The sequence below is a fragment of the Gossypium arboreum genome, chromosome 7 (assembly GCF_025698485.1).
Source record: "Gossypium arboreum isolate Shixiya-1 chromosome 7, ASM2569848v2, whole genome shotgun sequence".
In the NCBI taxonomy this organism is placed as follows: domain Eukaryota; kingdom Viridiplantae; phylum Streptophyta; class Magnoliopsida; order Malvales; family Malvaceae; genus Gossypium; species Gossypium arboreum.
In genome coordinates, this window is record NC_069076.1 from 27,908,529 (window position 1) to 27,978,794 (window position 70,266).

The window sequence follows — 70,266 nt, forward strand, 5'->3', positions numbered from 1 at the left end:
CCACCGAGGGGTGTTCAGCAGCCATCGAGAGGTCATGGCCAGGCCAGAGGTGGAAATGCTATGGGTCGTGGTCGAGGGCACCAGGCAGAGGTGCTGGTCATACGAAGTGAGGCAGCCAGCTCTGGTTTACGCTGCACATCGCTAAGAGGACGGAGATGCCCCAAATGTTATCATGAGTATGTTCTTTATCCATAATTTACCTTATACTGCATTGATTGATGTTGGATCTACTCATTCCTATATAGCATGAACTATATCTGAGACTTTAGGTATAATGGTTGAGAGCACTACCAGTGAGGTTACTGTATTGAGTCCATTAGGGCAGTCAGTGAGGAAAGATAAATTGTTCAAAGATGTACCTTTGGAGGTTCAAGGGACCATCTTTTTGGCAGATTTGATGGAACTCCCTTTTGGAGAATTCGACTTAATACTAGGTATGGATTGGCTGATGAAATATCGGGCAAACTTGGACTGTGCTACTAAACGGATGGTTCTGAAAACTACGGAGGGTCATGAGGTAGTTGTAATTGGAGAGTGTCGGAATTATTTGTCAAATGTGATATCAACATTAAGGGACAAGAATTGGTTCGTAAGGGTTGTGAGGCATATCTAGCCTATATCGATGTTTTAGATTCTAAGATTTCTTCTATTAGGGATATCAGACGAGTTAAAGATTTTTTAGATGTTTTTCCCGATGAGCTACCTGGGTTACCTCCAAACCGTGAAGTTGAGTTTGGGATTGAGCTCTTGCCTGGTACAACTCCTGTGACAGCCCTAAAGTGACCCTAGTCGGGAAGCGGATTCGGGACCGCTAAACCGAGTCACCAAATTATTTGAACATGATATTTATTGTCTAAAATATGTGATTATGAATGTGTGAAAGTTTTAGGCTTCGATTTAGTAAATTGCATGCGAATTTAGTCAAAATGATTTATGTGAGAAAATTTAGAAATGTGCTAGGCAAATGTAAAGTGGCCTAATAATGCATGTTGTAGAAATGGTGGGTTTGCATGTCAAATTGCCCAATATTTGAGCTAATGGCCGGCCATGCTATGAGTGGAAACATGTCACAAACATGTTATATAGTGATGTATGTTAGGAACAATAAAATAATGAGTATGGGTAATAAAGAAATGGAAAAAGAAAAAAATGTGTGTGGTTGCCCCCTCCATTGCCGTGAATAGAAGAAAGAAAAAGAAAAAAAAATGTGTCCATCCTTTTTTCATTCTTCTTGACCGAAAATTCAAAGGAAAGAAGGGAGGAAATGTTGAAGAGATTCGGCCATGCTTGTAGCTAGGTGAAGGTAAGTTTGATATTGTGCCATGAGATTCATGCATGTTTTCTTTTGTTAGCTTGAGTTCTAACTAGCCCATGGTTCAAATCTTTACTATGTCATGGAGATGATATTCGGCTAAGGTGGATTTGTGTTGATGTTAATTGCATGCTAAAGGTGAAGCTTGTAATGATGCATGTGATGGTGGATTGATGACTCTTGAATCTCCTTTTTAGCATCCTTGAGTGAGACATTAAGTTCTTTGTTTAACCATGACTAAAATCGAAATGATATGGTGTTGTGATGCATTCGGCCATGGTAGAAAGTAGAGAAAAAAAATATGGTTGTTGTTAGATGAAGTAGAGTCTAACAAATGAGCTCGTATGTGCATTAGTTGCTAGATGGAGAAGAATCGGCTAGCAAGTTGTGTGCTAAGGCGAATATAATTTTGTATATTATGGGTAATGCATGTGTTGAATTAATGGAAAGGAGAGGATGCTTTAATAGTGTATATATGTGTATTAGCCAAGTTTTGAACTTGAAACAAATGGTGTTTAGTCAATACAAGTGACCATACTTGTAGAATGTATTAAGTGTTGCAATCGGCCTTAGCATAGATGTGTATGTTCGGCCACATGGATGAGTACATGAGTTGATGTGTATGTTTGGCCATAGGTAGCCTATTGATGGCTTTAGCTTGACTTAGAAAATTCGGCCAAGGGGGAAATATTAGCTAAAATGTTGAGTTTGATTCGGGATTCCATATATATATATGTGACTCTAATGCCTAAAGTATATATGGGCTAAGTACCTTGAGCTTCTCTTTTGATGTTCGAGTGAATTGTATTAAATTGCTTGATGTGATTAAAAATGCGTATGATCATTGTGTATTTGAGCTAAAAGGTGGCCATATGACCTATCAAATTCCTTGTCATATTCGGCCATAAGCTAGCAAAATGAGACTTTAATAAGTTAAATTTGTTTGAATTAGCTCAAGAGCTTAGAGGGCAACAGTTGGATAAGGGAAAGGAAAAAGTGATCGAATAGCCGTTGAAGCCGTTCGACAACATCCGAGGTAAGTTTTTGAGTAATAGAACTTAGATTATGATTTGATTAGATCATGCTCTTTGTATGTGGCTATTGAGCCGAAATTGCAAGTGAGATAAGTGTCTTGTGTTTGAGTTTTGCTAATGAAAATGAAATACGAATGTGTCATGATTTATTGTTAAATGTGCATGGTTATTCGAATGATGTCCGGGCTAAGTCCCGAAGGCTTTGTGCTAAGTGACAATATCCGGACTAAGATCCGAAGGCATTTGTGCGAGTTACTAAATCCGGACTAAGATCCGAAGGCATTTGTGCGAGTTACTAATCTCGGGCTAAGTCCCGAAGGCGTTTGTGCGAGTTATTATACCGGGCTAAGTCCCGAAGGCATTTGTGCAAGTTACTATAACCGGGCTATGTCCCGAAGGCATTTGAATGAGTAGCTATATCCGGTTAAATTCTGAAGGTACGTGATTTGGGAATGAGCAATCTTGCTATAAAATTTCAGTTAATACGCTCGTAAATCCTAGCAATAAGGTATGTTCGTTTATGCTTTGAATTAGTTGATCCCTTACAAATAAGTATTCGCTCAGTTGATAAATGAGCTACCAGCCTTTGACTAAGTTGATCTTTGTGTAAGAATATAAGTGGTGGTAATGTGAAGTAAGTATGACATTGAGAATTTGTGCATATGAAATTATCTGTTTAGCTACATGAATGCTACACTTTGGTTGTATCTAAATTCGTGGCTCAAACTTACTAAGCATTAAATGCTTACTCCGTTTCTTTGATTCTCTGTTTTATAGATTTTGGTTCTTCAGCTATCGGACTCGGGATTTTGAAGTCGAAGTCGCCCACACTATCAAAGCTCCTTCTTGGTATACTATTTTGGTTGAACTTTGAAATGGCATGTATAGGACTACCCTTTTGTTGTAGGTCATGTACCTTTCGGTTTTGTGTAAATTTGGATGGCCATGCGAAAATGGCTTAAGTATACTTTAGGTGGTATTATAATCATTGTATGTTTTTCATTAAGAGGTATGGAAATGTTTGGAAACGATTAGCCATTGGGATGGTTAATCATGATCATATTTTGTGCTATTTATTTTTAAGGGCTAGTTGAATCATGGAAACTATGAAATAGGTAAAGCCTACCTTAAAGACAGATGCTGACAGCTGCAGTGACGTGGATGTGAAAAATTACTAAAAATAGTAGGAATGGAATTAAATAGTGAATAAATTATGTAAACGAACCTTGACGAGTCTATTTTCATATGAGAGTAACGAAACAATCATATGAATAGTATGTTAAGAGATATTTAAGTTTTCGTGAGACAGGGCCAGAACGGTTTCTGGAGTCCCTATTGCGACTTTGGAAATTCATTATAAATTTACCAGAGATAATTAGAAGTCATGCCATATATGTACAGATTCCTTTTCGAGTCTAGTTTCCATATAAACAAACAGAATCAGTATTGAAGCCCTGTACAGGGAGATATCCAAATTGTAATGCAGGAAGGTCAGTGTAGTCGCACCCTGTAATAGGGGAGACTTTAACTAATAAACTGTACTAATTTGCTCAACGAAAAATTCTAGAAAAAAATTTTTGGATGGATATATGAGTCTAGTTTCAGGGAAAAATTACGAAACTGATTTTTGAGTTGTGGAACTCAAGTTATGATTTTTAAGGTGACAGTGACGCAGTTAGCCAGCTGTCTGGAAAATTTTCAAATGGACTGTGAAAATGAGTGGATTAAGCCGTTAACTCCTCGTGTTCGACTCCGGCAACGGTCTTGGGTACGGGGTGTTACAGCTCTGGTGTTCATCGCCCCTTATAGAATAGCACCAAAGGAGGTTCTGGAGATTAAAGCTCAGATTTAAGAGTTATTGGATCGATGGTTCATCCGACCTAGTATGTCTCCATGGGGAGCACTGGTCTTACTTGTGAAAAAGAAGGATGGATCCATGCTCATGTGCATTGATTACCGGCAATTGAATAAATTGACCGTTAAGAATAAGTACCCCTACGGAGGATTGATGATCTATTTGATTAGTTTCGTGGAGCTTCGATTTTCTCTAAGATTGATCTCCAATCGGGGTACCATCAATTGAGGGTTAAAGAGACCAATGTGTATAAGACAACATTTAGGACATTCTGGTTTTTATTGATGACATTCTGGTTTATTCGAGAACTGAAGATGAACATAATGCACATCTTCGAGTGGTTCTACAGATTATGAGGGAGAAACAACTATATGCCAAGTTCAGTAAGTGTGAATTCTGGTTACGAGAGGTAACATTTCTGGGTCATGTGGCATCTGCCGAAGGGATTAGGGTTGATCCTCGAAAAATTGAAGTTGTTCTGGACTGGAAGCTGCCTAAGAGTGTAGCTAAGGTTCATAGTTTTTTGGGACTGGCAGGGTATTATAGATGATTTGTTAAGGGGTTTTCATTGATTGCTGCACCTCTGACTAAGTTGTTGCGTAAAGGTGTACCATTTAATTAGACTGATGCGCAACAAGAGAGTTTTGAAAAGCTTAAGAAAGTTTTGACTGAGGTCCCTATCTTGATACATCCAGAGTCTAGCAAAAAGGTCACTATTTACAGTGATGCATCACATGTTGGGTTGGGATGTATGTTGATGCAAGAGGGTAAAGTGGTTGCATATGCATCTCGTCAGCTTAAGGCTCATGAGGCGAATTACCCGACGCATGACTTGGAGTTGGCTGTAGTGGTTTTTACACTGAAAATTTGGAGGCACTACCTATACGGTGAGAAATGTATCATTTACACGGATCACAAGAGTCTCAAGTATCTCCTCACTCAGAAGGAGCTAAATCTTAGGTAGCCTAGATGGATTGAACTGGTAAAAGACTATTACTATATGATCGAATACCATCCTGGTAAGGCCAATGTGGTGGCCGACGCACTAAGCCGTCGGGCTATGACTGATCTAAGGGCGATGTTTGCTTGTCTTAGCTTATTTGATGATGGTAACTTGTTGGCCGAGCTCTAAGTTAAACCGACGTGGATTAAGAGGATTAAGGGTAAGTAATTAGAGGATGAGTCACTAGGTCCGCGATTCTGGTGGTAACACATCAAATTTTGGATTGAATAGTGAAGGGGTGCTCTATTTTCGTGGGAGAGTCTGCGTATCGAGGGATACTGATTTCAAGCAGTCTATACTGTGATAGGTGCATAGTAGTCCTTATGTTATGCATCCTGGCGAGAATAAGATGTACCGTGTAACATCTAGAATTAGGGCCTAGTCGGAATAGTGGTTTCGGGACCACAAATTCGACACAATAAATTTTTTATTATATTTTTGTGTCCTACAATTTCACGGGATGATTTCATGAAAATTTCGTTCAAAAATTTTGACGTTTGGGCACTCAATTTGGTCAAAAGGACTAAATTGTAAAAACTAAAAAAGTTGAGTTCTACATGTTAAAGGTGTCTAATTGTTATGAAATTTTAAATTGGAGGCCTTTAAATGGTAATTAGGTCATTGGATAATTTGTTAGACAAAAATGGACATGAAATGGGTGAAATAGAATATTTTTAAGTTAGGGGTATTTTGGTAATCTAGTAATTAAAATGAATTAAAAACAAAATTAAAACCAATTTTTGTCCATCTTCTACCCTATGGCCAAAACTTGCATGGAGAAGACATAGCTAGGGTTTTTCAAGCTTCCAAGCTCGATTGTAAGTCTGTTCTATCCCAGTTTTTAATTATTTTTAAGTTTTTGAAATCCTCATAACAAGATCTACTCATTTCTACCCATATTTTGAGCTAAGGTTTGTGTTTAAAAATTTAACCATGGATTACATGCATGTGCTTTGTTGTCTAATGGTAGAAAATGAATGGTCGGTGTGTAATAAATGACTTTTACTAAGTGATTTTCGGTGAAATTGTCAAAAAAGACTGTTTTGCAAAAGTTACAAAATTTGTCATAAAAGTGTGATTTAGTTGAAATTCGAGGCCACTATAGTTATAAAAATGATTCGGCTAGGCTTAAAATGCAAGGAAATTGGATAAAAATAATTTTACGAGCCTTGGGGGAAAAGTGAAAAATGTGAAAGTTTAGGGGTCAAAATGCAAATTTATAAAAATATGATTTTTGGACCCATATGAATAATGTGACTAATTATTAAGCTAAATGTGATATTATCGATCAAGAAAAATGAGATTCGAGCATAGATTGGGAATGAATGAGATTTTGGACTAAATCGGAATAAATAGTTGTGCTCGCATTCGAGGTAATTTGTACGTAAATAATATATCGATTCTTTTTATGTTATTATATTTCATTATTATATGAGATTGGCTGCCTATAGAATGATCATTTGATGTAAATTACGAATCGAGATAGACTATGAATGTGTTTGTTCAATGTTGAAAAGTGAGGAATTTCCCGGTTGAACCTTTGAAATAGAAATGATACAAATGATCCACTGTGAGAACACATGTGTAGTACTATGTGCAGGCTACTATGTGTTTAAATAGTTTTAGGTCACGTGTGTAGTACTAAGTGCAAGCTACTACTTGTACCAGATAGTTAGGTCGAATATGTAGTACCAAGTTCAGGCTACTATGCGTACCCGACAACTTCAATCACGTGTGTAGTACTAAGTGCAGACTACTACATGTACCAGATAGTTATGTCGCATGTGTAGTACTAAGTGCAGGCTACTATGCATACCCGAGAACTTCAATCACGTGTGTAGTACTAAGTGCAGGCTACTACGTGCACCAGATTGTTGGTCACATGTCTAGTACTAAGTGTAGGTTACTATGCATACCAGATAGCGTCGGTTACAAGGGTGGTAATATGTGCATGCAACCGTGTATCTGTTATTATTTCGATGAGTGATAAATCGTATTTCATACATATTTCTATCCCATGCTTAGCACATTTTATGGATGATTTTTCCTTAAAATTGGTGAATTCGAAGCTCCTAATGCATTAATTTCATGTTTTATGCTTAGGTGAGCATAAGAGAGTGAAAGGAACGAGAAAAGTGCCAAAAACGGAGAAAATGGGCCAACATACGAAATCAACACAGCCTGGACTTCCTCACACAGGCAGACCACACGGCCGTGTCTGTAACACCCCTTACCCATATCCAAGGCCGGAATAGAGTACGAGGCATTACCAGACTTAACAATACACATAGACGAAAACCGGACCATAAAATTTCATTTAATTCAAAACTTTTCGAACACATGCATAACAAACAAAGCTAACTATATCATCACATCAAAACATAGGACATGACACGATTAATTAAACTTATAAACCATAATGGATAAGGACCACATCTCATGATTTTATACAATAACTCAATGCGATCGACACGTATGGTCAAAATCATAATAAAATACATATCACAAACCAACTTCCTATACATGCCACTCACTTGATATTTCTAATATTTGAATTAATTTTCCCAAAAATGATAGTTTTATAGTGTGATTTTGCCTCCGACGATCTCCAACCCCGAGCCGACCTGCCAATACTAAAGAAATGGAGAGGATGGGTAAGCTTTACGCTTAGTAAGTTCATATGAAAATAATAAGCAATTACTACCATGCTTTTCAAGATAAAACACTATAATTGTACAATTACACATATTCAGGACAGGCTGTTTTCTGGAGTCCTGGTGTTAAAAAAAATCATATCTCAAGTTACAAAACTCAAAATCCAATTCTGTAAATTTTCTTTGAAACTAGACTCATATGTAAACTTACTAATTTTTTTCTAGAATTTTTTGTCAGGCCATTTAGTACATTTTATTAGTTAAAGTCTCCCCTGTTTCAGGGTATGACTACTCTGACCCCTGTGTACTACGAACAGAATTTCTCCCTGTACAAAATTCCAACGACCATGACGTTTATTTCCCTTAAAATTAGATTCAATAAGGAATCCATGCATGTAAGGTATGACTCTCAATAATTTGTGTACAATTTATGGTGAATTTATAAAGTCAGAACAGGGGATCTTGAATTCATTCAGACCCTGTTCACAAGAATTCAAATATCACACAATAGAGAATTCTTTTTCTTCCCCTGTTTCTTTCATGTGAAAATAGACTCATTAAAATTTATTTCCATAATTTTTTTAAATTTAATTCAACTTACACAATTTTTTGGTGAATTTTCAAAGTCATGCACTGCTGCTGTCTAATACTGTTTTACTACTAAAGTTCACTTTTACACAATTTCACTTAATCCATTCCATTTTATTGAGGTTCGCTCAAATATTGAGCATATTGCTCATAAATTCAAATAAACATATACTTGCACTTGTTCATCACATAATCACTTTCACATGTACTTTCATTTAATCAATTTCCCGTTGAACTCATCAGAATAATAACAGATACACAATTGCCTGCACATTTTCCCATTTCAACACTTGTAGCCGAAGCTATCTGGTACGCATAGTAGCCTGCACTTAGTACTACACATGCGACCAACAGTCTGGTACACGTAGTAGCCTGCACTTAGTACTACACACGTGACCTCATCATCTAATACACGTAGTAGCCTGCACTTAGTACTACACATGTGATCATAGTTTTCGGGTACGCATAGTAGCCTGCACTTAGTACTACACATGCGACCTCAGTCTGGTACACGTAGTAGCCTGCACTTAGTACTACACACGTGACCTCACCATAGATCATTCGTATCGTTTTTATTCCGAAGGTTCAATCGGGAAATTCCTCACTTTTCAACATTTTACTAAATTGTCCGTAATCAATTTAAATTCATAATTTACATCAAATAACCATTTGATAGGCAGCCACATTTCATATGATATCAAAATATAATAACATAAAAAGAATCGATAGATTATTTATGTACGAATTTACTCGAAGTGTCGATCTCACTATCCATAGTACCAATTGTCCATTCATAGTATAATAAGACACAACTCAAATATCAAATCAGCTTTTAAGAATTTACATAACATATATCACATATTTCATATATCACTTATCATGTATCTTCATTTTCTTGCATTTCATGTAACATTCTTTCATGTCATATTTCCACATCATAAACACCATTCCATCAACTTTTCCAATATATTAAATTATAAAATATATGCAATAATAGTAAGAAATATAATTCAAACATAACATTGCATTATTATTATCATACGAACTTACCTCGATCTAGAAACAGCAATTTACCATTTTAGTCTATAACCTTGTATTTTCCTGATTTAAGCTAGAATCTCGATTTTCTTCATCTATAATATCACATTTAGCCTAATAATTAGTCACACTATTCATACGGGTCCAAAAAATCATATTTTTAAAATTTTCATTTTGACCCCTAAACTTTTACATATTTGCACTTTTGCCCCAAGGTTCGGAAATTAAACTTCATCCTATTTTCCTATGTTTTATGACATGCTAATCATTTTTTCCTTCTATGGAAACATCAAATTCTCACTCTAACATGTACTTATGACTAGTAGGTATTTTTACCGATTAAGCCCTTTTGCTGTTTTCACTTAAAACCGAGTAGCACAAGTTGTCTAACATAATTTAAAACCTCATATTCTATCATAAAACACCAAAATAAAAAAAATTTCACCTATGGGTATTTTTCCAAATATGAACCCTAGGTTGAATTATTGCTAGCATAAGCTAAATCAAGTTACCGGGACTCCAAAAATGTAAAAATCATTAAAAACAAGGCTAGAACGAACTTACAATCGAGCTTGGAAGCTTGGAAACCCTAGCCATGGAGTCTCCCTTGGTATACACGTCCATGGTGAAGAAGATGAGCAAAATTGGCTTTTAATTTTGTATTTTAATTCATTTTACCCCTAAATGACCAAAATGCCCTTACTACTAAACTTTCCAAAAATTCCATTCATGTCCAATATTTGTCCATAAACTTTGAAATTGGTCAAATTTCTATTTAAGACCTCCTAATTAACATTTTAAAGTAATTTCATACTAGAAACTTCTAGAATGCAAGTTTTGCAACTTATTCAATTTAGTCCCTAACTTCAAATTAAGCACTTTATGCATAGAATTTCTTCACGAAATTTTCACGCAATCATTCAATCATATCATAGACCTCAAAATAATCATAAAATAATTATTTCTATCTCAGATTTATGGTCACAAAACCACTATTCCGATTAGGCCCTAATTTGGGATATTACAATTCTCCCCCCTTTTAGGGATTTTCGTCCCTGAAAATCTTACCAGAAAAGTGGCCTTCATTTAGATTCCTCAATTTCATATTTAGTGTTGAAGAACTTTCACTCAGGCGGTGCCTCCAATATATCTCTTTAATTTCTCATATATTCTGAAATTCATTATCAGAAGTCGATGCTCACTGTACTCTTTTAGTTTGCTACTCACTATCACATTTTCCTCTTTCCGCTACAGAAATAATTCTGATATAACCTCGAAAATAATCCTTTCTTCTAGTTACAAAACAATTCATCATGCCATCCTTACTATTCATTCATTACGTTAATCAAAACCGTCTCAATTGCATTAGCTCAAGTACCAAAATATCTCAATTGAAGACATTAACTATAATTGACTTACTTGAGAGAAGTAATCCACCATACCGATTGAAACTCACACTTTTATCACTTATACCTTTACTGTTGTCAAACCTTACACGAAAATTAGAAAAATCCCAACACTAAAATCACTACATCACCCAAATCAAATCAGAAGTATAGCCATACTTGACATGATTATCACGAGCTAAAGAATGCACTCTGAACATGAGTCATAGTTGACAAATTACGGAATAAAGATAACAAGAAAACCGAATAAAGAAATCCAAGATAGAAAAACCCAGAATAAAGAAATCTAGAAAAAAAAAACCCAAGATACGATACTATGCCTGAAAATTGAAAACCAAACTCGTAGGAAAATATAGAAGATCCCGATAATTCCTCAGAGAAAAGAAATCCAGTAGAAAATATCATTTAGTCTCATTGGAATCAAATGCAACAAGAACAATGTATCTTCCCATATATATACATATCAAATGGAGCATCAAGTAGAAGAAACAGAATCATAGTATCATACATATTCTCTCATCAATTTTTTTTATCAGGCAGAATATAATAGAATGCCCGAAGGAATAGAGCAATATAAATTATAAACCAGTCAGGCTACCAATGCTTTCATTTAACATCAGGATTAGAAAACATCCCCATATAACAAGAATTTCTTCAAAAGATCTATAACCATAGAAATATTTCTGGGAACGGATAAACACATAGAACATCTTAGAAGAAACTGCTAAAATCTGTCCAACCGTAACTGTCACACTCAGATATTACACATTTCAGATATCATTTCCCCAACTATTTCTTCCATCATAAATTTCATATTACTTTTCACTAAAGAAGACTATTCTGAATAAATTTTTATTTGCACTTTTCTCGACCTTGTACCTTAGTAATTCGATTTATCAAAATAAATTTCTTCTCTAACTGGAATAGTGCATAACTCTAATAATCCTTATGCAAATCTGATACTTTTCTAGCTTTGACTTTACTTATCAATTCATTCTTCAATCTCTAATCATATTTATAATTATTCTAACACTGAACTCTTTGGTTTCTCAACCGGAAACTTATTCAGTATAAATCTCATGAAATTCCATCATAAAACACCACTTTGGTAAGGGGAAAGGGGTTGTGGCCTCTGATTCAACTCTCATATACATATACATGTAACACAGTTTTCTTCATAGCAATCATATCTCAATCATGTTATTCATTTCGAGTAACTAACATTCATATTGATTTAATGCTCACTTTCCAGTTATCTCATTTAGTCAAGTATAATTATTTATGCATCCTATGTTTTCTGGATAGCTTGACTTATCCATTCATCTACTCGAACAAATCATACTCATCACATCATATAAGGGTTAAACAAACATAGTTATTTATATCACAATCACAACTTTCGTTTCGTGCATCATCATATACATATAATTACAATCACATAATTCAGTCCAAACAATTTAACATAGATAAATTCATTTCATTATAATCATTTATCTCATAAAAAATATCATTGACATTCATCAACATTCAACGTTCAATCAAGGCAATGACATTTTCATTCATATCATGATATTAGGAACTTTTACTCATACTTCTACGAATTTCTATTTATCCCTTTCATCTTATCAAGTAAGCCAAGTGCACTACATCATATGAGCATCAAGCAAGTATGGATATTTATCACAACATGACCTTTCATCTCACGTGTTATCACTTATATATATATATATATATATCATAAACTTTTATTCATACTTTTCTAAATTGAGACTGATCATAATCGTAATTTTATTCAAACACCTTCGCATCACATTGAACATGGTCAGTGCAGCTCAGTTGAAGAGTACCTCTGTCTAAGCAAGACGGTGCTCATACGCGTCGGGAGACATCACACTATCACGGATCAGTGGCATGTATAGCTGGACATTTACACATGCTAGGTTAGTCCGAGAACCGACTAAGCCATAGCTCTGATACCACTAAATGTAACACCTCTTACCCATATCCAAGGCCGGAACAGAGTACGAAGCATTACCAGACTTAACAATACACATAGACGAAAATCGGGCCATAAAATTTCATTTAATTCAAAACTTTTCGAACACATCATAACAAACAAAGCTAACTATATCATTACATCAAAACATAGGGCATGGCACGATTAATTAAACTTATAAACCATAATGGATAAGGACCACATCTCATGATTTTATACGATAACTCAATGCAGACTGATACGTATGGTCAAAATCATAATAAAAATACATATCACAAACCAACTTCCTATACATGCCACTCACTTGATATTTCTAATATTTGAATTAATTTTCCCAAAAATAATAGTTTGATAGTGTGATTTTGCCTCCGACGATCTCTAACCCCGAGTCGACCTGCCAATACTAAAGAAATGGAGAGGATGGGTTGCCACATTTGATAACCATTTGATAGGTTGCCACATTTCATATGATATCAAAATATAATAACATAAAACAAATCGACAGATTTTTTATGTAAGAATTTACTCGAAGTGTCGATCTCACTATCCATAGTACCAATTGTCCATTCATAGTATAATAAGACACAACTCAAATATCAAATCAGCTTTTAAGAATTTACATAACATATATCACATATTTCATATATCACTTATCATGTATCTTCATTTTCTTGCATTTCATGTAACATTCTTTCATGTCATATTTCCACATCATAAACACCATTCCATCAACTTTTCCAATATATTAAATCATAAAATATATGCAATAATAGTAAGAAATATAATTCAAACATAACATTTCATTATTATTATCATACGAACTTACCTCAATCCAGAAACAACAATTTACCACTTTAGTCCATAACCTTGTATTTTCCTGATTTAAGCCCGAATCTCAATTTCCTTCATCTATAATATCACATTTAGCCTAATAATTAGTCACACTATTCATACGGGTCCAAAAAAATCATATTTTTAAAAATTTTCATTTTGACCCCTAAACTTTTGCATATTTGCACTTTTGCCCCAAGGTTCAGAAATTAAACTTCATCCTATTTTCTTATGTTTTATGACATGCTGATCATTTTTTCCTTCTATGGAAACATCAAATTCTCACTCTAACATGTACTTATGACTATTAGGTATTTTTACCGATTAAGCCCTTTTGCTGTTTTCACTTAAAAACGAGTAGCACAAGTTGTCTAACATAATTTAAAACCTCATATTCTATCATAAAACACCAAAAATACACAAATTTCACCTATGGGTATTTTTCCAAATATGAACCCTAGGTTGAATTATTGCTAGCATAAGCTAAATCAAGTTACCGGGACTCTAAAAACGTAAAAATCATTAAAAACGTGGGTAGAACGGACTTACAATCGAGCTTGGAAGCTTGGAAACCCTATCCATGGAGTCTCCCTTGGTATACACGTCCATGGTGAAGAAGATGAGCAAAATTGGCTGTTAATTTTGTATTTTAATTCATTTTACCCCTAAATGACCAAAATGCCCTTACTACTAAACTTTTCAAAAATTCCATTCATGTCCAATATTTGTCCATAAACTTTGAAATTGGTCAAATTTCTATTTAAGACCTCCTAATTAATATTTCAAAGCAATTTCATACTAGAAACTTCTAGAATGCAAGTTTTGCAACTTATTCAATTTAGTCCCTAACTTCAAATTAAGCACTTTATGCATAGAATTTCTTCACGAAATTTTCACACAATCATGCAATCATATCATAGACCTCAAAATAATCATAAAATAATTATTTCTATCTCAAATTTGTGGTCACGAAACCACTATTCTGATTAGGCCCTAATTCAGGATATTATAGTGTCAATTTGGCAGAATCAAAGCATGACTCACACGGGTAAACCACACGCCCGTGCTTATTTAGCAGGCTTGACCATGGCCTAAAGTAATAGCACACGGGCGTGTCACATGAGCGTGTCCCTGCCGAGCCCAAGTTTAGTCCAATTCGGAAAAGGCCAATTTTGAGGGCTCTTAGGCATTCCAAAGCCTATAAATACACCTTAGAAGAGGAGAAAAGGGGACGCACAAAGAAGGAAGCAGGGAACTGCTCAAGGAAAGTCGATTGATCCATCTTAGAAGTCAGATTCATCATCAAGACTGAAGATCTCCCCTCAATTTCCCTTCAGGAGTTTTGGGTTTTTCTTTATGTTTTGTATTCATTATTCTTCTGAGATGTTTACCTTTTTAGTTATGAACTAAAACCCGTAAATACCTAAGGGGGATGAAACCTAGGACGAATCTTGTTATTATTATCTGAATTGTTTGATAAATATTTGACTTGTTCTTAATTATGTTTTCTTAATTCTTATTTTGATATTTCAGGATATTGATTCAAGTTAAGCTCTTATTCAGAGGAGGAATAAACTCTGTCTAAGAGTAAATTTGTCATAATTAAACGGAGTAGGTTGCGCGCCTAGAGATAGGGTGACAAGATTTTGCTGGATTAGGGTGAAACCTAATAAGGGGATCCATAGATCGAGTTAATGCAACCCTAGGGCGTTAATTAGAAAGAGATTTCAATTATTCAAACTAGGGTTAGACATTGTTAGTCTCGAGAGAGATAATAATATAACTTAGGGATCTCTACGGAACAAGATAAATGAATAAATCGTCTGATTCAGAGTCAAATAACAAGTGAAGTCTAGGTGGATTTTTTCTTAGGTATTGTCTTAATCAATCGAGTTTTCCAAAAAGTATTTTCCCCAAATTTCTTTTCTATGATTTCTTAGTTTAGTTAATTAGTTAGATAAACAAAACCCTTTTATTTTTTTAGGCTAGATAATAAAAAGAAAGTTAATACTAGTACTTTTAATTCCTTTGGGTTCGATAATCCGATCTTGCTAAAGCTATGCTACTGTTTGATAGGTACACTTGCCTTTATCGTGATAATAGTTAGTTTCAAAAATGTTTCATTATAAATATTTAAAATCTATCACAAATATACTTACGAAGTTTTTGGCGACATTGTCGGGGAACTAAGATATTAGGAACACTCGATTTTTATTACTTTAGCCATTTACTTTTACTGCAATTTAAATTTTATTCTAATTTTTATTACTAATTCTTCTTTTTTCCCTTTTTCTGGCAGGTTCTTATAGTTTATGACTAGAAGAAACCTATCAAGACCATTACTTTTTGACAGTGAGATGATTGCATAGTTTGCAGAAACCAAAGAGAAATAAGGCGAAGCTTAAGATACACAGAGAACAAGCAAGAAGACGATATTCAAACCACAACCAAGGAGATGGCTAAAAATTAGGAAAACCTGATACCTGCTGCGATTGTTGTTAATCTAGTAAATCAGAATCCTGCTCCGTGCACTATGTATGATTATCTAAACCTTCTCTAACAGGAACTAAATCGAGCATAGTTAGACTTGCTATTGCTGCAAATAATTTTGAACTGAAACCTAACACAATTCAAATGATACAACAGTTTGTTCAGTTTGATGGTTTGCAGGACGAGGATCCCAATGCTCACTTGGCAAATTTCCTACAATTTTGCGATACCTTTAAAAAAACTAGCATTTCTGATGATGCCATTCGCCTTTGGTTATTCCCTTTTTCATTGAGAAACAAAGCTAAACAGTGGTTGAATTTGTTACTGCAGGGGTCAATCACTACTTGGGAATAAATGACCAAAATGTTCTTATTAAAATATTTTCTGCCAGTTAAAATGGCTAAATTACGTAATGATATGTCTTCTTTTGTACAGATGGATTTAGAAACACTCTACGATGCATGGGAGAGATATAAGGACCTTTTGAGAATGTGACCTCACCATAGGCTACTACTTTGGCTACAGGTTCAAACGTTTCATAATGGCCTCAATCCTTCGACTCGGCAGATGATTGATGCAGTCGCTGGAGGAACTATCAATAATAAGACATCTAAAGATGCCTATGAATTTATAGAGGAAATGTCACTAAATAACTATCAGTGGCAAGTCATGAGGACAAAGCCAACGAAAATAAGCGATGTCTATAACGTCGATTCGGTCACCATGCTCTCTAATCAGGTAGAACTCTTGAATAAGAAAATTGATGGTTTCCTTAGTTCTTCACAGGTTCACCCAGTGATGAGGTGTGATTCAAATGGAAGAGGAGCATGTACAGAATATTAGCCCTTCAACCATAACATCGAGGAGGAACAAGTCCAATATATGGGTAACAATAACTCTAGACCCCAAAATAACCCATATAGTAACACTTATAATGCAGGTTGGAGGAACCATCCCAATTTCTCGTGGGGCGGCTAAGGAAATCAAAGGCCACAACATCCTCTGGGTTTTCAACAACCACCTTACCAGCAAGAAAAGAAGTCGAACTTGAGGAGATGTTAACAAAATTTATCTCGGTTCAGAAACTCATTTTCAGAATATCAAGACAACACTCAAAAATCAACAAGCATCAATCCAAGGGCTCGAAACTCAGATTGAAAAGCTCGCCAAATTGATTTCCGAACGACCATAAGGTAGCCTGCCAAGCAACACTGAATCTAACCCAAGGAAGCAACTCAACGCAATTGCCATTCAAGATGAGGAAGGGTTGGTGGCAAAAGCAAGGCCAGAACCGATGGTAAGCAAAGGTAAGAATGAGGTAGGCCAAAACGAACAAAAATTAGTAAGTACAGAATATAAACCTCGTGACCCAAATGCGACACGGAAAGACTGCTCAGACGAACAACTTGGTAAATTCCTTAAACTTTTAAAGAAACAACATATTAACCTACCGTTTATTGAAGCACTTTCGTAGATGCCGAACGCCGTTAAATTTCTAAAGGAGCTTCTAGCAAATAAAAGAAAGTTAGATGAAAGGTCGCATGTAGAGCTGAATGTGATTTGCTCAGCCATTCTTCAGAATAAGCTACCCAACAAACTAAAAGATCAAGGGAATTTTACGTTTCCTTATTTAATTGGTAGTTTAGATGTTAATAATGCGTTGGCTGATCTAGGGGCTAGTATCAATGTTATGCCTTACAAATTGTTTAAGCAACTAGGTCTAGGGAAACCCAAACAAACTAGGATGAGCATTCAATTGGCTGATAAAACCATTAGATTTCCTAGGGGTATCATTGAAGATGTTCTTGTTAAGATCGATAAATTTATATACCCAGTAGACTTTGCTGTTCTATACATGGAAGAGGATAGTAACGCACCCTTAATTTTAGGAAGGCCCTTTTTAGCAACTACCAGAATAATTATTGACGTTGGCATAGGTGAATTCACACTTCGTGTGGGAGATGAAATAATCACCCTTCAAGCCCATTATTCGAATAACACATCAAAAATCAAAGGTGACCGTACAAATCATTCGGCTAAAACTAACCATATGGTGCAACCTTCTTTGCAGGAAACAGGTTCGAAAAACATACATAAGCCAAGAAACAACAACGAACCCATCCATGAAGAACGAAGGTTACAAATCGAGGAGCTAGATGAATGGCAGACACATAAATCGAGAAAACAGGATAAACCAAAACCACGCCATGATGAGCCTAATTCTTCCAAAAATCAACTTCAAGTTGGAGACAAAGTACTACTAGATGCAGCAGATCCTCGAATCACCATTTCTGAACCGAATCAAGAAACCCCTCTTACGGTAACTAGTATTTTTCCATACGGTATAGTCGAGGTAAATCACCCCAAATTCGGCACGTTCAAGGTAAATAGTACTCGTCTTAAACCTTATGTTGATAAAATTCATAGCAGGAATGAGTAGTATAAACTCCTCGAACCACCATGACCATTCACCAGAGAGCTAAGTCTAGCTTAGAGTTTAAATAAGCGCTTCTCGGGAGGTAACCAAAGCACAACAATATTACTTTCTTTAAATTTTAGTTTTTAAAATCTAACATACTAACCAAATCATTGAACACAGGCTTTTCAGAACCACACGGCCGGGCACACGGGCGTGCCGTAGGCCGTGCACAAACCACGAGATGCAACACGGACAGGGCAAAAATTTCTTCCCCAACACGGGATGTGATAAGTATCCACGGCCGTGTGACATGGCCGTGGGCGAAACTACCAAAATAACACAAGCGTGCGCTTACATACACAGGCGTGGGAGAAGCGAACGGAGATCGATACGGTCGTGCAACATGGCTGTGTACACCAATGCGCCTAATTTCAAAAATTACGAAACGCACGGGCTGAGATTAGAGCACACGAGCGTGCCCCACAGCCGTGTACCCCAATTTCTCTATAAACACCTATTATTTATTTTATTTTATTTTTATCTCTATATTTTGAAATTATTTTTTATTTCCTTTTAATACTATTTTATCCTGAGTTTTTACAATTTTTATTCTTCGGCTATTTCACTACAAGTAATTATGCTTCAGTATACCTCGTAAAGAGTTCCTGATTTTATCACAGTCCGAAAGAGCTCCAAAGCTCATCCTCACATAGAAACTAAAAACTGCCCTGGGAAAGATTCTCCACGACTACCATGTCCTACTCGACCACAACCATAGCTACCACCAGATATAATATTCTTTTGGTGCAGGGCTTATGGACTAATGAACCTCTACCACCACCGGAGTATCCTCCTACACTCTCACGCTGATTATCCTCCAAAACTCTAGTTCAAGGAATTCATTCATCATTCAAGAAGTTTCACTTCTCTCCCTATCTTATGATTATAAATGTATCTTTTTCATTATATCTATCTTTGTACATTGAGGGCAATGTATATCTTAAGTGTGGGGGGTCTTTTATATCATCATTAAAAATCCCTGAATTGTGTCTTATTCTCATGTAAATCATTTATATCACTATTAGAATGAATTTAATTAATTTATGATTTTTATTGATATGTCTTGAATTAAAACATAGGCATTTATGCATTGATTGTTTAAACTTTAAGACATTAGGGAAAGAATTAAAAACTTTTAGGTTGTTTTTCCCAAGTTTAGGTATTATCTTGAGTTGAAATTCACAGGTTTAAACACCAAAAAGCAAAAATTTTTGTGAGATTTTGAGCCTTTAGAGCATTTATCATTTCTTTCATTCTCACTTTTATTGTTGCTTTGAGTGTGTCAGTATTGAATTGTTATTCTAGAACTTGCTTGATCAAGCATGTCAAGACCACACCATTTGAGTTGATATGTCAAAATGATAAAGGCACTTAGGTTTAACCCACTCACTCCACAAAAGCCTACCTTCATAATTAACCTTTAGTGAGCCCCTTTGAGCCTAACAAACCATTAATTGATTTACCCTCAATATTAACCCATAAACCATTATTGTTGAAATCCCCTAATTTGATCCCTATTTTTGTTGAGATTTGATTTGAACTAATTGCTTAGCTTTGTTTTACTCTTCTATGTATTTGACTTGTTCTTAAAAAAAAATTTATACTTACATATTAGTAGTAATTTGGTATTGTTGAGCTGCAGTATCTAAATTTCATCTTCTGAGAAGAAGCTCACTTGTACTCAATTGATGTTTAATTTCATTTTCTAGTTAGGCAATTTTTCAATTCAATCTTGATTCTAACATTTTCTTTCAGGTTGTGACCACACCCCCTAACCAAAGCCACGTTACAACCCTTTAAAAACCTTTTGATTGATGTTCATCTTAATATATAGTGGTGGAGAGTTGATTTTCATGCAAGCATATGGTAATAATGACTTTTCATTATTGACTATTGAGTGCTTCATGTATTATCCTTAAACACCTCGAATGATTTGAGTGAATCTTTAGTGAGGATTTGAAAATCTATGACATTTTGAGTCGAAGGTAATTACTTAGATGAGGGGAGACACCTATGCTTTCATGATAAAATACTCAACTTGGAATGTTTGAAACTTTGATGTTCTTTCAGTCAAATATATATGATTACTTATGGATTATTTTGAGATATTATTAATAGGAATTATAAGTTAAGAAGAATTTATTTTGATTATGAGTTGAGGATTTTGCTTGAGGACAAGCAAGTGCTTAAGTGCGGGGGTATTTGATAAACCATAATTCATACATATTTCTATCCCGTCCTTAGCACATTTTATGGATGATTTTTCCTTAAATTGGTGAATTCAATGCTCCTAATGCCTTAATTTCATGTTTTATACTTAGGTGAGCATAGGAGAGTGAAAGGAACGAGAAACGGGCCAAAAATGGAGAAAATAGGCCAACATACAAAATCAACACGGCCTGGACTTCCTCACACGGGTAGACCACACGACAGTGTCAATTTGGCAGAATCGAAGCACAACTCACACGGGTAGACCACACGCTCGTGCCTATTTACCAGGCTTGACCACGACCTAAAGTAATCGCACACGGGCGTGTCACAAGAGCGTGTCTCTGCCGAGCCCAAGTTTAGTCCAATTCAAAAAAGGCCAATTTTGAGGGGTCTTAGGCATTCCAAAGCCTATAAATACACCTTATAAGAGGAGAAAAGGGGATGCACAGAGAAGGAAGCAGGGAACTACTCAAGAAAAGTTGATTGATCCATCTCAGAAGCCGAATTCATCATCAAGACTAAAGATCTCCCCTCAATTTCCCTTCAGGAGTTTTGGGTTTTTCTTTATGTTTTGTATTCATTATTCTTCTGAGATGTTTACCTTTTTAGTTATGAACTAAAACCCCTTAATACCTAAGAGGGATGAAACCTAAGAGGAATCTTGTTATTATTATCTGCATTGTATGATAAATATTTGACTTGTTCTTAATTATGTGTTCTTATTTCTTGTTTTGATATTTCAGGATATTGATTCAAGTTAAGCTCTTATTCCGAGGAGGAATAGACCCTGTCTAAGAGTAAATTTTTCATAATTAAGCGGAGTTGGTTGCGCGCCTAGAGATAGGGTGACAAGACTTTGCTGGATTAGGGTGAAACATAATAAAGGGATCTATAGATCGAGTTAATGCAACCCTATGGCATTAATTAGAAAGAGATTTCAATTATTCAAACTACAGTTAGATGTTTTTAGTCTCGAGAGAGATAATAATATAACTTAGGGATCTCTACGGAACAAGTTGAATGAATAAATCGTCCAATTTAGAGTCAAATAACAAGTGAAGTCTAGGTAGATTTTTCCTTAGGTATTTTCTTAATCAACCGAGTTTTCCAAAAAGTATTTTCCCCAAATTTCTTTTCTATGATTTCTTAGTTTAGTTAATTAGTTAGATAAACAAAACCCTTTTATTTTGTTAGGCTAGATAATAAAAAGAAAGTTAATACTAGTACTTTTAGTTCCTTTGGGATCGATAATCTGGTCTTGCTAAAGCTATACTACTGTTCAATATGTACACTTGCCTTCATCGTGATAATAGTTAGTTTCAAAAATGATTCATTATAAATATTTAAATCCTATCACGAATATCACGTGCCAATGAGTTCAACGAGAAATTGACTAAGTGAAAATACATGTGAACATGACCATGTGATGAATAAGTGCAGGTATATGTTTGTGGAAATTTATGAGCAATGTGCTCGATTGTTGAGTGAACTTTCGGTAAGATGGAATGGAGTAAGTGAAATTATGTAAAAGTGAAATTTGTAATAAAACAGTTTTGGACAGCAGTAGTTGTATAACTTTGAAAAATCACCAAAAATCGTGAAAATCGAATTAGAGATTGAATAAGATATGAAATTAAATAATTTTTAGTCTATTTTCATATAAAGGAAACGGTGTAAGTAAAATAATTTCATATTATGAGATATTTAAATTTTTGATAGACAGGGTCTAAATGATTTCGGAATCCCCTATTTTGACTTGAAAATATCATTAAATATTGTAAAAAATAATTATGAGTTATAATTTTATATGCTTAAAATAATTAATGAGTCTATTTTTAAGATAAACTGATAGAAACATTAATCAAAACACATACTGTGAGATAATCAATGTTTAGTAAAGAAAGGTCGAAGCTGTCAAGCAGCAAAACAAGGGTAAATTTAAAGAATAAACTGTACTTATTGGCTAAATCAAAAATTCTTGAAATTTTTTTGGTAAAAATATATGTGAGTCTAGTTTCAGATAAAATTTACAGATCTTAATTTGGATGTCTGTAGCTCTAGATATAAATAATTTAGTAACTATAACTCGAGAAAGCAACATGACTAGAAAATAAGTAAAAGTGTAATTGTGATTATATTTCCATGGAATCATGTTGATAATTTGCTTATTATTTTCATATAGACTTACTAAGCTTTAAGCTTACTCCCTCCTTTTCATTTCTTTTAGTGTTGTCAGGTCATCTCGGGGTTGGAGATCGTCGGAGGCAGCATCACACTATCAAGCCAATACCTTCAGAATATTGTTAGATATGTTAGAATTATCAAGTGAGTGGCATGTATAGGGACCTAGTTCTATGACATGTGTTATTATGATTTTCCAAATGTATTGGCCTATTTTGAGCTATTGTATATGGCCATTAGATGTGGCTCATATTGATTATGGCTTGTAAGTATAGCTAGTCAAGTTATGATTTATTGCTTATGATGTGAAAATATGATTATGTTTGTTTGTCATGCATGGTTGGCAATATGTCATGTGTGTTGAATGCATGTTTTATGACCATTAATTAAATGTGTAATATGGAGATAATAATAATGCTTTGAACATGGAAGTTTGATGATAAGTTGAAATAAATTGGCACAAAGATAACTATGGTATGACTAGTCTTGGCTTAATGTGGAAATGTGTAACACATGCATGTTGATAGGTAAATGATATGTTTGTATCATAATTGAGGATGTTGAATGCCATTGGATCCATGTATACGTGTGTGCATGTAAGGGTAACAAAAAGGCTTGGAAAATAGCCTAAGAGTTAACTACACGGGATGAGACACGGCCGTGTGTCTCAACCGTGTGAGGGACATGGCCTGATGGCACACGGGTGTGCGACCCTGTTTCATGAGAAAAATTTCTATGTTTTTCCCAGAGCTTTCGAAGTTCTTAGTTTAGTCTCGAACCCTTTCTAAAGTATGTTTTGGGTTTTGAAAACCCAAATAAGGGACTATGTGCATGTGATTGAATGTTTTAAAATATAAATGAAATTTTATGGCTCAGTTTGCATGATTGTTTGCGTTTAAGTCCGTTAATGCCTCATATCCTCTCCCGGCTCAGACACAAGTAGGGGGTGTTACATACCGAGACCTTCGTGAGTTGCTTTGGTGGCCAGGTCTTAAGTGTGAAGTTACTGATTTTGTGAGTAAATGTTTGACTTGCTAGCAAGTTAAGGCTGAACATCAGTTACCTTCAAGGTTGCTTTAGCCAGTTAAGATTCTACTTTGGAAGTGGGAAAGAGTGACTATGGATTTCGTTAGTGGGATGCCCTTAAAGCCTACTAAGAAGGATTTGGTATGGGTCATCGTAGATCGATTGACCAAGTCTACCCATTTCATTCCAGTTCGTATTGATTACTCTTTGAAGAAGTTGGCTATACTGTATGTGGTTGAGATAGTGAGACTACATGGGGTACCAGTTTCCATAATATCTGATAGAGATCCTCACTTCACATCTCGGTTTTAGAAGAAGTTACACTAGGCATTGGGTACAAGGTTGGACTTCAGTATTCCATTTCATCCTCAGACAGATGGTCAGTCAGAGAGGGTGATTCAGATACTGGAGGACATGTTACAAAGTTGTATAATTGATTTCAAAGGTAGTTGGGAGGATTACTTGTTCTCAGCAGAGTTTGTGTATAACAATATCTACCAGTATAACATACAGATGGTACCGTACGAGGCATTATATGGTCATAGGTGTCGTACTCCTTTATGTTGGATTGAGTTGGGCGAGAGGCATGTTCTGGGCCCTGAATTAGTTCTTGATACTGAGGCTAAAGTTAGACTAATTCGGGATTGACTGAAGGCGGCATCAGACAGACAGAAGTCGATGCAGATCTGAAGCGTAAGAAGATTGAGTATTCTTTGGGGGATTTCATTTTCCTCAAGGTCTCGCCATGGAAGAAGGTACTGAGAATTGGACGGAAAGGCAAGTTGAGCCCTAGGTTCATTTGGCCCTACCACATACTAAAGCATGTGAGACCGGTTGCCTATCAACTTGAGTTATCTCCAGAGTTGGACTGGATTCATGATGTGTTCCACGTCTCTATGTTGAGGCTCTACTGCTCTGATCCCACGCATGTTATTTCGATTGAGGAGGTTGAGGTTACGCCGGATCTGACTTTCGAGGAAGAGCTAGTTCAAATTTTAGATCGTGATGTGAAAGTTATGAGGAAAAAGTCGATTCCACTGGTTAAAGTGCGTCGGCGCAATCATAGCTCAGAGGAGGCCATGTGGGAACCTGAAGAGGCGATGCGACAACAGTACCCTCATCTATTTTGACCAGGTAACTTTTGAGGCCAAAATTTTCTTTTAGAAGGGTAGAACTGTAATGCGCCAAAATCATAAATAATTAGTTTTGTATGGTTCTGTTTGTAACACCCCAAACCCGGCCCAGACATTATGGCCGAATCTGACGTGCCACATTGAAGTTAAAAACCCACGTTTCGTTTTAGTGTTCTAATAAATCGTCTTTTGTTAAGCTTAACCAAGTGAATGGAAGCTATGCACCAGGTAGGTATCCAAAAACAGAGGAGGTGAGCCATGAAGGCTGCTTAAGTACCAAGCTCTTCGATTGGATCCAATCCTAGACATGCCCACAACCATTGCCACACTTTGATATAGCGAGTTGAAATTTATTTGAGTAGACATCTTTGAAAAATCGATTAATCGTGTCGTTGCGTTATTTTGAAAATGAGTATCATTTTGAAAACGCGCCCTAAGTCTAGCCCATTTGAATTATTATCAGAAATATTTAGAGTTATTAAAAATAAAATAATCCCAGAAAAACAGTTAAAATGGCCTTATTACAACCCAAAAATAAATAGTATTTAAGATAAACTAGAGAAAACCAGTTACTTATTTAAAGTCCAAAAGCGATCACCGTGGCCACTCTGAATCCCCTCCAGCTCCAAGTCCCCACATCAAGGCTCACCTGCAAGGTTAAGGAAGGGGGTGAGTTTGGAAACTCAGTGTGCAACAAGCCCCTTCAGAGCCCAAACCAATATCAGCATACTAGGCCTAAGCCCAAATTCAGTCTCAACATATACTGGGCCGAAGCGTTTAGTTAAACGGTTACTGGGCCGAAGCCTTTTCATAATTCATATCACTAGGTCGAAGCCTTTACTGTAAACGGTATGGCCCATAGGCCCATTTCAATAACACATGCAATATCAATGAACATATGCAAGCCCATTTGGGGAGACTACTCAACCCACCATCCGCTACTCTCCACCCGTATTAACCAAGCTCTCCATGTGGGGAATAACTCAACCCACCCAACCAAACTCTCCACTGGTAGCATAGCTGCTTTATCATATAACTGGAGGCCTAGCCTCTTTTAATAACTAGGGCAAAGCCCTTTTTGATAAACTGGGGCAAAGCCCTTTTCGGTAAACTGGGGCAAAGCCCTTTTGCACTTCCTCCATTCATATAAAACCCAACCCATGCATATATGAATATATAATGACATATCTGTGCATATCATGGCATATCATGTATAAAACAGTATCACATGCATCTTAATTAAAACATATCCCTAGAGGTATAATGGTTATTTTTACCTAGGGGCAAAATGGTCATTTTCACGTTATAGGGGTTACTTTATTATTTTATCAATTATTAGGGTTTTCCATGTTCATTATTAATTATCAACAATTTCAAGTGTTTAAACAGTGATTCTAGCCCATTCTAGCATAACCGAGTCATTGGGCCAAAAACCCCTAATGGGCCCTGTATGGCCGAACTAGTCATCTAGGCCCATTTAGCCTATATTCCATAACGGTATTAACTGTCTTAAGGTGCAATTTATCTGGATTTCATTTTCTACCAAACTTGCCCAAATGGACCCGAAAGCCCATTGGGCTCGATTTTAGCCCCTCGAGGCCCAACTTACCGTGATGCAAAAAATCATGCCCTTACCTATTCCAACGATCCCGATCATCAGACTTAGCGAATCTAACTAACTTATGAGCGTTCGCATGCTCACGAGTCCTTGAAATGCCAGAATTTTGTCATTTCGGCTTTTTAGCATATATCGATTTAAGCTACGAGAGAGGGTTCGTTACACACCTGTTTTGTGACGTTCACCAATGAAGTCTCCCATGAAAACCTACAATTATTCACCACCATTCTTAATCTACAGTTCATGCTAATCAAACCCACATCTTTACCTTACCAAAATCGGCCAAAGAACCCTTAATGGCCATAGTTCACTTACCTTCACAGGGTCTGACGATATGATTCAAGCTTATCCAGCACTGACACTCCAAGCCTTGCTGCTCCTCCAACATTATCTATTCCACTATACAAACCATAAAAATCAAATGAACAAGCCTAGTAAGGCCTATATCTCAAATCGACAACCTCCCTAAACTATAGGGGTTTCGGCTTTTGTCAACCGTTATACTACTGAATCGATTGAAGTATGAATACTTACCACTGTCTTCCTTTTTGAACCGATTAAAGCTTAGCTGATGAAGGAATTGGCCACCAAAAAGTGAAGGGAAAAGAAGGTTGCTGGTCTACAATGGAATCGGCACAACCAAGCTTCACAGGTTTCAGCTTTTATGGCTTTTCGGCAAGAGTGAAGATAAGAAAGGGAGTAGTAGATGAAGCGAAAGGGAATAGTGGACTGGTTTCGAAAAAAGAAAAGAAAGAAAGATGAATGGGAAGGGTGACAGTTTCGGTTAAAGAAGAAAATAAAAAGAAAAGAATGGTTCTATGGTGCTCAAACAGAGGAAAATTGGCACAACTATAGCCTAATGCCGAAATACAACCCTCAAAATCCCCCTAGCCGATTTCTCCTCCCTAATCCCCCCTATTCGGCCAATTTTAATCCCTCTTTCAAATCCCTAAAATCTCTCCCCTTATCACTCCTTAATCCATGTGTTTAACTGATTCAAACTCTCTCCAACAGAGTTCCATTCGGCTTCAAACTTCTACATGCTCAAGGCATAAAAATAACATCACATTTTCCACCATAGAGAATCAAACCTTGGCTCTCCCCAGCCACTTACACGTGATATGAGCACGCCCCGCAAACTTTATATAGCAAGTCTATCAAGCCGAGCAATGACATGTTGGCAAGCTAATCCTAGCTTGTGTCCAGCTCCACAAGCTCCGTCCAGCTCAAATCCAGCTTATTCAAGCTCAATCCATCTTGTCTGAGCTAAACTGAGCTCACTTTCAACTCACGAGCTAAACCTTAGCTCAACTTCAGCTTAGGAGTTTAGCCTCAGCTCAACTTTAGCTCACGAGCTAAAGCTTAGCTCATTTTAGTTTAAACTCGGTTTTGTCTTTAATGCATTAAATAAAAATTTGCACATATTTATTTAAGCATTAAACTTGTCTTATATTAATATTTTTTATTAATATGTCATAGTCATTACATAAATTGATTATGTTCACATAGTGAATTAATGCATGACATTAATGTGTTCACATCATGCCAATTTATGAGTGTTCATCGATATCTTAATGACTTGTTTATTTCATGTAGGTACATCCCTTTGGACGGTACAATGTATGGATGAAGAACCATCTCTTTTGGGCATTCGACACTCATGAATGAAGAAGTATTAAATGCTGGTGCATGTACGGCTAGATGCAATGTTTCTACAAATTCATGCATGTGTCGAATGCATGTATGGACATTAAAGGCTAGTCCATGAATGGATCAAATGCATGGGATCATAGAATGCATGAATGGCTTAAGTGCATGTATGGTGGCTGTCTCCTAACTTTCCAAGGCACTTATTCGCCAAGAAGTAGCGCTAACTAATTCTATGTTGACCATAGAGCTCCTTGAACATGTTCACACTTTGAATTGACCTATAGGCTACTACACATGCATGGATGGGTTCAAGAACGTCCAAGGGAAGGAATTAACTCAATAATTCAACACATTGATTGAATTAAGTGCACACACAAAGGGGAGAACGAATTTACTAGGTTCATGCTGCCATTAATGAACCTACATGCTATTAAAGAGTTTAATTATGAGGATACATGTTCCATACAAGTGCATGAACGTCCCAAGGAGATGAATGCAACCTTTGGTGCACATACAAGTCACTTGAAGCCTTTCTTTATGATTAAGCATTCATGCACACACTTAGGGGGAAGAAAGTGTCCATTCAACTAGTTCATGAATCTGCCAAATTTATGAACTATTTTAATACATTAGTGTGAACGCTTTTATTATTGTGTGAACACCTAGATGCTGAATTTGAATGGTCATCTATGTGCCTATAAGTATTTGTTTTCTTTCAGTTGTACGAAATTTTTTGCCAAAATTTTTATTGAATTTAATCTTGTGAGAATTTTCTTCTCTAAACTTTGTTTGAGACTTCGTTGACTTATCTACCTAGTAGTGGCGTCAACCCTGTTTCGTTCACCCATATACCGAGGTTCCTACTTTGTTAAGTAGTGGGTCGAGGTTCTATCATTTTCATTTTTGCCTTGAAAGCCTATAAGCATTTGGGTCGATATTTTCTAATATTGGTTCGTGCTTGCTTTTGAGTTCCTTCTTTCCATTCTTTCATTTACTTTAAACCGAACCTTAATATTCATATTTTAAACCCTTCATTTGAACCCCTTGAATAGCTTCCGCATAATTTATTTAGAAACATCTTTTGAACAAACCGAACGATACTTTCTAGTAGACGATTGGGCAAACTCGCATACGACTCGACTCTCCCCGAGGCGGTTCATATCAAATGAGCCTTTAAAGAGTTGTCCATAGCTTCTCCAACGACAAGGGGCTTTGTTTCATTCCAAATTTGAGTCAACAAAGCTGTTAAAGATTCTTGAAGTCGCTTGGAATGTGCTCGAGTCATGGGGCCTTTTGGAAGCTTGAGAGGATCTTGGTTCATAGTTGTGGATGCCCCCGGGCATGCTTACATCAGCTTGTGTGATAAACTATTGATGAGTAAAATGCCTTGCTCATTTGATTGTGATGGTGGTGCATCGTTTCTGCTTTGTTGTGTAAATTCTGCATGCCTGTGTCAGTTTGATCGAGTGAGACTTTGAGTTTTATAATTGTTTGAATGATCGCTTGACCACATCATCTTTAAATAACATACGTGGGACATTGGAATCAAGAAACTCTTATTGCATATTGAATCGAGTGACCAAGCTCGTGTGTTCAAACCTGGAATTTGTCATTTTGATTCAATATGTGGGAAAATCAAGCATCCTAAATTTTGTTCGACCAATTTATGTTTGTTTGATGCTTGGACTATGACTAAGGAAATGAAATTTAAAGATTCTGATTATAACTTAAAATTGTTCCTTGTTCAATCTATGTTGTTGGTTATAAAATTATTGACTCATCATGAAAAGGTAAGACTCATCGATGTTTTTGAATTACGACAATCGAAGTTGCTAGTGACATAGCTTTCAAAAGACCTCCTTATTCTGCTTTGGTTAACTATTACTCTCAGATTATGGATTTTGTTGTAAATGGAGGCATGAAGAGTTGTTTACATGATGTGCATGCTTATAACTTTAATTTATTTTGTTTTCCTACCATGTTGCCAGTAAAGAAATATATAAGTCAGTGAGAAATGGTCCTAGAAAATTTTATCTTTAATCCGATGAATATTATTCCATATCATTGTACAAAGGATTTGAGTCCTACAATGTTGTTTTCCGAGGTAATAATTTTCAAAGGACTTGTGATTCTGGTTGGTTGTCATTTATGAATTTCTTGCTTCGTCATGATAAGGTGAAACCCACTTTTATTTTTGATCTCGGCATTGGTTTATTTGCCCAAGTTTGGATTAAGAAACTGGAGCGAGATTGTATGTTCTTAATTCGGTGTGTCCCTAATCTTCTTCTTTATTTCGTTGTTGATACTTTGAAATGGCCTATCCAAAAAAAGGAAGGACATGTGACTAATACTTTGTCTTTCCAAGTTGTGTGTGTGAATCAGGTCTTTGTGAGCCACTCTATCCCATTCGGCCACCAATGGTCTTATAATGATGAATGCTTTTGATGCAAACCCGGTCACATCATGTTTGGATACACTTTGACGACATTGAGATTTGCCTAAACTCGAGGGGGTCTAAGGGAAAAATGAGACTTTTAATTGACTTTTAATTTCATTTATGTTGTTGGAATAAGGACTTGATTTATTTTAGTTACTTTAGTCTTTAATTATGTCTTGTTTATTAAATATATATTTTAATTATGACATGCATTATGTGTTTTGCATTTAATAAAGTCATGCATTATGTAACTCCCATGTTAGTTTAAATCAGCTTCATTAAATTAAGTCTTGCATTAAGTAACTCATTTGTTCATTTAGTTTGCATTTTAAACCATGCATTTAAGCATCTTAGTTTAATAAATGAGTTGTTGGACTTTATTAAACTCATCTTAGTTCTTTTAATAAGTGTTGCTCTTAATTAATCTAGTTCCTAGGATTATTTATTGATTCATGAGATAAGTGATACGAGCTTGCCTCGTCTTGAGTGGAGTTGTATGTAGATTGCCCAATCGTCTACGAGAAGCAGTTGATGAGTATGGAATGAAGAAGTGATTCCGGGTTTGAAAGAGACTTGGGTGTCAAATTTTAGGTTCGAGAATGGTAATTAAGTTTAGGTTTAAGAAAGAAAAAAGTTGGGATAGTTGGTAAGTTGTTTATGGTTCGGGAAAGAAATGAAATTCGGTTGAATTGGAATATTTGGGAAATGGATGAAATATGGTATGGTTGGTCCTAAGAACAAGTTGAATCGATATTAGCAAATATTGACCCAAGACTTATTAGTTCTTAAAAAGGGATGGTTGAAACGAAATGGACCTCGACCCACTATCTAGGCAGATAGGAACCTTGGTATAAAGGGTTTTGAACACCACACTAACACTAGTGATAAGTTCGGTTTCGCGATAGAATTAGGTTGACGCCACTACTAGGTAGATAAGCCAACGAAAATCTTAAACGAGACTTAGAGAAGAAATTCTTACAAGAACAAAAGTTCGGCTATATAAAATTTGGCAAAAAGTCCCTTTACAAGAAATAAACAAACTATTTATAGCTGTTGCAAAGGCTAGCCGAATAGCCATTTTAGGTAGCTAATTAACCTTTTGTTTTCTTCCTAATTAAGCTAGAAAATTCCAGATTTTTTTAGGAAGTTTCCTTGAAGCTTCTTGGCTTTGGAGAACTCATTGGACGGCATTCTAGAAGCATTTGTTCAGCTGGAATTAATGGCAAGTTTTGGGAGCTGAAATGCATATTTAAATTCGGCATTGGAACTTGGGAGCTTAATTAAGCTAATGCTTTGAAGAGTTTAATGGTCTTAGCACTTAAATGAGCTCTTTGAGTAGTTGGCCGGCCATAAAGTGTGAAAGCAAATCAATGGACAGCCCCTCAATGTGAACGCATGGTTGTGGGTGTGAAAGTCTTGAATACCAGCTTCGAAAATTGAGTAGCCACGTTGGGGAGAGTAACCATCAGCTGATGGTGAATGTTGCATTGACCGAACCATCATGGCTTTTGGGAAAACCAATTCAGCAACTTTAATTTGTTTAAATGTCGTCCCATGCTTTGCACCTGCACACACAAATTAATTCAGCACATTAATTAATTTAGAAACATTAATTTTTGGCTGCTCAAGACACATTTAAAACTTGTAGTAGCTAAGACAAATTAATTATGCAATGTTAAGACATGTATTAAATCGGCTGGAACTTAGATAAATTTAATAGCAAAAATCAGCTGGGCAAATTTAATGAGTAGCTCATTTAAAATCGGTCTTAAACTTGACAACTTAATTAGCTAATAAATTAAGCTAGTTTAAGACACCATTATACCTATTTATAAAGTCCAGATTATGACAAATTAATTATTAAGACCTAATTAACTAATTTAGCTAACAACAAATTAAATGATTTTATTCTAGCAAATTAAATGAAAAAAATAAATAAAATGAGCAGAGCTAAATTGAGCTGATTTGACCTTGAAGGAGAATTGATACGATCACACCTTCCCATAAGTCAAGTCTAAGCCGAGATCCGATGGTGCTACCTCAAGGGCCGATCACAAGGGCTCGTGCAAAACAATTTAAAGAAGCTGTTATAGCTTTAGTTCAGCAAGTGTGGGATGATGTCAATGCTAGACCTATCGAACTAGCTGGTGGCAATCTTGGGAATCCATGCCGAACTTTTCTACAAGTTCAGTTCAGCTCACCAAGCTCACCTTCAGCTCAAGTTAGCTCCCATGTAGCTCCACACCAGCTCATTAGCTCGGATCCAGCTCATTATCAGCTTACGAGTTTAAGCCCCGCTCGGGTTTAGCTCATGAATTAAACATTAACTCGTGGAGTTCACTTTGAATTCATTTGACTACTATTGACTTTTTATTTAATAAGTTCAATAATTAGTTAATTAATATCCTACATATTAAATTTAGTTCACATTAGTTATATTAAGTATGTCTTAAAAGTGTTTATTGATGATAAATAAATTTGTCATAACCGAATTTAATGTTGATATTTGTGTTCACATTAGCTTGAATTAATTCTGTTCACATTTCTTGTAGGAACGCAATGGACATATGGAGATTAAAAGCAAGCATGAATTTTGAAAGGTGCATGGACGGTTGGGGGACTTGAATCTCTTAGGTGCATGTTCGGCTAAGTGCATGTATGACCATATTCAATGTCTTCAAGGTTCATGAATGTTTCCATACATGTATGGTGTGCTATCTCTTCATTCTTCAAGGTGACCATTTGGCCAAAGGACATTCACACATGCATGAAGATAGCTTGGCCGATTAGCTCCCCCATGACTCTTCTTAATTCGTTTCACACCTATGTTCACATAGCAAGACTATTCGGTTCACCTTGTTTACATTGGAAGACTCTTCAACATTCGGTTTTCATACATATGTTGGCCCTTGGAGTATCCTAATTAATTCATAATTTTTGGCTAAACATTGCTTCATTTAACCCGAACCTTACAAGTGACCATTGGACATCATGCATTCATTTTGTGTTTACTTAAGCATGAAGATGCATTCATCCATCATTCCCATAGCCGAATCTAGTCATGCACATTAAGAGTTATTTTTCTAGAATTTTCTTTTAATTAAATTGTAAGTATGAAAGGCCATTCGACTACCTAGACATTAGGCCTATAAATACTTGTTCAATTTCCATGTAAAAGGACTTTTGAAACTTTCGTTAATGTTATGCTACCGAAATTGTGAGGCAAACTTTTCTTATATTTCGTTCAAAGATTCGATTGGCGTTCCTAGCGTTCTAGTTGTGTCAACCGTGTTCTTTGTCGAACCTGAACTTATCACTATCTTTAGTGTGGCGTTCAACATACTGAGGTTCCTATCTTGTTAAATAGTGGGTCGAGGTCTCCTTCACCAAACCTAAACCGAACTCAAAGGGCCTATAAACAACGGGTCGATACCATATCGGTAATGGTTCTTGTTTGCATTTTTTGTTCTATCCATATTTCTTTTAAACCCATTTCTTCTTTACCAAATCGAACCTAAATCGACCAATTTGTTCATATCCCTTCGTTCATACCATTTCATTCCTACCATTTCGTTCGAACCCCTCTTTCTATCTTAGCCTTTCTTCAACTATCCAACTCCTTTAACTAAACTTTACGTAACTTCTTGTCGATGATCAGGCAACTACGAATACGACTCGACTCTCCCGAGACGGATCGTATCATCTGGTATTAGAGCTACTAAAATGAGAAGTTCGTGCGACGAAATCATTCCCGGGCTAGTCCAAGTGTACAAAAGTTAGTATTCAAAAAATAATAATAAAAAAAAAGAGTATAGAAAAAAATTTTTGTATACTGAAGTTTTCTCATTTTGATTAGTTTGTTGTTGTTACTATAAAAACAAAAATCTACGCAGCCGAAGAAAAAAAATCCTGTACAAAAGTGTTTCTATTGTATTTAGTTTGCTGATATAGTAAGAAAAAAAATTATACAAGTTAAAAAAAATTTGAAAAAAAATTGTAAAAAAAAAGAAGTGATTTATGCAATTCAATTGTTATTTGATCGTCAAGCCTTGATCTGATATAGTTCCCGATCCATCTGCTGTTCTAATCTCATACACACCACACTTTTTAACCCTAAACCGAATATATCAATCTCTTGTAACCCCTTTCGAACCGACCACCTAGACCAAGGACTAAGCCTTAATGAATCTGCTTATGAAATTACAAGAAAAGTTAAGAGAGGTAAAAGGAAAGAGAGCGTGAGCGCATTCAAGGGGAGGTAAAAGCTGAACTAAGAAGTGTAAACACGAGTGTGAGTGTCATCAAACTTCTTTCTTTCTGAGCGAATCGAGAGTATTTGTTTGTGAGGCTATTTTTAAACGAATAGATGTCCCAAAATACTGGACAAAACATGGAAGAACAACAAGGGCGTCAACCAATCAGAAAAGTTCCGGATTTGCAAATGCAAGCCCTTTTGCACGAGATGGAACAATTACTTGACTGAAGGTTTAATCCTCTTGAAGATAGACTATACCAAGTCGAGGCCCAAAGACAATGCGATGAATATCCTGAAGTTGCTAGGCAAAAGACGTGAAGGGCCCAATCAACGACAAAGACAACCAAGGGCTCAAGACGATGATGTTAACGATCATAGTGAAGATGAAAGCGATCACAGGTCTAACATAAGCCTAGAAAGGAGACGTCCCCGAAACCGCGAACAAGTAGATCGAAGGCGGGAAGATGATGACTTGAAGAATATCAAACTCTCCATTCCTCCTTTCCAAGGAAAATCTGATCCCGAGGCGTACCTTGAGTGGGAGAAGAAAATCGAACTAGTGTTCGAATGTCATAACTACTCTGAAAATAAGAAAGTCAAACTCACTGCAATTGAGTTTTCAGATTACGCAATGTTATGGTGGGATCAGTTGACCACTAGTCAGAGGCGTAATGGAGAGCACCCCATTTCCACTTGGACTGAAATGAAGGCGGTTATGCGACAACGATTCATTCCATCCTACTATCATCGAGAGTTGCATCAAAAACTCCAAAATCTCATCCAAGGGACAAAGAGTGTGGAAGATTATTATAAAGAAATGGAAGTGGCTATGATCCGTGCCGATGTACAAGAAGATCGAGAAGCCACAATGGCTCGCTTTCTAGCGGGACTTAATCGAGAGATTGCAAATGTCGTAGAACTGCAGCATTACATTAAGGTTGTGGACATGGTCCACATGGCATCAAGGTGGAGAAGCAGTTGAAGCGAAAAGATACCACCCGAGCCTATCCTAATACCAATCCTTCTAAGTGGGGCCAAAGCACAAGCAAGGGTTTTCCAACAAATCAAACGAAGGATTCTTCAACAATATCTAAGGCGAATAAGCCTATTGCCGAGTCAATTAAAGGAAAGGCTCCTGAAAGTTCCACTGCCCGTTCAAGGGACATAAAGTGCTTCAAGTGTCTTGGTCATGGACATATAGCGAGTTAGTGCCCGAATAGACGTACCATGGTGATAAGGGCCGAGGCGAGATTGAAATGGAGGACGAGGAAGAGAACAAGAGTGAATCGACTTTCGAAGTCGAGGAGGACTTAGAACAACCCGTTGAAGGCGAGTTACTCGTCGTCAAGCGAAGCCTAAGTCTCCAAAGTGTGGAAAATGAACAACAACGCGAGAACATTTTTCATTCGAGATGTCAAGTGCAAGGGAAAGTGTGTAGCATCATAATCGATGAGGGAGTTGCACAAATGTGGCAAGCACCCTCATGGTAGAAATGTTGGGGCTATCAACCACCAAGCACTCGAATCCATACAAGCTTCAGTGGCTTAACGATGGCGGGGAACTCAAAGTGACGAAACAAGTCCTAGTGTCCATTAGCATCGGGAAATATTCTGATGAAGTATTATGCGATGTAGTGCCGATGCACGCGGGTCACTTACTTCTAGGGCGACCATGGCAGTTCGACCGACGAGTGATGCATGAGGGGTACACTAATAGATACTCCTTCAAACATCTTGGCAAGAACGTGACACTTGCACCCCTCACTCTGAAGCAAGTGTACGAGGATCAACAAAAACTTAAACTTTCAGTGGAACAAGCGAGAGAAAAAGAAAAGAGTGCAAAAGAAAAAATTAAGAAAAAAGAGAGAGAAAAGGCTAAAAATGAGAGAGAAAATGAAAAGAAACAAAAATAAGTAAAAAGTGGAGAGGAAAAAGAAAGTGGAAAAATGAGTGTGTTTGCGAAGGTTAGTGATATCCGGTGAGTGATGTTTTTGAAACAGTCTATGTATGTATTTATGTACAAAGAGGCATTGTTGAATGCTAACGAATTACCTGAAAACTTGCCTGCTTCTGTATTGACTTTGATTCAAGAATTTGAAGACATATTTCCGGACGAAATACCAAGTGGGCTGCCTCCTATCTGAGGCATCGAACATCAAATAGATTTAGTACCCGGAGCTGCATTACCCAACCGTCCTGCTTACCGGAGTAATCTAGAAGAAATGAAGGAATTGCAAAAGCAAATTACTGAACTCCTAAACAAAGGGTACATTCGAGAGAGCTTAAGTCCCTGTGCGATGCCGGTGCTGCTTGTACCCAAGAAAGATGGGTCGTGGCGGATGTCCGTGGATTGTCGCGCCATCAACAAAATCACTATCAAGTATTGACACCCGATACCTCGTCTTGACGACATGCTTGACGAATTAAGTGGTGCCCGGATTTTTACGAAAATCGACCTTAAAAGTGGCTATCATCAAATACGAATGCGAAAAGGCGATGAATGGAAAACGGCCTTCAAAACAAAATTGGGTTTGTACGAATGGTTGGTAATGCCATTCGGCCTTACAAATGCTCCTAGTACTTTTATGAGATTGATGAACCATGTATTACGTGCATTTATTGGTAAATTTTGTGTTGTTTACTTTGACGATATCTTGGTTTACAGCAAAACTTTAGAGGAGCACATACCCCATTTACGTGCGGTGTTGGAAACTTTACAAAAAGAGGTATTGTATGCTAATCTCAAAAAGTGTTCTTTTTGCACTGATAAAGTTGTGTTTTTAGGATATGTTGTGAGTGCCAACGGTTTGGAGGTGGATCAAGAAAAGGTTCGAGCGATTCAGGAATGGCCACACCCAACGAGCATTAGCCAAGTTCAAAGCTTCCATGGATTGGCTAGCTTCTACCGACGATTTGTGCCCAATTTCAGTACCATTGCAGCACCCTTAACAAGTGTAATTAAGAAAAACTCTGCATTTCACTGGTCTGAAGATCAAGAACGTTCATTTAATTTTATTAAAGAATGTCTTGTGAAAGCTCCTTTATTGTCCCTTCCTGATTTTACTAAAACATTTGAAATTGAATGTGACGCCTCAGGTGTAGGAATCAGAGCTGTGTTGACCCAAGACGGAAGACCAGTGGCGTACTTCAGTGAGAAATTAAGTGGCGCTTCCCTCAATTATCCGGTATAAGACAAAAAGATGTATGCCTTGATTCGATCACTTGAAACTTGGCAGCACTATCTAAAACCGCAGGAGTTCGTGATTCATTCCGATCACGAAACACTTAAGTTTATTAAAGGTCAGCATAAACTCAACAAACGACATGCGAAATAGGTCGAGTATTTAGAATCATTTTCCTGCGTCATCAAATACAAGAACGGTAAAGAAAATGTAGTGGCTGATGCAATGTCATGGAGGTATACCTTATTGACTACTCTTGATTCTTAGTTACTTGGTTTTTATCATATGAAAGAGTTGTATGGTAATGATGAAGATTTTGGAACTATATATGCTGCTTGTGAAAATGGTTCTTTTTAGAAATTTGTCAGGCACGAAAGGTTTCTTTTTAAAGAAAATAGGTTGTGTATACCACAAGGCTCCATTCGAGAGTTACTTGTGTTGGAGGTGCATAGTGGTGGCCTGATGGGGACACTTTGGAATAAGCAAGACATTGTCGACCCTCCATGAACATTTTTACTGGCCGCGAATGCGGAGAGACGTGGAGCGGATCTGTGAATGCTGCCTAATTTGTAAACGGGCTAAGTCGAAGGTCCAACCTCATGGACTTTACACACCACTTCCCATTCCCGACACCCCATGGACCGATGTCTCTATGGATTTTATTCTTGGATTGCCGAAAATTAAGACAGGGAAGGACTCAATCTTTGTTGTAGTTGATAGATTCTCTAAAATGTCACATTTTATTTCTTGTGCTAAAACTGATGATGCTGTACATATTGCTAATTTGTTTTTTAGGGAAATTGTACGACTGCATTGATTACCGAGAAAGATCATTTCCTATCGAGATACAAAGCTCTTGAGTTATTTTTGGCGGACACTATGGGGAAAACTTGGGACTAAATTATTGTTTTCAACCACTTGTCATCCCCAAACGGATGGCCAGACTGAGGTGGTAAACCGAGTTTTGTCAACTTTGTTGCGAGCGTTGGTATGAAAGAACCTCAAGACGTGGGAAGAATGCTTACCCCACATCGAGTTCGCTTATAATCGCTCTGTTCACTCGGCAACCAAATTTTCTCCTTTTGAGATTGTCTATGGATTTAATCCTCTTACTCCTCTTGATTTATTACCTTTTCCTATTGATCAATTTGTCCATATAGATGCAAGGAAAAAGGCTGAATTTGTCAAGGAACTGCATAGGAAAGTTCGAGAGAATATTGAATCTCGAACCGAGCAATATGTCCAACGAGCCAACAAAGGATGAAAAAGAGTTGTATTTGAACCAGGAGACTGGGTCTGGGTGCACATGAGAAAAGAAAGGTTTTCGGCTCAACGAAGATCAAAGTTGCTGCCGCGAGGAGATGGCCCCTTTCAAGTCATCGAGCGAATCAATGAAAATTCATATAAGCCTGACTTACCGGGTGAGTACAATGTTAGTGCTAGTTTTAATGTCTCTGACTTAACTCCTTTCGATGTAGATACTAACTTGAGGACAAGTCAATTTTAAGAGGGGGAGGATGATACAATCACGCCTTCCCATAAGTCCAGTCTAAGCCGAGATCCGATGGTGCTACCTCAAGGGCCGATCACAAGGGCTCGTGCAAAACAATTTAAAGAAGCTATTATAGCTTTAGTTCAGCAAGTGTGGGATGATGTCAATGCTAGACCTATCGAACTAACTGGTGGCAATCTTGGGAATCCATGCCAAACTTTTCTACAAGTTCAATTCAGCTCACAGAGCTCACCTTTAGCTCAAGTTAGCTCCCATGTAGCTCCACACTAGCTCATTAGCTCGGATCCAGCTCATTATCAGCTCAGAGTTTAAGCCCCGCTCGGGTTTAGCTCATGAATTAAACATCATGATATGAGCACGCCCCGCGAACTTTATATAGCAAGTCTGTCAAGCCGAGCAATGACATGTTGGCAAACTGATCCTAGCTCGTTTCCAGCTCCACAAGCTCCGTCCAGCTCAAATCCAGCTTATTCGAGCTCAATCCATCTTGTCTGAGCTAAACCGAGCTCACTCCTAGCTCACTTTCAACTCACGAGCTAAACCTTAGCTCAACTTCAGCTTAGGAGTTTAGCCTCAGCTCAACTTTAGCTCACGAGCTAAAGCTTAGCTCATTTTAGTTTAAACTCGGTTTTGTCTTTAATGCATTAAATAAAAATTTGCACATATTTATTTAAGCATTAAACTTGTCTTATATTAATATTTGTTATTAATATGTCATAATCATTACATAAATTGATTATGTTCACATAGCTGAATTAATGCATGACATTAATGTGTTCACATCATGCCGAATTTATGAGTGTTCATGAGATATCTTATTGACTTGTTTATTTCATGTAGGTACATCCCTTTGGACGGTACAATGTATGGATGAAGAAACATCTCTTTTGGGCATTCCACACTCATGAATGAAGAAGTATTAAATGCTGGTGCATGTACGGCTAGATGCAAGGTTTCTACAAATTCATGCATGTGTTGAATGCATGTATGGACATTAAAGGCTAGTCCATGAATGGCTCAAATGCATGGGATGATAGAATGCATGAATGGCTTAAGTGCATCTATGGTGGCTGTCTCCTAACTTTCCAAGGCACTTATTCGGCCAAGAAGTAGCTGTTCACACGTTGAATTGACCTATAAGCTACTACACATGCATGGATGGGTTCAAGAACGTCCAAAGGAAGGAATTAACTCAATAATTCAACACATTGATTGAATTAAGTGTATGCACAAAGGGGAGAACGAATTTACTAGGTTCATGCTGCCATTTATGAACCTACATGCTATTAAAGAGTTTAATTATTAGGATACATGTTCCATACAAGTGCATGAACGTCCCAAGGAGATGAATGCAACCTTTGGTGCACATACAAGTCACTTGAAGCCTTTCTTTATGATTAAGCATTCATGCACACACTTAGGGGGAAGAAAGTGTCCATTCAACTAGTTCATGAATCGCCAAATTTATGAACTATTTTAATACATTAGTGTGAACGTTTTATTATTGTGTGAACACCTAGATGCCGAATTTGAATGGTCATCTATGTGCCTATAAGTATTTGTTTTCTTTCAATTGTAAGGGACTTTTTGCCAAATTTTTTATTGAATTTAATCTTGTGAGAATTTTCTTCTCTAAACTTTGTTTGAGACTTTGTTGACTTATCTACCTAGTAGTGGCATCAACCCTGTTTCTTTCACCCTTATACCGAGGTTCCTACTTTGCTAAGTAACGGGTCGAGGTTCTATTATTTTCATTTTTGCCTTGAAAGCCTATAAGCATTTGGGTCGATATTTTCTAATATTGGTTCGTGCTTGCTTTTGAGTTCCTTCTTTCCATTCTTTCATTTACTTTAAACCGAACCTTAATATTCATATTTTTTAAACCCTTCATTTGAACCTCTTGAATAGCTTTCGCATAATTTATTTAGAAACATCATTTTTGAACAAACCAAATGATACTTTCTCGTAGACGATCGGGCAAACTCGCATACGACTCGACTCTTCCCGAGGCGGTTCGTATCATTTGGTATCAGAGCTACTAAAACAAGAAAATCGTGCGACGAAATTAATCCTAGGCTAAGTCCAAGTGAACGCAAGTAAGTAGGATCCGGAAAAAAAAAGAGTATAGAAAAAAATTTCGTATACTGAAGTTTTCTTATTTTGATTAGTTAGTCATGTTGCTATAAAAACAAAAATCTACGAATCGAAGAAAAAAATCATGTACAAAAGTATTTTATTGTATTTAGTTTGTCAATATAGTACAAAAAAAAGTTATACAAGTAAAAAAAAATTCGAAAAAAAATTCAAAAAAAAATTTCGAAAAGAAAAAAAAATCTGAAAAAAAAGTGTTTAATGCAATTCAATTGTTGTTCGAATGTCAAAGCCCTTGGTTTGATATCGTTCCTGATTCATCTTCTATTCTAATCTCATCCACGCCACACTTTTTTTTTTACCCAATTTCCTTTTCTTTTAGCCAACCCGTAACCCCTCATATGTTATCCTTTGTAAAACCATTTGAAACCGACCCACAATACTAGAGATCAAGTCATACTAAGTCTGTTACAAGGTTATAAGAGGAGAAAGGAGCGGAAAAAGGCATGAGTGAGTGAGATCATTCGAGTGGAGGTAAAAGCCAAACGAGTGTAAACACGAGCGGGAGTGACACCTTTTTTCTCTTCTTCTTTCCGAGCAAAATTGTGAGGTTTGTGGTGAGGTACTTAATTTTTTTTATTTTGTTTTGTGATCTAACATTTTCTTTTTAGCAACAAAAATCATGTCACGCGAAGAGTTCACCGAATCGGAATACCAATACTTGGTGCAAGAAATGCGAAGAATGGCGACTAAACAAGACCAAAGTGATCGAGTTTCTTCAAGTCGTAAAACGGAACCAAGAACCCCACGGAGATATACCCCCGACTACTACCTGAAAAAAAGTTCCAATCGTGACTCATTTTCTCCATCTACGTCGAGACAAAGAGATTCATACTATGACTCATATTCATCAACAAATTCGAGAAGTGACTTCGATCGAAAGTCCTTTTCATCAAGAAATTTGAGAAGACGAGAAGCCGATTACGATTTTGATTAGTTCCAAGATGGCGTTCGAAGAGAAAGACATACTCCTACTAGATCTTCAAAGAAATCTTACTTGGAGTATTCTTCACGAAGTTTTGATTGTGAATCATATGCAAATAGTTCTTCATCTTTCGAACAAGATTTGTATTCTCATCGTTCTTTTGTACATTCTTGTAAAGAGAAAACAAAGAAAAGAAAAGAAAAAGCAAAAGAAGAAAAAGAAAATGAAATAAAAAGAAAAGAGAGGCAAGAGGCAAGTAAGAGAGAAAATGAGCGAATCTTGAGAGAACTTGAAAAAGCCTTTGAAAAGAAAAAAGAAAATGAAAAAGAAAATGAGATTGAAAAAGAGAACGAAAAGAAATTTGAGAGTGAAAAAGAAGATGAAAAAGAAATTGAAACAAAAGAAACGAGTGATTCAGAAGAAAAAGAATTGAGTAAGAAAAGAAGTGAGCAAGTGAGGATTATTTCTACTAACCCACTTGTTCGATCTTCTTGTGAATTAACTTTTCAGGTTCCTAGAAGTTTGTGCGACCAATTCCATCTACATTACCTTCCAAACGAGAGGTGTTTTAGGTTGTTCGAAAAAGGTAAGTTCGCTAATGACTACCACCCACTTGCGATCGAAGGTAAGGAAGGTAAGGATTCTTTGTTTATCTAATCAAAGTCATTTGATTTGGATAATTTTTGTTCACTTACTGTTGTTAACGAATTTGTTTTAAAAGGTGCCATATACAGCTTTTCTTATGACGATTACTACATTGGAAAATTTGTTGACAACATTGGATTAGTTTGCTCTAAGCGAAATTTGAACATGTTTGATCAAAGTCTGTCACGTAAAAATTCTGATGTGTTTGACCCTGCAAACTTTTTGAACTCATGTGTTAAATCTTTATGTTTAAATATGCCTGCTCAATTGATTTGTGATAAATCTGCCTGTTTGAAAAGTTGCATGTTCATTAAAAATTCTTTGTTTGGCATCCATGTTAAAAGATCTTCACATGATATGTGCAATTGTGTTCTTCATGAACAATCTTTGAGTTTTTGTGTGAAATTTCCATGTAGTGATTTGCATTCCCGATTAATACTCATGAAGTATAAACCTTTGCATTTTGGTATGCTCGGTTTTGTCAAATCAACATGTGTGTTTAAACTAGTGAAATATAATTCGTGTGGTGAGTTGATTATATCTTTTTCTAATATGTTGCTTGTTGGAATTCCTAAACAAGTTCGTGTGTTCAAGCCTGGTATTTGCTACATGAATTCATTTTATGGAAACATTAAGCACTTTGCATCATTTGCAATTAAAATATGTTTGCTTGATGTTCAAACTTTTGATAAGAAGGTGAAATTCAATGATTTGGGTTTCAATTTTGATTCATTTATTAATCACCTTGTTTGGCCACATCTGAAATTTTTGTTTCATTTTGAGAAGGTAAGGCCAACCTATGTTTTTGGAATTGAATCAAATTTCCATGGTAACTTTCCTTTTCCATTTAAGTCCATAGTTTTTGATAATACTAACCAGTCTTATTTTTGTGAATTCCACCCCTCGAGGAGCAAGACATGTCATGGTGCGTCACCACCTATTCAAATTTATCGGAGTAATAGGTTTGTCTTACGTTATCTATCCAAAGAGAGAAGATTCATTTTGACTGAGAAAGGTAAACCCAATCCTCAATTGTCTTCTCTTCATATTCGTCAAGGTAAGTCATCTGAAAATTTTCAAATATCTTTGCTCAATTCGATTGAAGTTAAAAATTCCATTGATTGGTTGTTTGGAAATTATTTATACTTTGATGTGATGGATTTTCCCTTTTGGCATTGTGATGATGTGATTATTACGTTGGAATTTGGAGACTCCCCTCATGTTGTTCAAAAACGAAAGGAAGAGTTAGCATACTTTTGGCCATGGCATACCTTGCATGAGCAAGACAAGGGACCAAATGAGTTACTATATTCGATTAAAGAAATTAAAATGTTTTGGATGAGGAATAATGTGTTTAAGTGCCTACCATCATTTTCAACCAATTATCCCTTGATCCAACTTAGTTTTCATGTTTGTAACGATGGTCTAACGAAACTCTTTGATAAATTTACGTATGCTTGCTTTGTCCAATAGAGATTTTTGGCATATGTTCGATTGAATGAATATTTTATGAACTATAGAACACATTTGAATTTGACTCATTTGAGTTTCTTTTTACCGGCTGTGGTAAGAATTTTTCAAGTTTGTGTGACATCTTCCATCCCATTTGATCGAGGAAAACCATGCATGAGTCAAAGTTCTCCCATGGATAAACAGCTCGACTTGAGGACAAGTCGCCTAAAAGAGAGGGAATGATATGAGCACGCCCCGCGAACTTTATATAGCAAGTCTGTCAAGCCGAGCAATGACATGTTGGCAAGCTGATCCTAGCTCGTTTCCAGCTCCACAAGCTCCGTCCAGCTCAAATCCAGCTTATTCGAGCTCAATCCATCTTGTCTGAGCTAAACCGAGCTCACTCCTAGCTCACTTTCAACTCACGAGCTAAACCTTAGCTCAACTTCACTTAGGAGTTTAGCCTCAGCTCAACTTTAGCTCACGAGCTAAAGCTTAGCTCATTTTAGTTTAAACTCGGTTTTGTCTTTAATGCATTAAATAAAAATTTGCACATATTTATTTAAGCATTAAACTTGTCTTATATTAATATTTGTTATTAATATGTCATAATCATTACATAAATTGATTATGTTCACATAGCTGAATTAATGCATGACATTAATGTGTTCACATCATGCCGAATTTATGAGTGTTCATGAGATATCTTATTGACTTGTTTATTTCATGTAGGTACATCCCTTTGGACGGTACAATGTATGGATGAAGAAACATCTCTTTTGGGCATTCCACACTCATGAATGAAGAAGTATTAAATGATGGTGCATGTACGGCTAGATGCAAGGTTTCTACAAATTCATGCATGTGTTGAATGCATGTATGGACATTAAAGGCTAGTCCATGAATGGCTCAAATGCATGGGATGATAGAATGCATGAATGGCTTAAGTGCATCTATGGTGGCTGTCTCCTAACTTTCCAAGGCACTTATTCGCCAAGAAGTAGCTGTTCACACGTTGAATTGACCTATAAGCTACTACACATGCATGGATGGGTTCAAGAACGTCCAAAGGAAGGAATTAACTCAATAATTCAACACATTGATTGAATTAAGTGTATGCACAAAGGGGAGAACGAATTTACTAGGTTCATGCTGCCATTTATGAACCTACATGCTATTAAAGAGTTTAATTATTAGGATACATGTTCCATACAAGTGCATGAACGTCCCAAGGAGATGAATGCAACCTTTGGTGCACATACAAGTCACTTGAAGCCTTTCTTTATGATTAAGCATTCATGCACACACTTAGGGGGAAGAAAGTGTCCATTCAACTAGTTCATGAATCTGCCAAATTTATGAACTATTTTAATACATTAGTGTGAACGTTTTTATTATTGTGTGAACACCTAGATGCCGAATTTGAATGGTCATCTATGTGCCTATAAGTATTTGTTTTCTTTCAAATGTAAGGGACTTTTTGCCAAATTTTTTATTGAATTTAATCTTGTGAGAATTTTCTTCTCTAAACTTTGTTTGAGACTTTGTTGACTTATCTACCTAGTAGTGGCGTCAACCCTGTTTCTTTCACCCTTATACCGAGGTTCCTACTTTGCTAAGTAACGAGTTGAGGTTCTATTATTTTTATTTTCGCCTTGAAAGCCTATAAGCATTTGGGTCGATATTTTCTAATATTGGTTCGTGCTTGCTTTTGAGTTCCTTCTTTCGATTCTTTCATTTACTTTAAACCGAACCTTAATATTCATATTTTTTAAACCCTTTATTTGAACCCCTTGAATAGCTTTCGCATAATTTATTTAGAAACATCCTTTTTGAACAAATCGAACGAACTTTCTCGTAGACGATCGGGCAAACTCGCATATGACTCGACTCTCCCTGAGGCGGTTCGTATCACATCAGCTCGTGGAGTTCACTTTGAATTCATTTGACTACTATTGAATTTTTATTTAATAAGTTCAATAATTAGTTAATTAATATCCTACATATTAAATTTAGTTCACATTAGTTATATTAAGTATGTCTTAAAAGTGTTTATTGATGATAAATAAATTTGTCATAACCGAATTTAATGTTGATATTTGTGTTCACATTAGCTTGAATTAATTCTGTTCACATTTCTTGTAGGAACACAATGGACATATGGAGATTAAAAGCAAGCATGAATTTTGAAAGGTGCATGGACGGTTGGGGGACTTGAATCTCTTAGGTGCATGTTCGGCTAAGTGCATGTATAACCATATTCAATGTCTTCAAGGTTCATGAATGTTTCCATACATGTATGGTGTGCTATCTCTTCATTCTTCAAGGTGACCATTCGGCCAAAGGACATTCACACATGCATGAAGATAGCTTGGCCAATTAGCTTCCCCATGACTCTCCTTAATTCGTTTCACACCTATGTTCACATAGCAAGACTATTCGGTTCACCTTGTTCACATTGGAAGACTCTTCAACATTCGGTTTTCACACATATGTTGGCCCTTGGAGTATCCTAATTAATTCATAATTTTTGGCCAAACATTGCTTCATTTAACAAGGTTGGCCGAACCTTACAAGTGACCATTGGACATCATGCATTCATTTTGTGTTTACTTAAGCATGAAGATGCATTCATCCATCATTCCCATAGCCAAATCTAGTCATACACATTAAGAGTTATTTTCTAGAATTTTCTTTTAATTAAATTGTAAGTATGAAAGGCCATTCAGCTACCTAGACGTAAGGCCTATAAATACTTGTTCAATTTCCATGTAAAAGGACTTTTGAAACTTTTGTTAATGTTATGCTGCTGAAATTGTGAGGCAAACTTTTCTTATATTTCGTTCAAAGATTCGATTGGCATTCCTAGCGTTCTAGTTGTGTCAACAGTGTTCTTTGTCGAACCTAAACTTATCACTATCCGTAGTGTGGCGTTCAACACACCGAGGTTCCTATTTTGTTAGATAGTGGGTCGAGGTCTCCTTTACCAAACCTAAACCAAACTCAAAGGGCCTATAAACAACGGGTCGATACCATATCGGTATTGGTTCTTGTTTGCACTTTTTGTTCTATCCATATTTCTTTTAAACCCATTTCTTCTTTACCAAATCGAACCTAAATCGACCAATTCGTTCATACCATTTCATTCCTACCATTTCTGATGTGATCCGGCTCGGGATGATGAGTCGAATTCACTTAGTTGCCCGATCGTCGTTCGAGAGAGTCGTTCGTGCTTCGGGTTTTAGAACTAGAAGTGAATGAAAAGATACGGGTAAGCGAAAGGTTTCTAAGTAGGGTAAATTTAGTAATAGGTTCGATTTAGTAGCAAAGATGGATGATGGTTAAATGGCTCGGTTTGGAATAACAAGAAAATAATTCGAAGGATGGGAATGGAAAACGAACTTAACGTCAGGAATGATTCAACACTAAGAAGTGTCACCCCGGTTCCTATATTGTTAAGGTGAAAAGATGGATAGATGGATAGGTGAACTCCACACCAAGATTGGTGATAAGTTCAAACAAGACGATTAACGCCACTAGCACAAGCCAGATAAGTCTTTCGAAACTTGTACGAGATATGAGAGGAAGCAACCTCACAAGAACAAATGTTCATTAACAATTTTGGCAAAAAGTCCCTTTACAATGAAATGTGCAAACTATTTATAGGCTAATAAGTAGTAGCCGAATGGTCAAACTAATAACTTAAAGACTAATTAAATTCAGCTATGAATGCACCAGAATAATCTAGAACAAGTCTTTAATGTGCTAGGACTAAATTCGGCTGATGGGAACTCCATTGGACAGCTTCATGTGTAAGCAAAGCATCTTGGATGAATGTGTAGTCTTGGGAACTCAATATCTTGTCTAGATTCGGCCATGGAAGGAATGAATCAATCAAAAAGTGTCTCTTGGCCGAATAGGTGCTTAGGGAAGTCATTTGGACAGCAAACAATTCATGTATTTCACCCACATACATTCAGCCATGCATGAACTAGAAGGGAGCTTGAATCTGGCCGTACATGAACATGCAATAAATGCCTTCATTCATGCATGTGTACCGTCCAAAGTGAATGTATCTTCTTAATCCACATGCATGTAATTAACTTCCCATGTACATGAACTTAATTCCCTCCAAGCATTGAACCAGGCCGTGCATGAATCTTCTCATTCGTTGAACTTTCCCATTCATGCATCTCTTCATGAATGTACCTTCCACATTCGACTAACCTACATGAATTAACACACAATTAATTAAAAGATAACTATTCATAAAAAATCATAATTTAAATTAATAACTAAACAATTTAAAAGCAATAATTAAATTTAGACATAATAATTATAAGTCAACTTATGAAGTAAATTCGGCTAGCTCAAAAATAGTCAAAACACTTAATGAGTTGAAATTGAGCTAGGGGTTTCGGCATGAGCTGTAGCAAACTTAATTATAAACTAAATTAAGACTTAGTTTATTGAAAGGAAGAAAGAAAGAGCTGAAAGTAAGCTCGATTGAGCTCAAACGAGCTAAAACGAGCTCAAATGAGCTGAGTTGAACTGGACGGAGCTCGAGGAGCTGGAAATGAGCTAGGATCAGCTTGCCAACAATGCACGGGTCTTTGGATAGTTGCTTCAAGCTGATTTTGTGAGCATTGGCCCTTGTTTCGAACCAAGGTTTTGCATTAGAAGCTAAAACAGCTTCTAGGAAATGTTTAGCATGAGCTTGAGTTATAGGTCCTTTAGGCAGCTCGTTTAGATCTTGGTTTGCACTCGAAGATGCCCCGGGCGTGCTCACATCATTCCCCCCGTCTTCAAAGCGACCTGTCCTCAAGTCGGGCCATTTGCTTGCGAAAAAGCTTTCGGCGTCACTAGACCCTTGGTCTTCGAATGGGGTAGAATGGCTCACAATAACCTGAAAGTCACACAAGACTCGAAAAGACAAAATATTAGTCATATGTCCTTCCTCTTTTTGGATAGGCCATTTCAAAGTTTCAACAACAAAATAATGAAGTTTAAGGAAACACCGAAAGAAGAACATACAATCCCGCTCCAGCTTCTTAATCCAAAGTTGGGCAAATAAACTAATGCCGGGATCAAAATTAAAATTTTCAGAATCAAAAACTAGGTTTTGATTTTGTAATAGCCACATGCTTAATTTCCAAAAATAGAGATAAGACTCGAAGAAGATGAGAAGGTAAAACAAAGTTACTTACAATAAGATCACAATGCTTACCTTTTCTTGGAAACAACTCGAATTGGCTTACTCCCAGCTTAACGACTCGGTTTTGATCACTTATCCCAAATTGCAACAAAAATTTCATTTTCACAGATAGGTCGCAAAAGTGAATCAAAGAGATTTTAAACTGACAAAATACACAAGCATTCATGTTTCACAAATCCTAGTCGAACAAGCAGTCCGAAACATGGATATTTTGTGTAGAAATTCAAAGATTTCTCTTGAAGAGCATAATCAAATAGATTAAATATTTCATGCAAAAATCTTTTACCACATATATCGAGCAAAGAAGTTGTGTTCATGCGACCTTTCAGAAATTCAAATCCATCACAAATCATTTGAATAGGCACGTCTAAACAGAAAGATGAATTCAAAGAATTTACATAGCCATGCGTATCAAAATGTGAAAACCTTTTATCACATACATTCACAATTTATGCAGGATGAACCAGTCCAACAGAATCAACAGAATTACCGTTATAAAACATGTCATAAAATGAAATCTTCGTGGCATCTATTGAATCAACATCGTTAACATTAATATGTGAACAATAATTAGCCAGATCAAAAGATGGAAGTTTTTCAGAAGTTATGCCATCAAAATCTTTATGAATAATTTTTAAATCAGGCGGCCTTGATTCGATAAACAAAGATTCCTTATCTTCCTTACCTTCGATTTCCAATGGGTGGCGGTCATCCACGGACTAACCTTTTTCAAACAACTGAAAAAGCCTCTCGTTTTGAAGGTATCGAAGTTGGATTTGGTCGCACGGACTTTTAGGAACCTGAAAAGAAAGATCACTAAAAGATCAAGCATAAGTGTTAGTAGAAAGAATTCTCGCTTGCTCACTAACATCGTTTTCACTAGATTCTATTTCTTCTGAACCACTCGTTTCTTTTATCTCAATTTCTTTTTCCACTTTTTTTCTTGTTCACATTCTTTTTCTCTCTCAAACTCTTTTTCATTCTCTTTTTCAATCTCATTTTCTTTTTCACACTCAATCTCTTTTTCTTTTTCTTTCATTTCTTTGTTTCTTTTCTCGATTTCATTCAAGATTCTCTCATTTTCTTTGTTTCTTCTCTCGATTTCATTCAAAATCCTCTCATTTTCTCTCATAATCTTTTCTTGCCTCTCTTTTCTTTTGATCTCTTTTTGCTTTTCGTCTTCTTCTTTTCTCGCTTGCTTTTTTACAAGAGGTTACAAAAGATTTAGGAGAGAAATCATTTTGTTCAAAAGAAGAAAAATCATTTACATATGATTCACGAACAATCCTTCGTGAAGATCTCTCCGTGGCTATTTTCTTTGGAGCTCTTGAAGAGGTGTATCTTTCATCTCGCACGTCTTCTCGAAAGGATTCAAAATCAAAATCGGCTTCTCTTCGTCTTGAATTCCTTGATGAAAAAGAATCTCAATCGTAATCTCTTCTTGAGTAGTCGTTGGATGTGTATCTCCATGATGCTCTCGAATCCTCTTTTTGACTTGATGACATTCGTGCCCGTTGGTCTCTTTTCTCCACACAATCTAATCTCTCGTGCAATTTGTCAAACTTAGTTGTCACCATTCTTCGCATTTCTTGCACCAAATATTGATATTCTGATTCGGCAAATTCTTCGCGAGACATGATGTTATCGCTGAAAGGAAAATTGTTAAGTAAAATCGACACAAAGTCCTCACTACAACATCCTCACGAGTTCACTCGGAAAGAAAGAATGATGCCATTCACACTCGTGTTTTCGCTCGTTTTTGGCTTTTCAACTCTCGAATGTTCTCACACACTCTAGCCTTTTACCAATCAAGCTTACTCTCGTAACCTCGTATTTTGTTTCTTTCGACTTGTCTTGGTGCCTTGGTGTCGGTTTCAAGATGGTTACAAAGGTTAGAATGTCACGGTGTACGGGTAGGCTAAAAGAAAAATAGTCTTTGGTGTAGTGTGGCGTTTTGGGGGGGGTAAAAGTTGCTGGAAAGAAAGATTGAAGGTCGGAACAAAAATGTAAACAAAAGAATAGATCTTGATCACACACTTTCCTTCTTCTTTTTTTTTTTTAATTTCGTATTTTTTTGTCTCTTTTTTTTAAATACTTCACAATATCACTATTACAAGAGAGAGAACAAAAATTACAACTTGAATTTTTTTAACTACGAACCTATTTCGATCTTGTTACGAACGTTGGCGCCTCTCGATTTACAAGCTCTGATACCAAATGATGTGATCCGACTCGGGATGATGAGTCGAATTCACTTAGTTGCTCGATCGTCATTCGAGAGAGTCGTTAAGGATGGGAACGGAAAACGAACTTAACGTCAGGAATGATTCAACACTAAGAAGTGTCACCCTAGTTCCTATATTGTTAAGGTGAAAAGATGGATAGATGGATAGGTGAACGCCACACCAAGATTGGTGATAAGTTCAAACAAGACGATTGACGCCACTAGCACAAGCCAGATAAGTCTTTCGAAACTTGTACGAGATATGAGAGGAAGCAACCTCACAAGAACAAATGTTCATTAACAATTTTGGCAAAAAGTCCCTTTACAATGAAATGTGCAAACTATTTATAGGCTAATAAGTAGTAGCCAAATGGTCAAACTAATAACTTAAAGACTAATTAAATTCAGCTATGAATGCCCCAGAATAATCTAGAACAAGTCTTTAATGTGCTAGGACTAAATTCGGCTGATGGGAACTCCATTGGACAGCTTCATGTGTAAGCAAAGCATCTTAGATGAATGTGTAGTCTTGGGAACTCAATAGCTTGTCTAGATTCGGCCATGGAAGGAATGGATCAATCAAAAAGTGTCTCTTGGCTGAATAGGTGCTTAGGGAAGTCATTTGGACAGCAAACAATTCATGTATTTCACCCACATACGTTCGGCCATGCATGAACTAGAAGGGAGCTTGAATCTGGCCGTACATGAACATGCAATAAATGCCTTCATTCATGCATGTGTACCGTCCAAAGTGAATGTATCTTCTTAATCCACATGCATGTAATTAACTTCCCATGTACATGAACTTAATTCCCTCCAAGCATTGAACCAGGCCGTGCATGAATCTTCTCATTCGTTGAACTTTCCCGTTCATGCATCTCTTCATGAATGTACCTTCCACATTCGGCTAACCTACATGAATTAACACACAATTAATTAAAAGATAACTATTCATAAAAAATCATAATTTAAATTAATAACTAAACAATTTAAAAGCAATAATTAAATTTAGACATAATAATTATAAGTCAACTTATGAAGTAAATTCGGCTAGCTCAAAAATAGTCAAAACACTTAATGAGTTGAAATTGAGCTAGGGGTTTCGGCATGAGCTGTAGCAAACTTAATTATAAACTAAATTAAGACTTAGTTTATTGAAAGGAAGAAAGAAAGAGCTGAAAGTAAGCTCGGTTGAGCTCAAACGAGCTAAAACGAGCTCAAATGAGCTGAGTTGAACTGGACGGAGCTCGAGGAGCTGGAAATGAGCTAGGATCAGCTTGCCAACAATGCATGGGTCCTTTGGATAGTTGCTTCAAGCTGATTTTGTGAGCATTGGCCCTTGTTTCGAACCAAGGTTTTGTATTAGAAGCTAAAATAGCTTCTAGGAAATGTTTAGCATGAGCTTGAGTTATAGGTCCTTTAGGCAGCTCGTTTAGATCTTGGTTTGCACTCGAAGATGCCCCGGACATGCTCACATCAATTTCGTTCGAACCCCTCTTTCTATCTTAGCCTTTCTTCAACTATCCAACTCCTTCAAATAAACTTTACGTAACTTCTTGTCGACGATTGGGCAACTACGAATATGACTAGACTCTCCTGAGACAGATCGTATCAAGAATGCATGGGTCGCTCGGCTTGCTGATCCAAGAGCTTTTGATAAGTCCAGCAACGGTTTCACCCCAAACTCTATCAACTAAGGCTGTTGTTGCGTCTTTGAATCTCTTTGCTCGAGCTTAGGTAATCGGTCCTACGGGCAACTCGAGAGGATCTACATTGGCACTGGCAACTCGAGAGGTGTGGTCATATCAATAAGTTTATTTAATTTTGCTTGTTTAATTAAATTAGTTGCTGCATTAATTGATGACTTTGCTTTTAGTTTATTTATTGAAGTCAAGTGTTTAGTGTGTTTAAGTTTAATAAATGTTACTTGTGTTTATTTAATGTGTTTATTGCAGGAGTCTTTTCAAATCATAACCGTTACATTACAAGGGCTGTTACACATTAAATAAAGTGACTTTTTAAGTTATTTTTGGTTACAAATGAAGTGGCTATTACAAGGGATTTTTTATACATCAATTAAGGAGATTTAAGGGGCATTTTTAACTCCTCTTAAATTTGGCAGCAATTCGTTTCATCTACCAGCAGTTTTTGCTAATTCAAAGATGAAAACAAGCATTCAAAACAACATTTAGTTGTTGGTGTCTTTTCGGCTAGCCAAGGGACAACTCAAGAGACATTTTTCAAGCATTCATGGATATTCATTTAGTTGAATTTAAATGAATTCAAGCAAGGAGTTATTAGTTACAAGAATTTCAAAAGTCTTGAGTTTAATTTCAGATTTAATTAGTACATTAAGTTGTGACTTTTCAGCTAGCTTTTCTATACCTATAAATAAGTGTAACCAGCCATTTCAAAGAGGAGAATTTTTTTGGACTTTTGACACTTTAATGAAAATTTACATCATTTTGTGAGAAATCTTTCTCTCATATTTCATTGAATACTTGTTGGCTTATCTAGGAAGCCTAGTGGCATCAACCTATTTTCTTCTCTATCCAGTACTTCATAGTGTGGCGTTCACCTTTTATACCGAGGTTCCTACTCCTTTAAGTAGTGGGTGAGATTTTATCACTTTCATCCTTCCACCTTGAAAGCCTATAAGTATTTGGGTCAATACTCTTTAGTATTGGTTCTTACTTGCTTTTGAGTTCGTTTCACTCCATTCCATCACTATCCTTTATTTTATTGTTAGCCAAATTTTCCATTCCTTTCTTGAACCTAAAATCCATTTCATTCTTATTCCATATGCCTTTTCGCCTTATTTTCTTTAATCGAATATATATAAAATTCATATCCATAAACCTATCTTAGAAACCCTTTTCAATAGCTTCCGCATTCATTAACTTAAGAGTATCATCTCTAAACAAGTCAAACGAAACCTTCTCTTAGATGATCGGGCAAACTAGCATACGACTCGACTCTCCCCAAAGTGGATCGTATCATTTTGTATCAGAGCTACAAAAATGAGAAGTACGGACGTTCGTGACTATCTCAGAATAGTTCGTGAAGTACCAGAGTAAGTACAAAAAAATTCAAAAAAAATTTATTGTAATTCAAGTTGTATTGAGTTTATATGTATTGAAAAAAAAATCAAAATTGAAAAAAAAAAGAGTGATCGAAGAGGTTTGTGTTTATAACACCCCTAACCCGTACCCATCGCTGGAGGGTTAAAGAGTATTACCTTCTACAAAAGAGTCATATCAAGATAATTAGGTATAGTGATTCATTCTTAAGTTCAATTCACATCAAACATTGAAAACATTAATCAAATCTCAACCACACATTCACATTAACCATTTGGAACACATATAGTAACTTATCAAGCCATTTTTGCATGGCTATACATATATACATCATCAAAAAGATAATTATTTAACAACAAAAAGTCAAGCCTATACATGCCATTATCGAAATTTAACTACTAGAGTACCAAAAGGCTTAGATAGTGTGGACGACTTTGACTTTGAGATTCCCGAGACCGTAGCTGACGAACAAGATCTATAAAATACAGAATTAAGGCAACAAAGTAAGTATTACTATGCTTAGTAAGTTTTAAGCATTTCAAACAATCAAAACGTATCATATAAAACGAACATTAAATATCACAAAACTCGTATTCTAATTACAATCACTCAGCTGAATATACACAAGTATACCACATATAAAGCCTATTGGCCAAATATAAATACACAAAGAAATTTTTAGCACATGCTTCACTTTACTTTATGGCTCATACAACTAATTTAATTCACATATTTTCATATAATGACAGACATTGACCGAATAGATCATTTCTCTTATTCATAGATATATTAATCATCCACACAATTTTATCGTTATTTGATACTAATGACTCACCTTGCAATCAATTCACATATAAATACATAATACGTACCTGGTCATTACCATGTATCATACATAATCAATAATAGTTTGCTTTGAACATTTGAATTTGTAATCTTATTCGAATCACCGGCGTTAAGCCTACTAGGTTTCAAAACCCGAATCCAGTCACTAGCTCAAAGCCTGCGGAACTTTAAGCCTGGCTATAGTACCAGCACTAAGCCTGCGGGATTTAACCCGGATATATATCTTACTAGCACGAAGCCTGCGGGATTTAACCCGGATATATATTACCAGCACGAAGCCTACAAGATTTAACCCGGATATATATATATTACCAGCACGAAGCCTACGGGATTGATGTGAGCACACCCGAGGCATCCTCGAATGCACACCAAGGATCTATTGAGCTGCCAAAAGGTCCCATGACCCGAGCTCGAACCAAGAAACTTCAAGATGCTATATCAGCCTTTGTGATGCGCATTTGGGATGATAACCAGCTCTATAACATTGGAGGAGCTAAGAATAACTCCTTGAAGACTCCATGCACCATTTTGCAATCCGACCTCAGCTCCTCTTCAGCTCCCCCATGCGCCATTCAGTTTCCATCAGCTCACTTGAGCTCGTTTTAGCTCGTTTGAGCTCGAATTTAGCTCGTTTCAGCTCATTTCTTTTTCATTTCAATAAATTAAGTATTAGTCTAGCTTATAACTAAGTTTGTTACAGCTCATGCTGAATTCCCAGCTCAATTTAGCTCACTAAGTGTTTTTGACTATTTGAGCTAGCTGAATTTATTATAAGTTGACTTATAATTATTGTGTTCAAATTTAGTTAGTGATATTAAGTTATTTAGTTATTATTTTAAATTATAATTATATGAATAGTTGTGTGTTATTTAATTATGTTATTTAATTTAGTAGGTTAGCCGAATTTGAAAGATACATTCATGGCATTTAATGCAAGGTGCATGAACGGGAAAGTTCATTGAACGGGAGGATACATGCATGGACCGGTTCAATGTTTGGAGGACATACATTCATGTACATGGAAGATTAATGCATATTGAAATGTGCATCTCCCTTTGACGACACACATGCATGAATGGGGGGTAATCAATGCAAGTGCATGTACGGCTAGGTTCAAGGCCCCTTCCAAGTTCCATGTACAACCGATGCATGTGGGAGGACCCTTGGAGTTTCCTAAGCACCTATTCGGCCAAGAGACACCCTTTGGGAGTTTCATGTATCCCATGGCCAAACCTAGACAATCCCAGTGGCTTCCAAAGCTTGCTCATACATGAAGCTACCCATTCATCTCCCATTCGGCCGAACATGGACAAGGACACCATTGGTCATTTTTCTAAAAGGTTCATGTCTTAATTAGGTTCATTACTTAATCGTTAAGTTCATGAATGGACTATTCGGTTAGCATAAGAAACTAGTATAAATAGTTTGTTGATTTCATTTGTAAAGGACTTTTGCCAAATTTGTTAATGAACATTTGTTCTTGTGAGGTTGCTTCCTCTCATATCTCGTACAAGTTTCGAAAGACTTATCTGGCTTGTGCTAGTGGCATCAATCGTCTTGTTTGAACTTATCACCAATCTTGGTGTGGCGTTCACCTATCCATCTATCCATACTTCACCTTAACAATATAGGAACCGGGGTGACACTTCTTAGTGTTGAATCATTCCTGACGTTGAGTTCGTTTTTCCATCCCCCATCTTTCAACTTTCCTTCTTGTAACCAAACTGACCCATTTATCCATCACCCATCTTTGCTACACATAACCGAACCTATTACTAAACTTACCCTTCTTGAAACCTTCCGCTTATTCTAATCCATTATTTTACTTTTATTACTAAAGTCCGAGGCACGAACGACTCTCTCGAACTACGATCGAGCAACTACGTGAATTCGACTCATCTACCCGGGCCGGATCACATCAGGGATTTAACCCGAATCTATAATATATCGAGTGCTAAGCGTATTTACCCACATGATAATTCAGCTCACATAACATATCACATTTGTACTTCAATTTCTTCATTCGAGTATAAGCACACAAAGAAAACACACTTTCAATATAACTTTCGGTTCAACACTTTTACGCAAGAACACATAACCATTTCACTATCTCAGCTTAACTCCTAATATCCATTCGGTTACATGCCATATACTCAAGTTATTTATTAAACAACCTGATTCAAGTAGAGATAATAGGTCGCATTTCATTTATCATACTTATCTCATTACATCAATTATCTAACAACTGTAATTACTCAAAACTTACCTTAGATATTTTTGAACAGTGGTGGATAGGCTATTCAATTGCTTTCTCATTTCCCTTATCTGATCTAGTTCCCCTTTGCTCTTGAGCTTGATTTAAACAATTGAATTTATTTAATTTCTTATCAAATAGGCAATTTAATATAATACATGTATATTATAAGGTTAAGATACATATGGCTTAATAATTAACTATCAAACACCATATGCATATATATATTCCCTAGTCATGCACAACCAAACACCTTACTAGGCATTAACAACTTCATAATTATATGCATATCTACATAAGACCAATTATGTATTTAATAAATTCTACAAGTATGGTTATTTATAGTGACTAAATACCATTTAATCTCAAGTTATACTTATAAGTACATCCACATAAAATACATTAGCACTTAAACATCATCTTGGCCGAATAATCAAATACACTCATTGTCTATTTTTAAATCAACTTACCAGCCACTTTGTTTTACCCATGCCGAATGCACATATATATATATGTATATACGTAATTGCATTTTTATTTACTTGGCCGAATACTCACCTGACTATTTGAGTATATTAATATTCAACTTCTCAAAAACCACAATTTTATTATAATCATGCTTTTATATACTTTTACACATAAGCTAAGAAATCACTACATAGTATTGCATATATATATATACATACATGAATAGCCAACAAGACCAATTTTACCGAAACATACATTGCATTTAATTATGAGTTATTTTCTCATACTACACTTATATAACTACAAGCCGAATATACATATACTTACATCACTTAAACATCCAACACCCAATTTCTTTAACAAAGCACATTTTCAGAAATGACAAGGCAATATAACAACCTTTAATCCAACTTATAATTTATGCATAACACATTCCAAGAATTTACTCTATTCCATCATTTAAAATACAAACATTACTCAAAAATATTCCTAGTTCAAATTCGGCAATTACACCAATACACAAGATGATTTATTTTTATTTTTTTGTTCATTCATCTAAACTACTTACAAGCACCTTAAACTATCTCAAACATCATTCATTTGTAATTATTCATTAAACTTGAAGACAACCATGTATCCCTTTCATTTTCTACCATGGCCGAGAACTCAAATCCTCCCCAAAACCAAAATTTTAACATGGGTTAAATAAAGAACTTGGTAACTAACTTAAAATTAACTGCAATTTTAAGAATTAATATGAATTCTTAGCTTGATTCAAGCCTAAGGTGACCGAATGGAGTTTTCTCCCCTTTCCTCTCTTTCGTTTCGGCCAAGAACAAAGATAAAGCTTTGTTTTCATCACCCATTTTTCCTTTATTTTATTCATTAATAATATTAAATATAAAGCCATTTTAAGTGATAATTAATATATATTTTTATATAAAGCATCATCATGGCCGGCCACTAATAACAAAAAGGGATATTTAACATGCAAGTCCCTACTTTTATAACATGCATTAATAGACCATTACACATTAAACTATCACATTTCAAAAATGTCTCATATAAGTCCTATTTAATAAATTTCACATACATATGACAAAAATCAAAGCATAAAACTTTCACACATTGATGGGAGCACACCCGGGGCATCCTCGAATGCACACCAAGGATCTATTGAGCTGCCAAAAGGTCCCATGACCCGAGCTCGAACCAAGCAACTTCAAGATGCTATATCAGCCTTTGTGATGCGCATTTGGGATGATAACCAGCTCTATAATGTTGGAGGAGCAAAGAATAACCTTGAAGACTCCATGCACCATTTTGCAATCCGACCTCAGCTCCTCTTCAGCTCCCCCATGCACCATTCAGTTCCCATCAGCTCACTTGAGCTCATTTTAACGCGTTTGAGCTCGAATTTAGCTCGTTTCAGCTCATTCCTTTTTCATTTCAATAAATTAAGTATTAATCTAGCTTATAACTAAGTTTGTTACAGCTCATGCCGAATTTCCAGCTCAATTTAGCTCACTAAGTGTTTTTGACTATTTGAGCTAGCTGAATTTATTATAAGTTGACTTATAATTATTGTGTTCAAATTTAGTTAGTGATATTAAGTTATTTAGTTATTATTTTAAATTATAATTATATGAATAGTTGTGTGTTATTTAATTATGTTATTTAATTTTGTAGGTTAGCTGAATTTGGAAGATACATTCATGGCATTTAATGCAAGGTGTGTGAATGGGAAAGTTCATTGAACGGGAGGATACATGCATGGACTGGTTCAATGTTTGGAGGACATACATTCATGTACATGGAAGGTTAATGCATATTGAAAGGTGCATCTCCCTTGGACGGCACACATGCATGAATGGGGGTAATCAATGCAAGTGCATGTACGGCTAGGTTCAAGGCCCCTTCCAAGTTCTATGTACAACCGGTGCATGTGGGAGGACCGTTGGAGTTTCCTAAGCACCTATTCGGCCAAGAGACACCCTTTGGGAGTTTCATGCATCCCATGGCCGAACCTAGACAATCCCATTGGCTTCCAAAGCTTGCTCATACATGAAGCTGCCCATTCATCTCCCATTCGGCCGAACATGGACAAGGACACTATTGGTCATTTTTCTAGAAGGTTCATGTCTTAATTAGGTTCATTACTTAATCGTTAAGTTCATGAATGGACTATTCGGTTAGCATAAGAAACTAGTATAAATAGTTTGTTGATTTCATTTGTAAAGGACTTTTGCCAAATTTGTTAATGAACATTTGTTCTTGTGAGGTTGCTTCCTCTTATATCTCGTACAAGTTTCGAAAGACTTATCTGGCTTGTGCTAGTGGCGTCAATCGTCTTGTTTGAACTTATCACCAATCTTGGTGTGGCGTTCACCTATCCATCTATCCATACTTCACCTTAACAATATAGGAACCGGGGTGACACTTCTTAGTGTTGAATCATTCCTGACATTGAGTTCGTTTTTCCATCCCCCATCTTTCAACTTTCCTTCTTGTAACCAAACCGACCCATTTATCCATCACCCATCTTTGCTACACATAACCGAACCTATTACTAAATTTACCCATCTTGAAACCTTTCGCTTATTCTAATCCATTATTTTACTTTTATTACTTAAATCCGAGGCACAAACGACTCTCTCGAACTACGATCAGGCAACTACGTGATTCGACTCATCTACCCGGGCCGGATCACATCATTTGGTATTAGAGCTTGTAAATCGAGAGGGGCCGACGTTCGTAACAAGATCGAAATAGGTTCGTAGTTAAAAAAAAACTCGAAGTAAAAAAAAATTCAAGTTGTAATTTTCGTTCTATCTCTTGTAATAGTGATATTGTGAAGTATTAAAAAAAAGACAAAAAAAAATACGAAATTAAAAAAAAAGAAGGAAAGTGTGTGATCAAGATCTATTCTTTTGTTTACATTTTTGTTCCGACCTTCAATCTTTCTTTCCAGCAACTTTTACCCCCCCAAAACGCCACACTACACCAAAGACTATTTTTCTTTTAGCCTACCCGAACACCGTGACATTCTAACCTTTGTAACTATCTTGAAACCGACCCCAAGGCACCAAGACAAGTCGAAAGAAACAAAATATGAGGTTACGAGAGTAAGCTTGAGTGGTAAAAGGCTAGAGTGTGTAAGAACATTCGAGAGTTGAAAAGCCAAAAACGAGCGAAAACACGAGTGTGAGTGCCATCATTCTTTCTTTCCGAGTGAACTCGTGAGGATTTTGTAATGAGGACTTTGTGTCTATTTTACTTAACAATTTTCCTTTCAGTGATAACATCATGTCTCACGAAGAATTTGCCGAATCAGAATATCAATATTTGGTGCAAGAAATGCGAAGAATGGTGACAACTAAGTTTGACAAATTGCACGAGAGATTAGATCGTGTGGAGAAAAGAGACCAACGGGCACGAATGTCATCAAGTCAAAAAGTGGATTCGAGAGCATCACGGAGGTACACATCCAACGACTACTCAAGAAGAGATTACGATCGTGATTCTTTTTCATCAAGGAATTCAAGACGAAGAGAAGCCGATTTTGATTTTGAATCCTTCCGAGAAGACGTGCGAGATGAAAGATACACCTCTTCAAGAGCTCCAAAGAAAATAGCCACGGAGAGATCTTCACGAAGGATTGTTCGTGAATCATATGTAAATGATTTTTCTTCTTTTGAACAAAATGATTTTTCTCCTAAATCTTTTGTAACCTCTTGTAAAAAGCAAGCGAGAAAAGAAGAAGACAAAAAGCAAAAAGAGATAAAAAAAGAGAGGCAAGAAAAGATTTTGAGAGAAAATGAGAAGATTTTGAATGAAATCGAGAGAAGAAACAAAGAAAAGAGAGAAAAACAAAGAAAAGAAAATGAGATTGAGATTGAGATTGAAAAAGAGAACGAAAAGAAATTTGAGAGTGAAAAAGAAATTGAAAAAGAGATTAAAGAGAAAGAAATTGAAATAAAAGAAACGAGAGTTTCCAAAGAAAAAGATTCGAGTGGAAAAGATGTTAGTGAGCAAGCGAGGATTGTTTCCACTAACCCACTTATTAGTTTTTCTTGCGATTTCTCTTCCCAGGTTTTTGAAAATTCGTGTGACCACTTCCAGCTTCAATACCTTCCCAACAAGGGGCAATTTTTGTTCTATAAGAAAGGTAAGAATGAGAAAGACAACCGCCCACTTTTGTCCGAAGGTAAGAGAGGTAAGGACTCTATGATTATTGAGTCACGACCATTTGACTTAAAAACTGCTAATAAAAGTTTTGATGGTTCAATTTCTGAAAGGTCTCAAAATTTTGATTTGGTTAGTTACTGTTCAAATTTTGATGTTAATGACCTTGTCACAAGAAGAACCACGAAAAATTTGTCTTATGGAATGTTTAACCTTTCTGTTGAGTTGGTTTTGCCTATGCAAATCGTGGCGGTGTGTGATAAAAGTTTTGCACATAAAAATTTTGATGTGTTTGAATTCTTAAACTCTTTGAATATATGTGCTAAACCTTTTTTCTTAAACATGCCTATTCAATTGGTCTGTGATGATTTTGAACTTTTGAAAGGAGACATGTACACAACTTCTTTGTTCAACATATGTGTTCAAAGGTTTTCGCATACAATGAATAATCCGTTTGATTTTGTCATTCAAGAGAAATCTTTAAATTTTTGTACGAAGTTTCCATGTATTGATCTGCCTATTCGATTGAGTTTTGTGAAGTATGAATGTTTGCATGTTAAATCGCCTAAACCTTCTTTGATCTACTTTTGTGATTTATTTGAGAAATTGAAATTCTTGCTGTATTTTGGGATAAGTGATCAAAATCGAGTGTTTAAGCCTGGAGCTAGCCACTTTAAGTTGTTACCAAGAGAAGGTAAGCATCATAATTTCCATGTAGATAAATTTGTTGTACCTTTTCATCCATTGCGAATTTTATCTTCATTTCTGAAAATAAATCTTGTGGTTAGTTTACAAAGTCAAAATCAAGCCTTTCATTCTGGAAATTTTGTTTTTAAACCCAGAATTGATTCATGCGATCAACTTGTGAATAGCATATCAATTTGTCCTTTTAAGTACATTATCCATGGTGACCTTGACATCTTCCATCTTTGTGGTAATTTCATTTTGAAGAGCACGAGTTACTTATTTGACTTTTCACCTTTTCAGGTTTATTCGAGTTCAAAGTATCGATTACATTACCTTGCTAAGGGGCGAAGGTTTGTTTTGCGCAAACGAGAAAACGGTTTTTTGATGATGGCTTTGTGGAAGGTGGTCATATTGTTCCTCCTACTACTGCAAGTCCATTTAATCGAATACGGCAAGGTGAGATTGTTCAAATCAAAAAGCCAAGTGAATATGTCCTTTGTTTTGATCCATTTGGAATGTTGTGGTTGAGACGAGGAATGCATTCTTGTTTGCTAAATTGCATGATTAATTATTCCCTGTTTTCATTCTGTTCAATTGTTCATATTGATGGCATATTGAAATTGTACGATAATATGAAGCATCCATGCTATGAACGAATAAAATTTTTGCCATATGATCTTTGGACTGGATTTTATGTGTGTTATTTGAATTTGAGTTTGTTGCACTTTTTATTGTCAAATTTGGTGAGTAAATGCAGAAAAGTTTGCGTGATAGCCTTTGTCCCATTTGACCGAGGAAAGCCGTGTGAGAGAAAGTATTTTCCAGCGGACAAATGGCTCGACTTGAGGACAAGTCGCTTTGAAGACGGGGGGAATTATGTGAGCACACCCGGGGCATCCTCGAATGCACACCAAGGATCTATTGAGCTGCCGAAAGGTCCCATGACCCGAGCTCAAACCAAGCAACTTCAAGATGCTATATCAGCCTTTGTGATGCGCATTTGGGATGATAACCAGCTCTATAACGTTGGAGGAGCTAAGAATAACTCCTTGAAGACTCCATGCACCATTTTGTAATCCGACTTCAGCTCCTCTTCAGCTCCCCCATGCGCCATTCAGTTCCCATCAGCTCACTTGAGCTCGTTTTAACGCGTTTGAGCTCGAATTTAGCTCGTTTCAGCTCATTCCTTTTTCATTTCAATTAATGAAGTATTAATCTAGCTTATAACTAAGTTTGTTACAGCTCATGCCAAATTCCCTAGCTCAATTTAGCTCACTAAGTGTTTTTGACTATTTGAGCTAGCTGAATTTATTATAAGTTGACTTATAATTATTGTGTTCAAATTTAGTTAATGATATTAAGTTATTTAGTTATTATTTTAAATTATAATTATATGAATAGTTGTGTGTTATTTAATTATGTTATTTAATTTAGTAGGTTAGCTGAATTTGGAATATACATTCATGGCATTTAATGCAAGGTGTATGAACGGGAAAGTTCATTGAACGGGAGGATACATGCATGGACCGGTTCAATGTTTGGAGGACATACATTCATGTACATGGAAGGTTAATGCATATTGAAAGGTGTATCTCCCTTGGACGACACACATGCATGAATGGGGGGTAATCAATGCAAGTGCATGTACGGCTAGGTTCAAGGCCCCTTCCAAGTTCCATGTACAACCGATGCATGTGGGAGGACCCTTGGAGTTTCCTAAGCACCTATTCGGCCAAGAGACACCCTTTGGGAGTTTCATGCATCCCATGGCCGAACCTAGACAATCCCATTGGCTTCCAAAGCTTGCTCATACATGAAGCTGCCCATTCATCTCCCATTCGACCGAACATGGACAAGGACACTATTGGTCATTTTTCTAGAAGGTTCATGTCTTAATTAGGTTCATTACTTAATCGTTAAGTTCATGAATGGACTATTCGGTTAGCATAAGAAACTAGTATAAATAGTTTGTTGATTTCATTTGTAAAGGACTTTTGCCAAATTTGTTAATGAACATTTGTTCTTGTGAGGTTGCTTCCTCTCATATCTCATACAAGTTTCGAAAGACTTATCTGGCTTGTGCTAGTGGCGTCAATCGTCTTGTTTAAACTTATCACCAATCTTGGTGTGGCGTTCACCTATCCATCTATCCATACTTCACCTTAACAATATAGGAACCGGGGTGACACTTCTTAGTGTTGAATCATTCCTGACATTGAGTTCGTTTTTCCATCCCCCATCTTTCAACTTTCCTTCTTATAACCAAACCAACCCATTTATCCATCACCCATCTTTGCTACACATAATCGAACCTATTACTAAACTTACCCTTCTTCAAACCTTTCGCTTATTCTAATCCATTATTTTACTTTTGTTACTTAAATCCGAGGCACGAACGACTCTCTCGAACTACGATCGGGCAACTACGTGAATTCGACTCATCTACCCGGGCCGGATCACATCACACATGCATTTACACATAGAATAAGTATATAATATAACGGTTAATTATTTCTGTGACTCGGTTTTGCGGTCCCAAAACCACTTTCTGACCAGGGTCAAATTAAGGCTGTCACAGTGTTCATCTTCTTGTGTTCTCAATTATCAAATTCCATTTCTATCATCTTTATATACCTTTCACGCCACACTTAATGCCCTTTCCATCTTTCTTTTAGCCTACCCTATCCATCATCATTATTTCCCTTGTTTCCCAATTTGCAACCGACCCCTAAGCCTACTATAAGGCCTTGGCAAGTCTGAATACAAAGTTGCAAGAGAAAAGTTTGAGAGGTAAAAGGCACGAGCGTGTGAGAATATTCGAGCGAAGAAAAAGCCTATAAAGAGTGAAAACACGAGCGTGAGTGAAACCCATCAATTTTCCTTTTCGAGTGAATAGTAAGATTTTGTTGTGAGGAATTTACTTTTGGTTTTGTTTAAAAAAATTTCTTTCTAGCAATAACATCATGTCTCGCGAAGAATGGTGAATTCTAAATTTGATACATTGCATGAGAGATTAGATCGTGTGAAGAAAAGAGACCAACGGGAACGAATGTCTTCAAGTCAGAAAGTGGAATCAAGAATATCATGAAGACATACATTCAATGATCATTCGAGAAAAGATTTCCATTGTGATTCCTATTCTTCATCGACTTCAAGACCAATAGATTTCAATCGAGATTTCTTTTTGTCAAGGAATTTAAGACGACGAGAGTCTGACCTCGATTTTGAACCCGCCCTAGATGACATCTGAAGAGATAGACATACCTCTTTTCGATCTTCAAAGAAATCCTACTCGAAGTATTTTTCACAAAGCATTGATAAAGATTCTTATGCAAATAATTTTCCTTCTTTTGAACAAAATCATTGTTTTCATGATTCTTTTGTATCTTTTTGTAAAAAGAAAACGAGAAAACCAAAAGAAGAAAAAGAAAAAGAAATAAAAGAGAGGCAATGATGCAAGCGCGCCCATGAAGCCTATGGAATTGCCATCGAGGCCAATTACTCGAGCCCGTGTCAAGAGGTTCCAAGAAGCTGTAGCAAGTTACATTGCTCGAGTTTAGATGGAAGGCATGGCCGAACATCAAGTGACCAGCCCAAGTAGCTCTATTTGCAACGTTGTTCACATTGTTTTAGCTTGAACCAGCCCCAAGGAATTCATGACGCCTTAAACAAGCTTATTGAGCTGATTTAATTTATTTTTATGCATTTTAATTGCTGGAATAAAGTCTAGTTAGTTAAATTAGTTAGCTTCAGTTTGCTTATTTAATTAAATTTGGACATTTTAATTTCTACAAATTAAATGAGTCTAAATTAGGACATCCCTTAAATATGTCTAGCTTGAGACAACAATTAAATATGTCTTGTTTAGGACAAATTAAATTGCTATTGAGTAAATTTATGTCTAGCTGAATTTAATTAGTCTTTAAACTTGTCCAGCTGAATTTAATGAGTCTTGTTCAATTAATTGCTGTCGAATTAAATATGCCTGAACCTATTTAATTGTTGCTTTATTTTTGTAGTAAATGCAAGCATGTTTTTAGCCTTGGGAAGAGCTGAACCAACATCACTTTGCTACTGCCTTTTTGTGCACACCAATGGCCATGAGAATTAAATTCAGTAGCAGCCCTTTTCCTCTCTTCAAGGTGACGTATGGGGCACTCCAACAGCCATGTTTCTTCCTTAAGAAAATCAGCTGAATAATGCTGACCATTGAAGTCTCCCAAGTTGAAATTAAGAGCTCTCATGACCATTCAGCTCACCAAAGCATCACCAGTAGCATGCATTCATTCAGTCGAATTTTCCAAAAGGCATATTGAGATCATTTATTCTTTCAGCTGATGAGGAAACTTCAAAGAAACTTCCTTGGCACTTTCCAGCATTTTTCAGCTCATTTTGAGCTAATTTAAAGCGACCAACATTGAACCCTTCCAGCCTAAGAAAACAGCTTATTAACCAGCTGAGTTGGCACATTAAATAGTTGCCATTGCCGTCCCTAAGAAGGTTGATCAGTTCACATTTAATGTAAAGGTTTTTAGCTGCATGGAGACACCTAAAAGCTGTCCAAATTCGTCCCTACGGCTGGAGAAACATCCTAGAATTTTCTTGAAACGTTCTGGAATTTTTAGCACATTTAAAGGCTGAATTAAGTGACCAATCAGCTGGCTTTTGAGTCCATTCGGCTATTCCTAGCTTAGGCTATAAATATGTGCTCATTTTTTTACTTTAGAGGCTAATGAACATTTTATGAATTTTATCAACTTGGTGAGTTTGTTTTCAACTCTCAATATTCTCCAAAGACTAGGTTGACTTATCAAGAATCCTTGTGGCGTCATTCTATCTTTATTTCCGAACTTATCACTTTGATTCCCAAAGTGTGGCATTCTAGGATATACCGAGGTTCCTATCAACTTTGATAGCGGGTCGAGGTCCTATACTAATATTCCACCTTATTTCCATACCATCTTTAATTGAATTAAGTGTTCATCTAAGTAACAGGTTAGCACACTCCTATTGTGCTAGTTCTTGCTTGAACCTTGGCTGAATTCCCAGTTTCCATTCATTAAATCATTTCCCAAAATCGTGTTATCCTATTTGAGCCCAAACCTGCTTTCATTCCATCAACTGATAAGGGCGTTGCTCGTTGGAAACAATGTTCCTTGTAAGTTGCGGATCTAGGATTGAAGCAAACACTTCTCTGCAAACAAAAAAAAACAAGACACGATGGATGTCTAGGCTTAGAACGATCTTGAGAACAAGAAAAGAAACAAAGAAACAAAGAAAAAAAATGAAAAGAGAAAGGGCTAAAATTTCTCGCAGATTTGAATCAAGGTTGAAGATGAATTCTTAAAGCTTCATACATGGCAGCCCTGAACATTCAAAGATGGCAGAACTGATGTAGAATATTGTTGGAAATTTAGAAAAAATGAGGAACTCGAAAGAACTTGTACAAAGGGTAGAATGAACCCGAATCGAATCTATTCTTCATCAACGGACTTGGACCCATTAGATGCAATCTAGGAACCCGAAATATCAAATAAAATTGACACAACAAACACAGTCTGATATGCTAAGAAAGTTCAATGAAAAACCAAAGTTTGAGAGAAAATCTCACAAAGATTATATTTTATTCAAAGTGTCTACCTTCTTACATTGTTTTTACACATATATATGGATAACAAGAGGTGTATGGCTGAATTTCCTTGTGTGGCTGAAAATAGAGGATTTAAAATTCAAATTTTAAACTCCTAATAACTCCTAATAACTCTTAAAAAGAGCGGCATTGTATGGCAGCCTTGTATTTGAAATTTGAAATTCAAACACAAACTACTTGATCTTATCCTTGAAGTTGACGCCAAGTAAGAAAAAGGAAGGGCTACTCCAATTCGTCCAATAATGTACTCACTCATCTATGCTGCAACGCGGATGTGTGAATAACCGGATGCCACTTGGGCTGCCTCATGTGAACTGGTACACTCCCCGACTTGTAAATCATTTATTCAGCTACATCTGGACTTGCTAGTTGAAGTTGAGCTAGTAGAGCTAAAATTGAGCTGACGAAAACTGAACTGAGCTAGAACGAGCTAGCTACAAGTGGAGTGAGCTGACATGAGCTGGTGTAGAGTACTCTGAGCTATCTTGAGCTGAAAATGAGCTGGTGTAGAGTACTCTGAGCTAACTTGAGCTGAAGATGAGCTGTATATACACTCTTGAGCTAGTGTCCCTTCGAGTGCCTAATCCAAAAGG

The 70,266-nt window shown here is 36.4% G+C and overlaps 1 non-coding gene and 1 pseudogene across 1 annotated transcript; one reads left to right on the forward strand and one right to left on the reverse strand.

Moving 5' to 3' along the window:
- Positions 1 to 16,609: 16,609 nt before the first annotated feature.
- LOC128296138 (small nucleolar RNA R71) lies at positions 16,610 to 16,716 on the reverse strand. The gene has a single exon (XR_008286687.1). It is a non-coding gene; the product is annotated as a small nucleolar RNA R71 (small nucleolar RNA).
- Positions 16,717 to 35,480: 18,764 nt separating this feature from the next.
- On the forward strand, positions 35,481 to 57,035 carry LOC128295405 (uncharacterized; annotated as a pseudogene).
- The last annotated feature ends 13,231 nt before the right edge of the window (positions 57,036 to 70,266 follow it).